This window comes from Phoca vitulina, unplaced genomic scaffold (assembly GCF_004348235.1).
Source record: "Phoca vitulina isolate PV1807 unplaced genomic scaffold, GSC_HSeal_1.0 scaffold56, whole genome shotgun sequence".
Lineage (NCBI taxonomy): Eukaryota > Metazoa > Chordata > Mammalia > Carnivora > Phocidae > Phoca > Phoca vitulina.
Window position 1 is genome coordinate 394074 of NW_022589759.1, and position 68929 is coordinate 463002.

Here is a 68929-nt window from a genome sequence, read left to right on the forward strand (position 1 = left end):
CAAAGCCTAAATACTTACTAGCTGTTCCTTTAAGAAAATGTTTGCCAAGCCCTGGTCGGCCGCATCAGTGTGATGTCACCCCGCTCCCAATGCCTCACCCCTGCACCTGGCTAACCCAGCTCCCGCCAGTCCAGGTCACCGGAGGGACCAGCTGATCGAAACAACCATTCCTAATGTGTTTGACTCACTCCCATTTGGCTCTTTTGATGCTTCCAAATCGTGGATTTTTAGAGCAACAAGGAAGCATCCTCGCTTTGGACGACCAGCGTTTCAAGCCCCAGTGGTCTCCACCAGCCAATTCCACGTCCCTCCCTGGGCTCCCGGGCCCTCACCCCCACAGCACTGGCCTCGAGCACATTCCAGAACCACTCAGCACCTCTGTCTCCCAACCTGGAAAGTGGGGGCGAGAGCGGAGTCACCCCCCAGGCGGTGTGTGAGTGTGGGACTGAGAGGTGGGGAGAGGCGGCCTGCCACACCCCTCCACCCTGGTCCTGCTCCTCATGTGGCAAGCCAGGAGCTTGTTTGCGAAGGTGTGTGGACACTAGAAACTGTAGCAGCAGGGGTGCGGTGGGGGAACCAACAGGATTTTCAGAAAGGGAGCAAGGTTCGTGTCTGGCTGGGTGCTTCTTTTTATAAGCTGGTTGCAAACCTACCCTCTTCCTTTGTTTCTTTCCTCCCAAGAAATGCTATTTTATCTCAGAACATCTGAAACCTTCTCGATCGGATTGTTTTCCTACAGGATTTGGCATTGATCTTACTTTAGAAATCAGACCACCGCACCCAGAAGGGCCACCGTGGCTGGGACAACACAGGTCTGTGGTCCTGGCTGGGCCTCGGACCCGTGGCCACCTGTCATCACAGCGTCACAGAGCTGGGACTAAGGCGGGTCTCACCTCACCCCACAAACCTGCCTACACCACACACAGATCACACATGCACACACAGACACTAACATGACGTGGATGCACAGGCAGACATCCCTGAACACAAACACGGTCAGACAGGAGGAGCCCTGACAAGACTCCTCCAAGGGAGCTGTGTCCCTTATCTTGGTGCCTTCCCACATTCAGTCCCTGGTTGCCGTCCCCTCCTGCCCCGAGTCCCCGCCACGCAGGTGATGTCATCTGTGTTATCAACGACAAGACCATGGCTCAGAGAGGGTGATGCCTTGCCTGAGGTCACACAGCAGGGACAGAGCTAGGATTCTACTTGGACCCTGCGACTCCTCTCAGAACGCAGTGCTCAAGCCTTTCTTGGCCCATCCTGGCCCCCCAGTGTGTCTCAGGGGCTTTGCTGTTCCCCTACCCCTGAAAAGTCACAGCCAACCGTGAGGGCACAGAGCACTTGGCCAGCTGAGCCCCTTTGCCATCAGCTGAGTCCTCAGAGCCCCAGTGAGTCAGACGAAGTGGCCAGGACCTCTGCCCAGGGCCACAGTCCAGATGCTGTCCACAACCAGCTGTCCCTCTCCTGAGTCAGGGAGAGGTGCTCGGGGCTGGGCCTGGGGACCCCAGAAGCCTGCTTCATCAGGGCAGGTGATCTGGGGGGTAGGGAGGAGGTTGGGAGAGAGAGAACCCACAAGGAGCCACGGCGACCTAATGTCTGTACCCTAACCTCGGCCTGATGCTCGCTTCTGCTCTCTTCAAGTAGAAGCCGCTGGGCCCAACGCACAGGCACGCGGGGGCATTGGACCAGGGCGTGGACGCCAGCTGGCGGGGCCCGCGGGGCCGGAGCAGGAGCAGGGCGACCATGAGGACATAGCTGTCTGCAGGGTCCCGGGGGGTGGCAGCGTGTGGGTCAGGGCGGCAGGCAGGAGCAGGGTCCACAGCGCTGGCGTCTCCAACGGATGGACGTCCTGCTTTTCTTCCCACCTGACTCATCCGGGGGCTTTTGATGATATTCTCGGTGCCAGCAGCCTGGATGGAGCTTTGACACCGCCGCCATATCCTGTCCCTTTCATCACTGACCCAGTTTTGCCTTGTGCTCCCCAGAAAGCATCCCCCTTCCCAGGCAGGAGCTAACCAGCTTCTATGCTGCATTCCATCTAGCCTCCAGCACTCTGGACCCGGGGGTCCACCTGCCACTGTGGAAACAGGTGGGAAAAGGAGGGCACCCGGCTAGGGCCCTGCAGCTGGGGCGGGGGAGCCAGGTCTAACACACCTCTTCGCCCTGCCCCACGCGGCCCCCCGGCAGCAACCCCCGGACCTCAGTGTTCTGGAGGCGCAGCCCTGAGAAGGTGGACGCAGAAGTGGGGGCCACACTCGGAGCCTTTCCTGGGGGGATGGGGCTGGAGAAGACTCTGGAAGGCCAGTCCTCTCTTCCTGTGCCGATGGCCCTTCTCCAGGCCCCAGGCCACCAGACAGTCCTCCTGTGGCCTGGCCACAGGTAGCTGGTCCTCGCGGGCAGCCCCGGGCCCTGCACGGCTGCCCCGGTCAGCCCTTCCCCATGCCCAGGCCTTCGAATCCGCTGTGTTCCAGTTCCAGGTCCCCGTTTACCTGTGAGGAGGGGTCATTCAGCTCCATCCTGAGGGCACCCCCAGGGCCTAGCATGCAGTAGGTGCTCAATGTGTATTCTGCACCCCCTGCTCTATCCCGTCCCAGGACCACATGGGGAGAAAGAGGAGCTGCCAGCCCCTGCTGGCAGGGGACTCTGAGCCTGCCCCTTCTTTTCGATTTTGAGAGAGAGCAGCGGCACGCCAATCAGGGAGCCCGATGTGGGACTCGATCCCAGGACCCCGGGATCATGACCTGAGCCGAAGGCAGATGCTTCACCGACTGGGTCACCCAGGCGCCCCCTTATTGTCATTATTGATGTCCCCTCCCGCAACCCGTGAGGCAGATATGTGCCCAGGACACTACAGTGAGGGGAGAGGGGGCCCGCTAGAGCCTGTGTCTGGAGACCCTTCAGAACGAAAACCCTGGGAGGGCAAGGATGGATATAGTTTGTTCTGCCGTTTCCTGCCTCCCCTGCAGCCTGGGGCCAGCCTGCACACAGTAGGTGCTGAATAAATACTTGAATGAATGTCTCTTCTCCCCTCACCCGTTGTCCTTACGGAACCCCTTCCACACCACTTTCTACTTTCCCAGGCCCGCCCGCCCATCTGTCTGCCCCATCATCGGGCTCTGCTTACTTTTTGGGGCCCAGTACCAGCCCCCTCCTGTGGTTCCTAGTGCTCGGTTGGCACTTGGTGCTTGTTGAAGGGGAGTCCCCCGGATGGTCAGTGCCCGGCCGGCCCAGAGCCAGACCTGGTTCAGCAAGCTTGGTACGTCTGGTCTTGTTCTAAGCAACAGAGCACCGATTCTGGCTGAGGGAGCCACAAAGGACCAAACACTGGGAAACCCCTCGAATTGGTGGGGGTGACGCCCAGGCCCATGGTAAGGATGTTGAGGCTGCATGCATCACCAGGGATGAGACCCAGCCTGGGACAGGGGACAGGGAGCTTGGTCACGTGGCCAGGGTGCTGCGAGGAGGTGGGGCAGGGAGTACAGTGCCTCCAGCTCCTACAAAAGAGGCGAGTTCTGCTTCTCACAAGACTCAGAAACAAACTCCCAACATGAATTCTGACGCCGAAGGAGCCAGAGAGAATAACCCACATCCACTACAGAGGTCGAGCTGTGGTCTTCCTACTACACCACACTGTCTCCTAAACGACAGCACCCCATCCCCTCTCCAGCCCAGACCCTCAGGGTACAAGCAAGACTCAGAGAGTCTCAGTTGGTAGAGCATCTGACTCTTGATCACAAGGTCATGAGTTCGAGCCCCATGCTGGGTCTAGAGATTACTTAAAAAAAAAAAAAAAAAGATACAAGCAAGCCTCAAAAGGAAAAGAATAAACCGGAAAAAAATCTGCCAACATATGACAGAAGGCAAATTTCCTTAATATGCAAAGAGCTTCTACAATTCAAGAAAATGACAGACATCATAATAGAAAAATGGACAAAGGATGTGACAGACAAACCACAAAAAAAGACAATTTGCCAGCAAATATGAGAAGAGAGGCTCAGCTTCACAAACAAATAAAAAATACAAGTTAAAACAGCAGCATTCCAGGGGCGCTGGGCGGCTCAGTCAGCTAAGCGTCTGCCTTCAGCTCGGGTCATGATCTCAGGACCCCAGGATGGAGCCCTGCTTCGGGCTCCCTGCTCGGCAGTGGGTCTGCTTCTCCCTCTGCCTCTGCTCCCCCCACCCCCTCCACCCCACTGCCCATGTCCTCTCTCAAATAAAATAAAAATCTTTTTTTTTTTTTTTTAGATTTTTTATTTATTTATTTGAGAGAGAGAGAATGAGAGACAGAGAGCATGAGAGGGAGGAGGGTCAGAGGGAGAAGCAGACTCCCTGCCGAGCACGGAGCCTGACGCGGACTCGATCCCGGGACTCCAGGATCATGACCTGAGCCAAAGGCAGTCACTTAACCAACTGAGCCACCCAGGCGCCCTAAAATAAAAATCTTAAAAACAGTGGCGTTCCAGTGTTCCCCACCCACAGAGGACTGTTTAAACCAAATGTCACCCATCCCTTCACAGGGTCCCTGTAGACATGGGAGAGAAGTGAGGGAGACCTGGGTGGGCAGGCACAATACGGTACAACACACAGTGGGATTCCGTGTGCTTTTGATTTATTATTTAGGTCATCTCTACACCCCACGTGGGGCTTGAACCCACGACCCCGATATCAAGAGTCACATACTCTTCTGACTGAACCATCCAGGTGCCCCCCCCATTTTTCATAAAAACAAAAGCCCCCCCAACAAAACAAAACCAAACCAAAAACTAAAGGCCCAGATGTTTTGTTTCTTCCTTAAAGATTTGTTTACTCATTTTAGAGAGCAAGAGCACAAGCGGGAGGGGCAGAAGGAGAGGGAGAGAATCCCAAGCCTGATGTGGGGCTCGGTCTCACAACCCTGAGATCATGACCTGAGCCAAAACGCGTCATCAACAGTCTCGCCCAGGGGCCCCAAGGCCCAGGTGTTTATACGAGAACATAACTTCACATAAACCACTATGGGCAGATGCACAAGTCGTATGCACAAGTCATTCTAAGGGCTTGGAGGGTGGAGGTAGAAAAGGGACACTTTTTATGCTTTTCTCTCTTCTGCACTTTTTTTTGTTTTTAACAAGAGCATACTTTTCTTCTATAACTTAAAAAAAAGAAAAAATAAATAAGTGAACACCCAGAAACCATAAAAGAAAACATGGGTACAACTACCTACAAATGAAAAAATGAACATGTGAGACAAGAGAAAAGAAGTAAAGAGCCCTTAGCCCTTTGCAGGCACCCGTACCCCCTTCTACTCTCTGGCTCAAATGGAGTTGAGTCAAGTGGGAAAAAGGCTAAGTAATCTAAAACAACTTAAGTTTTCCTCTAAATCACAACAGTTTCAAGCAAGTGGAAATTAGTGTTAAAAAAATTTTAATTCTTCCTTTTAAAAATACCACAATTGTAGATATTTTAACAAAGCAACTATAGGATACAGATTCAAAATGCAACTCGTCCTGAGAAGGTGGCACCCACCGTCTATCTTCTTTCCAGAATAAAAAATACCATACAGTAACTTTAAGATAATGAAAAAAGGAGAAAGACAGCTTGGGAAGATTACAGAAAAACCCTAATGTCACATTAGAAAGAAGAAAAAAAATTGAGAGAAAATATTTGCAACTCCTATCAGAGCAAGGCTGATCTGAAAATAGGCAAAGAGGTGAACGTGCCCCGTGGGCCATCTTGTGGGCAGCTCCAGCCTGCACACCCCTGCTGGCTGTCGTGGGCATTGCTAGCAACACCCCTGCACCCACTTTGGGAATCTGACCCCAAAATGCACCTGCAACCCACAGATGACCGTCCGGACCCCCACCCACTTCTCCGAGGGGCGATGGCCACATAAGGAGCCCACGCCTGCTGATGGATTTCCACCCAGGGTCAGAAAGGGTTAAAGGAAACAGTGCCTCCACTTGGGTTGGTTTTCGAGAATTAACCACATACACAGGTGAGGCCAACCACAGCTGGGTTCCCTGCTCAGGGGCATCTCAGGGGAGGCCTTGGTTGGTGGAATTCAGTTCCTCACCCAGAGAGGACAGAGGCCCTGTTTTCTCGTTGCTTTGTGGCTCCCCAGCGGCTGCTCCCTCAAGGCTGGCCCCGCCAGACACACGGTGGGGTGAGGAGCCCCCTCCCGGGCACAGTTCTGCCCACACTCAAGGGGAAATCCTCCAGGTAGCAGAATCCTGCTACCCCAGGGCCAGGGGATGGCCCGTGGACGAAGGACCCTCTCACCCTGGCGGTGGCGAGTGCTGCCTTGGAGCGGACAGACACAGAAGGAGCAGTCTTCCAGCCCCCGGTCAGCACCTGCATCCCTACCAAGTGTGAGTTCACGCTCAGTCTGTCTCCCCAGTTACAAGGTCTTGGTCACGACCCAAGGCTTCACCAGGGCACCAGCATAATTTGGGGTTTGGACGCTGGTCAGCAGCACCTCACAGGGAAACTTCCTCAGCCTCAGGACTGGCTGGGCTGGGGCTCGCTGCTTCCCTGACGGCGCCACAGCTCAGACCAGCTGAGCTCCGCACCCACAATCACAGCCCGTACCAGACTCCCATAAGGTCCCTGGGTCAGTCCCAGCTGACACAAACATCCACGAACCTGCCAAGAGCACTCTGGACTGTAGGCAGGTGTCATTCCTCACAGCCTGAGCTCAGGGAGTCCAGGGTGGGTCCAGCGGTCGGGCCCTGGCACCTTCCAAAGCCCCCTCGAACCTCCTGTCAGTTCTCGGGCCCCAGGTACACAGGATGAGGCTTCCTTCCTGCCCGGCTTCACCAGATGGCACACCTAACTTACCGAACACCCATGGCACTGAGCTGAGGGATGGAGCGGGACTCGGAGAAGCGGCCTAGTCAAGGTGACCCAGCAGAGCTGCCACCACCACTGGACAAGGTGAGAAGCGTTGACAGCCCAGTGGACAGGGTCCTACAGCCCGGGCCCCTCCCCAAGCCTTTCTCCAGCATACTCACCAGCAGGTGCCTGGCCTGTTCCAGGCGCTTCTTGCATCCGGGAAGGCCCTTCACTCTGGTGGCACAACGCCAGAAGGGGACGTGAATGTTTCTTCCCCTCACCCCCGAGGCTAGAGCACAGGGGCCCCTGCCCTGCGCTGACCTGGAGGCCTGGGCTCCCCAACCTGCGAAGACCACAGCCAGGGGTCTGGCACCAGGAAGAGCCACCCGCCACCGGGCCACCCAGAGGCAGCCCCACCTCATTCCCTCTGCCCGGGATTGTGAGGGACGCAGCTAGGGCTCCTGGTCCCTCCACAACTTCCAAATGCAGAAAAGGAGCACGGAAATCAGTACCCCATAAGCACCCCTTCAGATGTGAAAAAAGTAAATAACCTTCCAAATCATCTGTTTAGATGAAAACCTACTAGGGATTTCGTTCCCAAGAAGAACCGGCCAGTGCAGGACACCAGCGGCGCTGGGACATCCACACCTTACGGCCCCCAAAACGGATCCTCACAGCAGGCCCTGCCAGGGCCCCATCTCAGCATCTCACTTGCAGAAACCATGCAGTGGTTTCAAAGGAACGGGGGTGCCGCACTGCCACACGGGGTCCAGCCTCCAGCCTTCCTCTGGCGTGGGCACTTGGGCTGCCCCGGCCGTCTAGCTGCCACACAGGCACAGTAGCCTGAGAACAGGTTCTGGGCAGCCCCACCCCAGCCGTCCACACCCCAGCCTGCATGCACAGGTGCAGACAGGCCCAGGAGGATCTGGCCCCAAATCCCAAATGCTCAACTGCAAACTACCCTGGTAACAATTACTCTCTGCAACACCTCCACCAGAAAGGTACTCGAGTTATTCAATCAACAGTCCTAAAGCATAGACAGTAAAATGCTGCCCTGCAAATATGCCGTCCCTCCGGCCAGGTCGCAGGTCCCCAAGTTCTTGCCCCCAACCCGAGGAGACCAGGATCACATGCACACCACAGGTATCACGAGTTGTTAACTGCACTTTATTTTTTCTTTTCAACGTCCTGTTCTGCAGCTTCCTTGGCCCTTTTGGCCCTGATGCCAAACAGCCGGGCATTGGCACGGGCCATGCGAAGACTGGCGAAGGCCTTGAAGCTCTTCTCCTCCTCTGTGAGGACTCTGGCTTTCTCCTTCTTGTAGACCTGGACCGGGGCACAGGGGGCGTCAAACCCTTGCCTAGGACCTAATGTCAGCAGAAGCCTTGCAGGAGGAGAGAACAGGCTAGGTCTGCCTGCCCACTGCTGCAAGGCCACACTGAGGCCACTAAGGACAGACTAGAATGACATGACCTGGAACGTCACCCCAGACACACGGTAGAAGCAACCACCTCAGATGTGTGCAGTCCTGGGCCCACCTCTCCTGCCAGAGGACCCTCAAGGGCCCAGTCATTTGTGGGATCACCAACGTGTCCAGGGAGTGACCTGGCCTTTCCAAATAGTGAGAAGCGTGTGTCTGCGACAAGCGAGTCCCCAAAGATGAGGGCAAGGCCCTCCCTCAAGGAACCCATCTGTTAAGAATACAGGATAATGTTCCTGAGTTAAAGTGTTCTTTCCCACAAACCTATAAAACTTCAGAGACCCCGGCTGCCGCCCTTCAACGCAAGCCCCACCCCAACGCACTCACTGGTGGATCCTCCAGACACCCCCACTTACATTCCGTATGGGCATGACTGGTCCCGTCAGCTGGGTGGCCAACTTGAGTTCTTCCGCCTGTTTGAAGAAGGGAGTCACCCGGGCTCAGACCACGCCCAGGGGCCGCCAGCTTACAGCCCCCCTTCTTGCCGTCGCCCTGCCTACTGCTGCGCGGGAGGCGGGCCTGGGTCCCCGTCCCGTCGGCTGACCGCGGCAGCACAGGCAGACCCAGCACGTGTGAACCCCGATGCAGGCCGCCGGCGTGTGGCCGCAGCACGCCAACTCCCAGGGAGCCGGCGCGGCTGCATGTGAGGCGTTTTAGCAGACACGCACTTCCAGGTTAAAATCCAGAAACCCAGCTTGCAGCCGAACGGCCTGTCTGATGTTATAGGACACAGAACCGGAGCGTGCTTGCCGGCGTGGACTCGGGGGCCTCCTCCTCCTCCCCGCCCCGTGCGCCGTGTGTGGGGGGCAGGCCCCCAGGACCCGGGGGCACTCACAGAGCTGTCGCCCTTCTTGGGCGCCGACGGCTTCCTGGGGAAGAGGATGAGCTTGGAGCGGTACTCCTTCAGCCGCTGCACGTTGGCCTGCAGGGACTCCGTGGACTTGTTCCGCCGTCTCGGGTCCACCGAGATCCCGATGGTCCGGGCCACCTTCTTGTGGATGCCGGCCACCTGCCCCGACAGACACGGATGAAGCCTCCGGGGTCCCCGCGGCGCCGCGCGGCCGCCGGGCGCTCAGCCGTCAGATGGAAAAGGGTTCAGCGTACTTTCATCACGGAGTACAGCGATTCCGGAGACTGTCATCACGGACTGCGAGCCCCCCGAGCCCCCCGCGCGGCTGCGCCCTCACTCACCCGCAGCTCCTCCAGGCTGAAGCCCCTGCCGGCTCGCACTCTGGTGTGGTACCGCACCGTGGGGCAGCGCACGATGGGCCGGATGGGCCCGGACGCGGGGCGCGGGGCGATGCGGCGGGCCTTGGCCTGCCGGGCCTTGCGTCTGCGCACACAGAGCGGTCGGCTCGCTCAGCCCGCCCCGTCCACGCCGCCCCGCGGGCCCCCGCCGCGTACGCCCCGCACCGCGGCTCACCTGCGGATCTTCCGCGCCGGCTGGTTGAACCACGTGGCCACGCGCCGCTGCCAGTCCTTGTGGAAGTGGGGCTTCAGGATCATGCCATTGCGGCTGGGCGCCATGGCTGCCGCCTACGGGCCTGGGAGCGCGGGGAGCGAGTCAGGGCCCGGGCCACGGCCCTCTCCCGTCTGCGGCGCGGGCCCGGAGCCCCTCTGTGGCCGCGCCCGGAGCAGCCCTACGCCGATGGCAGCGGATGGCAGCGGATGCGGCCCGATGCTACCAATGGCGCCCGGATCCCGCACACTCACCTCCTCCGAAGGAGAACGGCGAGCGGAAAAGAACTGGCGCCGCAAAGCACCCTGGGATGGTACTGGGCTCAGCCAATCAAAAGCGCCGAAGCTCTCTGCCCAATCAGAGCCGGGGGTCGCGGAAGTGACGTGTACGCCCTCCCGGCCCTGGGTGAACACGGCGCCTCCCACCCGCCGCGCTCTGGAAGCGGAGCCGTACTGGGTCCAAGGCGGGCGGCTGAGGGACTCCGCGGCTCTGAAAGAGGAACGGCCAGGCCAGAGGAGAGCCCCGGCGCTTTAAGTGCCGTTTTTCCGGCGTCCGCGCGTCACGGGACTCGGTACGTGCCCCAACCCTAAAACGTCGCGTTCGCGTTCCGGTCTTTGTGCTTTCCATCTTTTCCGAACATTTGTACTTGTCTCTTTAAAAAAAATTTTTTATTTATTTATTTGAAGAGAGAGAGCGCGCGCGAGAGAGCACTAGCAGCAGAGGGAGAGGGAGAAGCAGACTCCCCGCTGAGCGGGGAGCCCGGACCGGGGCTCGATCCCAGGACCCTGAAATCAGGGCCTGAGGCGAAGGCAGACGCTTAACCGCCGGAACCACCCAGGCGCCCCTTGTGCTTCTTTCTTTACACAGAATTGACACTTGCTGAGCTTTTTCTCTCGGGGGCATAAGGACTTCCATGCGTTTTCACGCAGCACCGCACAACCGCCTCTGCTTGGCGGAGGGGTCAGCTACCTTCCCCGAGGTCGGGCGGCTGGGGCCAAGCGTGCGGGGTCGGCCGCAGACTGCCGCCTGCACGAGACGAGCGTCCTGAGAAGATGCCAAGTTGCCAGATAGACCTCCAGGACCTGCGCCCCGCGCGGCTCCTCGTCTCCAGGGCGAGTCTAGGAAACCGCCTTTCCATCCCAGGATCCCTGCTTTCCCACCCTCGCCCCAAGCACCAGGCTTCCAATAAAACTGAACATTCGAGGGCGCCTGGGTGGCTCAGTTGGTTAAGCGACTGCCTTCGGCTCAGGTCATGATCCTGGAGTCCCTGGATCGAGTCCCGCATCGGGCTCCCAGCTCAGCAGGGAGTCTGCTTCTCCCTCTGACCCTCCCCCCTCTCATGTCTCATTCTCTCTCTCAAATAAATAAAATAAAATCTTAAAAAAAAAAAAAACAACATTCGAAGAATTTCATGACACTAAATGAGACATTTGGAGGCTCGTGGGCTGCTGATCAAGAGTTTTTCCCTGTTGAGACGCCCTTGGGTGTTAGAAAGATCGGGTTGGGATGCACTGAGGGATTACAGGGTTCGGCCAGGGGCGCAGAGCGTGTGTCATCTATGGGGCCCTGCGGTCTGTTCACACGCACTGAGCCTGCATGCAGAGCTCCAGCCCTGGCCCTGCCTTTAATAAGTACCTGCTCAGCGAGGCAACAAGGACTAGACCAGGCCTGCTTTAGCGACAGTTGTCAGCAAATGCAAGGCTGCTAGCGAAAGCACCTCTCACAAGCTTGGAAGCGGTATGTATCTGTGAAGTGAAGGTGAAGTTTAAAATCGCTTTGGTCTCTGCCACTTTCATGAACGCAGATGGGCTGAACTGGAGGGTCAGTGACCAGTCGCTAAGAAGGTGGCTGTGCAGTTGGCTTGGGTTCTACGTTTGTACTAGTTTGGAGGCGTTGGGCCCGTTGTTTAACTTTTCCCTTCTGTGAAGTGGGACGACTGGCTGTGTTCAGGCCGCGGAACAGAGCACAGCGCCCAGCACGGGATGAGAACCGCACCCGGCTCTGCTTTGGTGCGATGTGCTCTTAGGGGCCGCTGTGGCCGAGGCGGTGCAGCAGAGGGGCGTGCAAGAGAGCGGGCGGTCCCTCGTTCAGGCCTCACAGAAACCTTGAGGCGGACTCTCCCCCATCTCATTTCACTTCTTTCGAGTGGCACTGGAGCTTGAACCCACACTCTGTTGTGGCAGCGTAACTGCGGCAGAGTGATGCTGGAGAAAACACTTGTTGGATAAACACTTGCCTTGGCCCATGCCGTATTTCTTTGAATACGATCTATCAAATGGTAGCCTGCACCTCCCATGTCTTTCTCAGACCCCTTTCAGTGGATCATTGCTCTTACTAATCTCAGACACATTCCTGTCCCTACCTGCAATTTCTCTTTCTGGACAGACTCCCAGACTCATGCAGTTCTATCTGCCCCGACCCACATCTCCACCTGCGCTCCAGCCGCTCATAGTTGAGATGTGGCCATGGGTCACTGGTTGGGGGACAGAGGTCTGAAAATAGAAACACTGCTCGGAAATCAAGTTAGTGGTAAGAAAGTGAAGTTGTAATTCAAAAATCTTGGTCTCCAGCACACACCATGCCAGATTGCAGATTCCAGTATCCCATGCTCGAATACTCCACACACTTACTTCCTTTGGAAAGTGTGCAGAATAGTGAGGTGAAACTGGTTCTGATGTGAAATCCTGCTGGGGACGGGCTCGGCTTTCTTGTTGGAAAAGAAGCGTGAACGTTGTCAACTATTAAGCAGGAGTCCTTCTGATACAAAGACTTGGCTGGCTCAAGCATTTTAGAAATCAGTAGCTATAGGGACAGGCCCTGTCCTGGGCACAGAATTCCACAGCCACGGCTCTGCTCCAGGCTTTTGTCCCCAACTTTGGCCTGCAAGGGCCACTGAAGGAGCTCGCTAATACCCCTGGGAACTGCACTCAAGGTGGCCAGCGATTCCTGGGTGGACACCCCTGAAGGTGTGGGAGGAGCTCAGGACAGCTTCCCAGAATTTCCTTGCAAGACTGAGCCTGTTCCTCACAGCAGAGCCTGCTCATTCAGTACCTGTACCTGACTGGTGTCCTCCCACCGATGCTGTGGGTGTTGGCTTCAAAGAAATCCCACTTAAACAGTCAGCAGTAGTGTGTGGAGCCCTCTCAGACATACACCTTGAGTTCTTAAATTAGTATCATAGCAGCAAAGTGATTTTATCGTGTTTTTTGGGGCTAAAAGATATATCCCAAAACACTATGCAAAAACTAGCATGCTATGTCATATTAATATGGCATATAAATATGTTGAGTTAGGAAAAGCAGTAGCCCAGTAACAGCCAGGACAGGATAATGTTTGCTGCTTAATCACAGAACCCCAACTCTCCAGCATCTCAGCTGTCCAGAATCGTGGCCTACACAAAGATTAGCTGTAGGCTAACTCAGAGAACCCTAACCTGAAGGAACGCTTGAGGTCAGTGAAAGGCGACAGGAAGAATATTAGAATTATAATCATAAATGTTTTATTTAAAAGTTGCTTAGGGGCGCCTGGGTGGCTCAGTCGTTAAGCGTCTGCCTTCGGCTCAGGTCATGATCCCAGTAGTCGTGGGATCGAGCCCCGCATCGGGCTCTCTGTTCAGCGGGGAGCCTGCTTCTCCCTCTCCCACTCTGCCTGCTTGTGTTCCCTCTCTCACTGTCTCTCTCTGTCAAATAAATAAATAAAATCTTAAAAATAAATAAATAAATAAAAGTTGCTTAGAGTACGATTTTAAAAGTTCTCACCGTAGAAAATACCTGCATGACACCAGATGTTAACTAGGCTTATTGTGATCATTCTGCAATATGCATGAACGTTGCATCGTTACATCATACACCTGAAACTAATATGATGTGTATCATTTATACCAAAACAAAAAATAAGCTTTGAATGAGCATAACAAAACCATCATAAGTGTTTGTTGATGAGTATACATTACAGTGGAGAACAGTTTGTATTATTTAAGGACACATGTTAATTTCTCTTAGTACTTTCCTGTCTTCTGAGGATGATTGCGTTAAATATACGTGTTTATTTAAAAAGCATTTGTCTTTCTCGGGGCGCCCGGCTGGCTCCGTCAGAAGAGCCTGTGACTTTTGATCTCCAGGTCGTGAGTTCGAGCCCCACGTTGGGGTGTAGAGATTACTAACAAACAAAAATGTGTCTTTCTCAGTGTGTTCCAGAAGCTCCAGTCAGGCCGTGTTACAGGGGCTGTGTGTGGGGGGGGCAGAGGGTCAGGGCTGCAGCTCCAGCGTTGAGCACACAGGCTGCCCAGTGTGCTCTGGCTGCTCAGGGACCCACGTGCAGTTGGAGAAGGCTCCTTACGGGAGGTGAGAGGCAGGCTCAGTCCATGAGGAGGTAGCGGGGGAGGTAGAACTTCTGGCACTCTTCTTGAGTACTAGATATCTGATGACATGGAGGTGACATCACTTAGGACCAGTTGGAGGACCAAAGTTTGCAAACACCTGGCTTCTACCGGTCAGCACAGAGAGATTCCCTCCCGGTGTGGCTGTGAGCCTGCTCACACCTGTGAGTGCTAGGGAGACAGGCTGCACTGGTCTCCACTAGGGTCAGGGGGCCACTTTCCATGCCATTTACATTCAATTCCTAAGTATCTTCTGGCACACAGCAAAGGCCACTTTAATGGTCAAGTACAGGGGGGGATGAGCTTGACCACATCCACTGTTAGGGTGCCGCCCTGGGCACAGAGACCAGAGCCCTCCTAACCACATGCCCATCTTTGGAAACGAATTTGGGGAACTGGGGTCAAAGCACGAGTGTGCTGTCAGAGCTGCCCTCCCTCAGGTGTGACCTGTACCTGCCCACATGCTGCCATTGCCTGTGGGACGGGCAGCAGAACACCCCATTCTGTCCGGAAGTGCCACTGCAGGGAAGGCAGAAGCAATGAGAGCAGCAGGTGCGAGCACCTGAGTGCGTGCTGCACACCCCTGGGGACAAGGAGCCGAGTGCACCCCACTTGCTGCAGTGAGGGGGTGTCCTACGGCCTTTACCCCAGATTCCTACAAAAGGGGCTCTTCAACCAGTTATCACGTGGCTGAAATTATAAACCGAAACACGTGACCCTTTGTTGGGTTACAGCTGGTCGTGTGGTGCAAAGACGGACTTCCCACCCACAGAATTGACTAGAAAGTACCGCAGCAGGTCTCAGGATGTCTGTCCCCTCCCCACCAGCACGCGGAGGCCAGACCCGCGAGGAGAGGCTGTCGTGCTCGCATCCATGCAGCGGTAGGTGGCAGTGTTTTCATGCTCTAGAGCCCACTGCTGTCCCCAGCGCTGACCCCGTGGGTGCGTGAGCACAGGGACAGGGCCCAGCGAGGGAGGATGGCAGCAGGCAGCTCAGGGGGGCCTTTCACCACAGATGCTGTCAAGCACTCCGACGAAGTCAGAGGAGCTGAAGACACAGCCCCTGCAGCACACGCCCCAGGCAGGAACAAGCTGCTTGGGGCCCGGATGCTGCGCTGCCCCTGGATCTCTCAGCACCCACAAAATGACAGTGTCACCAACCTGGGAGCTTGAGATCCACGTGCGCACCTGCACCCAGCACGGATGACCCTCCCCACAGGGAAAATGATCTACAAACCAGAGCTAAATCGTCTGCAGGGACGTTTACTACTCACAGGGAGGAAGTCAGTAAATAGATCTCAGAAGCCTTTCAGAGACCAGTGAGGGCTACGAGGAGGTACAGATCTCAGTGGGTCTGAGTAAGGTATTCCCCTCCTGCGTCCGGCAGGAACGCCACATCCCGAGGCACAATCAAGGAGGTCTAACTACTTGGGCCAAGACGGCTCCTCCCCTTGAAGTGGGGGCTGCTGAGGTGCCTCCTCCTCCCCCACGTCCTGCTTCTCCCTCTCTGCGTCACTCCACCTCTGAGGAGCGATCATCTTCTTGGGCCCGTGAGGTGGTGGACCGATGAGGGCCTCGATATCCTCGTAGTTTATCACTTCCTTCTCCAACAGGGCATTCGCCAGCTGAGGGAACAAACAGGGCAGTGTGTGAGCCCCAGACAAGGACACAGAAGGGCCTTTTGAGAGCGGAGCACCCAGGAGAGAGGGGGTGTCTGTGAGCAGGACGCCCCAGGCAGGCCACTTTCCCAGGGAAGCAGCGTAAGCAGGCAGCTCAAGTAAAGAATCCCTCCCTGTCTCGACCTTGGAGATGTTCTCCCAGCTGCCAGCCTCATTAATTTTTCTGCTTCCCTTCCAAGTCTGTTTTCTGGGGCAACTTCAACTTCCTTTACCAAACAAGGTGTGTGTGTCTGCACGTGGGGGAGCGAGGGGAGGCTGGACTGTGGGGACAGGGGAGCTGGTGTGGGAAGGGAGCCTCAGCCTCTCTAGATGTGGTCGTGGAGAACATGCTGAATGAACTGTGTGTGTGCGCTGCACCAGCAGCCCGTGCTGACGGCTCAGTCTCGGACACAAGGAACTAAGTCCCAAGTACCCTTGATGGGCGCGGCCGCTTTGTCCGCAGGCCAGGTCTGGTATGTTGCTCAGCCCTGTAACCCACCAACAGGGCAGAGGCGGGACGTCCTGGGCCCCTGCACAGGGAGCCTGAGTCCTGCACACGTGTGGCACTAGGGCCTTGTTAACAGCTGATTCTGGCTTAGTCCCTGCACTGCTCACACACGCCCTGGGGAGGCAGGTGCTGCTCGTCTGGGAGCAACCCTCTGAGGACACAGCATGCATGAGATCATGACCTGAGCCGAAATCAAGTCAGATGTGTAACCGACAGAGCCACCCAGGCGCCCCTGAACCTGCAAGTCTTGATGTCGGGGATGAGAGTTTGAGCCCCACGTTTGGCACAGAGATTACTTAAAAAATAAAAATTGTAGGAAAAACTTAAGAGCTGGGAAAGAGTAAGTGAGGCCGACCACACTTAGTACTACGTTCTTCTGCCTGCTTCAGGGGACTGGCTTGACGTGTTCACAGTAAGAAGCTGAGGACGAGGTACGAGAAATGGGAGCTTTCAGCTGAGCTGGGCGGAGCACACAGTGGACACGTTCTCTGCGGCTGTGTGTGCCGGGAGGCCTGCCGTGAGGAGCGTGCAGTGACGACTGTGCAGGGACAGGCCGGCGCCCAGACCCTCACCGCCTGCAGCTTGTCCAGGTTTTCCTGCAGCACCTTCTCCGTGTGCCTGTGGGCCTTTGCCACCAGCAGCTTCGCTTCCTGCCAACGAAGACAGCAGCTGGGTCACGCGCGGGGCAGGTGACCACACTCACCATGTCCTGTGTAGCCGGGTCCTGGTGCCAGAGCTCACAAAGGAGACGCAGGGACAGGAACGCAGCTTTTCTCTCATCGTGGCCAGGAGAGCTCGGCTGCCCCTACCCCGTGCCCTGGGAATGCCCCTCAGCTCTGTCCTCCGGGCCCGAGGCCCCCTCACACGTGCACCCGCCCTGGCCCCGTCTCCCGTGGAGCACGCAGCGTGTCCTGCAGGTGCAGCGACCATGGGGCACCGCGGTATCATTGGGGCATCTCTTCTATTTCCTTCCTAGTGTCACGTCACGGACAACTTCACCAGAAGCCACACAAGTCCTCACCCAAGAACAGACACTCGCTGAGTGTCAGGATTGGAACGCCTTTGATGAGGACCCCACAACAGCGCACTCCGCTCGGTGTGGCAGAGGGCACGGCGCCAGCAACCAAGAGAGACCCGTGCCCTAACCCCATCGCAGTATGGACGCAGCCCATGCCGAGCAAGCTGTGCAGACTCACGTGGTCCATCATCTGCTGCAGGGCCTGGCTGAAGGGGCGCCGTCCAATGCCCGTGAGGCCCTCCTGCGCCTCGGGAAAGGAGATGGGCCCGATGCTTGGCGCCATCCCAAACTGCTTCACCATGGAATAGGCAATGCGTGTGACCTTCCTCAGGTCGTCCTGAGCCCCTGGAGTGTGGGGGTCAAGAAAGAGGTTTCTTTCCTGGAAGGGCCAAGTCAGGGCACGCTCCCCCCCCCCCCCCCCCGGCACAGGCAAAGGACCCAGGAGACAAGTGTATCCTGTCTTACGACTCTGAGTTACTACCTGGGATGCACATGTGGGTTCGCTCCCCTGGCACTCTCCAGCCCATGTCCCGCTCTGCACCAGCAGAGCTGTCAACACTGAACCCCAGTGTCACTGGAAACAAGTGAGGAACATCTCGACTTCCTCTCTGGACATCCCAGTGAAGTAACAGCTTGAGAACGCTGACTGAAACTGTCCCACTATTCAGATTCCTCCCTCAGATTCGCCCTCCCACCCCCACGCAGGAGACAGTGGGTGTGAAAGCACTTTGAGAACTCCAGGACTCGCACGGGCTGGCTTCTCACCAGAAGTGACTTTGTTGAAGGAGATGTTCTCGGACACGCGGCCGCCCAAGGCCATGCACATGCGCTCAAACAGCTGCTCCTTGGTGAAGAGGTGCTGGTCTCTCGGAAGCATCTGAGCAAAGCCCAGCGCTGCATTTGTCCGTGGTGCAATGGAGACCTGCAGAGTGTCACGCGGCCCGAGTGAGCGGGCAGGATTCGCACTTTAAAGATGAAGGGGGGAGGGCGCCTGGGTTAGAGCAAATCTGTACTGGCCCCATTTTTATAGCAAAGGAGAACCCTGTCACTGAAGAAGGACAGCTCACACGTGGTTGGGCACCCCGATGGGTACATGAAGTAAAGCACAACGGCACAGACGGGCACCACACGAACCTGCGGAGACGCTGGCTTGGGGACACCAAGGACAGTGGAGACTATCCTTGCTGCTCTGCCCCCCCGGTAGCCCAACGGCAGGTGCACACACGGCGGGGGGGGGGGTGTGCAGCAGAGCAGGACCTGCCGCACGAGCAGCCAATGGGGCCCCGGGCAGCAGGATGACCAGCTCCTAGTGCCCGGAAAATTTGAAGAGGAAACTTAAATCCAACACTGAAGTAAATTACAATGTAAACGGCTGTAAAGAATGACCATATCTGTAGCTGGGACTTCACCACCTTCCCCTGAGTAGCCAGCCTCAGGGCCGGGGGGTGGGGGTCTCATTACGACAGATGTATCTTTTATTTTATTTTATTTTTAAATATTTTATTTATTTATTTGACAGAGAGAGAGAGAGCACAAGCAGGGCAAGTGGCAGGCAGCCCGATGCGGGGCTCGATCCCAGGACTCTGTGATCATGACCTGAGCCGAAGGCAGCAGCTTAACCGACTGAGCCACCCAGGCGCCCCCGACAGATGTATCTTTTAGACGTTACAGGCAGTGAAAATTCTAAGAACAGCAAGTTTTAAGTTACGATATTTACTTCATTCAGGATTTTTCTGCATTAATTTTTATTTTAGTTTTTGAGATACTGCATTAAAGTACCTACCTTGAACCCTGCCTTCCTCACCCTCGGCCTGACCCAGATCATCAGTGATGGCGGCATCCCCCCGTCTGTCACCAGACGCTGGACTCCCCGCCCGCCGCTGAGTGTAAGAGGAGCTGGCCTGATCAACAGGCATTGTCAGACGCCGGCAGACTGTCTACATGGCTGTGACGACCCTTCTGAAAAGAAGGGCGTAAACGCCAACGTGCCAGGCTGGTGACTGCCACGTCCCACTGCTGGTGTCAGGGACGAGCGGTGCTGCGGCCCCCTCCCCGCACCGTGGGACCAGAGCACCTGCGCGGCTCTCCTCCGGGCCGTGCGTCAGGTGTGTGTGGAAGGCACCGTAAAAGCTGCACCCACATTCTCGGGGAGTTGTTCTGATGTTAGCAGCGGATCCTAATAAATTTTCGTCAAGTCACAAATGCCTCCAAGAGTGGTATTTTTTTAATGTGAACCAAACTCACTTATTTTTAAGGTTAGGGGCCACCACATCAACACTTTTACTCACACTGCGCTTTCTCTTCAAGTAAAAACACACACGCTGCTTCCAAAGTCAGCTTTGTTCAAGGGTGAGTTGGGCTTACAGCCACCGAGACCCCAGACCCACCCGATGCGGACACCCTACCTTCATGACGGCCTCGGTATGCTCCAGCAACCAGCCGACCAGGGCATGGCCCGACTCATGAAATGCAACCACCTTCTGTTCTTCCTTTGACAGGATCTTGCTCTTTTTGGCAGTCCCTGAAAGGATGCACAAGGATTTGAGTTTGGGCACACAGGTGATCCTAGGTAAGCATGCCGGGCACTCCCTTGGCCTCACAGAGCTGCACCCCGTGCCATCAAAGCAGTATGGTGCCTGACATTCACCTCCTGTGCCTCCGCCCCAAGCCAGCACCCCGAACTGTTCCTCGTGAGGGGAGAGGTGCTGGACGGTCCCTGTTTGTTTCTACTTCTGTGAATGCCGGGGAGAGCAGACCAGCTCCTGCAGGCTTTACGAGTGCCCACCCTCAGGGGCCCACGGGGCACAGGGCCACTGTGATTAGATGGGGTCCCCACCCAGGTCTAGGCTTCGCAGAGGCTCTTCCCCCGGACTTGCTGGAAGCTGCAGGCCCTTGCTAGCTGACCGCTTCCCACCTTGAGATTCTAGTCCATCTACCTCGTCTGAGCTACTGGGGAGGCTTCTCTCCGCAGCCCAGGTTCCCCACGCCTTCCTGTGTTCCCATTTTATACAGCCTGGACCAGCTCTGGGTCTGGCTGTGTGCTTCGAGGGTCATCCACCTCCGTCTACTGCAACGCTGGTTCTGAGCATCTGGACCGGAGGCCACAGGCTGCGGGATGGGCTGTACGTGAACCCGAGTGCTCTAGCTCAGGTAGGCCGCGCCAGCGTGGGCAGCACTTCCGTCTTTCTCGCTTTGACACTATCAGTGTGAGTTTATCAACTTCCACGTAAACAGAGTGGCTTATATGAAGCCAAGTTTGTAGTATGAAACAGCCACTTTCGTTCCTTCTGTCCACACAGACTCCTAAGCTGCAGCCTGGACACCTGGTGGCATCTGTACCAGATTTTAGCTCAGCCGAGAGTGACAGGGATGAGCCCCTTGCAGACGCTCCCCACCCACATGCAAGGCCGGTGCTTCTCACACTTGCATGGGAACGAACAGTTTCCCTCTTTAAAAAACTCTCAGTGTCTTGGACTGAACACTGCTCAAGGACAAGACACGTGGGGCCGTGGAAACTTCTGGAGACTCTCAGTTTCAATCCCACTCTCCTGACAGAAAACCAGGGACCCCACTTTGAGTAGCCACCGTTGAGCTCTGCTGGAAGGCCCCCTTCCCTGCCCCGCTGCCAAGACCCCTCCTGTTGCTACCCAGAGCAGAGACGGGCCAGGCAGCAGAGCGTAGCTCTCAGGAGACCCTCTGTCCCCCGGCAGCGGCGGCCGTGACCCCACAACGTGGATGGTGCCCTGTGTGGTCTGCTCCGAGGCACCATCAACAGCTGAGGGGCTGAGCGCCACTCACACTTGGGTGTGCGAGATCCTTGTGTTTCTACCTGAAGAGTGTGTCTGCTCTTCAGCATATCCCTGGTATTTTAAACTAAGGAGAAGTCAGACACATTGGAACAACCCGACTTATAAAAAAGAAACACTTTCCTTATAGTTCTCTTGTCCGATAATTCTTCGCTGATCACTTCTGTCACGTGTCCGCCTGACCTGGCTCCCTCCACCCCCTCTTCTGTCTGGGTGCTTTCGGGGATCCAGCCCTGCTGAGAACATGCCCCTCGTACCAGCAATGACCCGTTCCACAGCGTACTCGAAGTTAAACGTGTGGACGGACGTGTGCCCTTCCCGTGCGGCGTGCAGCGCGGCCTCATTACAGATGTTGGCGATGTCAGCACCTGTCCGCACAGCAGGGGTGAGAGAGGAGGGCAGGGGAGGGGGGCGTGGGCAGGAGGCTGAGAGCACGCAGAAGGCGCTTCTGTCCTCTGCTGGAGCCACTCACACCACTAAGAGAGCCGGAGCACAGCCTGTGCGGTCCCACCTCCGGCCACCTCCAAGCTCCTTCCTGCTCAGGGCCCAGCGGCATGCTCAGCACCGCCTGCTGTCTCATTCTCCCTGGGAGTTCCCGCTCCAGGGCCCATGCAATTCTAGTCAGGGCATTAAAGAAAAATCCAAAGGGAAGAAATTCTAGTAAAAGGGATTTTGTTTATATTACCCTTTAAAATGAGAGCCACACAGAAAATATCTTGATTTGTGATCTGTCTCTGCTCAATGAGAACGAACCGTGAGGAGGGCCGTGCTGCGCTCGGACAGCCACGAGGCCTCGGACGGCACTGCCTTGCAGGGAGCAGGGGTACACAGCCCGAGCGTGGAGCGGCACTGAAGGGCCAGTGTGCAGAGTCCCGCGGGCAGAAGTGCCCGGAGCGCCCACGGGGGCACAGGCACAGTGCGCCCCGCATGCCGCAGCCGAACCAGTCGGGTCTGGCGCCACTCGCAGGAAAAGCAAAGTGTAGCGTGGCTCTTTTCTCCTCTACGGGCTCTCTGTGCACGACCTCACTCCCGCCCAGGCTGTGCTGACCGTGGGGCCCAGAGCAGGGGGTGTAGGGCACCGGGGGGTGGCCTGCACCCTCAGGACTAGCAGGAACCAGCTTCCATACCGCTGAACCCCGGCGTGAGCTCTGCCAGACGCTGTGAGTAAAAGCTGCTGGCCTGGGTCAGCTTCAGGCTCTTCAAGTGCTGCTCAAAAATCTCCCGCCTTTCCTGCAGAGAAAGGACCCAAGCGTGGGCTCACTCCTGCCCCGCAGACAGGAACCATGGGCTGTTAGATCCCTTTCTTTGTCTCCCGACCTACAGCAGCATTTCAAAAATGGAAGGTTGAAGAAGGAAACAATGAAGCGCATCATGCACATAAGGCTTATTTTGTAGAACATCTGGTTCATATACATTCTCAATTTCCTAGACCCCCAAGTCAGAACAATGGAAAGCTGCTCTGGAATGCAGCGTCAGAGGGGAGCCCCGCTCTGCTTCTGAGAGAGCAGTAATGGTCTGAGTGTCAGACCCAGGAGGACTGCTGGCTGGGGCACGGGAACAGGAACCATTACGCACATGCTCTGAGCCCTTTCCCCACCCATCACTGCTTGCTGGTTCCTGCTGCCTTGGGGCACCGAGGATGCTGGTGGGGCTCAGTGACCTACAGACTCGAGGGGGTCAGGACGAGAATTCTGAGGCTCTCCCAAGATTCTTATAAAATTCAGCCCCAATGTTTACGGATAAAGAGAAAAACTATGGGTGAATGAAACAAGCTGCAAAGCCACAGGCAGAGCCATAAGCCAAAGACAAGTCAGACAGACGACAGCCAGCCCCCGGCCGCACTGACCTGCAGCGTGGGAAGGTCAATGAAGACGTGTCGATCCAGTCGGCCAGGCCTCAGCAGAGCGTTGTCCAAGATGTCAGCTCGGTTGGTAGATGCCAGGACAATGACATGGTCAGTGGTGCCCATTCCTGGAGGGGAAGACAGCTGTTCAGGTAGAGCTCGCCTCTCAGGACACAGGGTGGGACTGATTTCCCACTGGGGTCCATGAGACAGGAACACACACGGCGCTCTGAATGAGGAGATGTGGACTGACCCAGGATCAAGCTCCCCATGAGAGCAAGGATTCGCCTGTCTTCCCGAGGCTGCCAGCCCAGATGCAGAACCACAGATGGTTCTGGGGGGGGCCTGCACGGCCATCCAGACAGCATCCTGGGGGGATCACATTTCTCCTCAGTAACTGCCCAGCAGAGCCGGGGAGTGAGGGGCACCGAGTCCACGCTCCTTTGGTGCAAAGCCGTAGGCCAAAGCGGAAGTTTCTGAACACTGGTCTGTGGCCTGGGTTTGGAGGCTCCAGGTTTCTCACAGGAATTTAAAAGTGCAAAAAGTACCACTGGTGGCCCAGATCTTCATGAGAACTTAGACTGGACCCTAATCTGGATAAAGCAACACCTGCAGAAATGCATCCAAGAAGCAACTGGGTGATCTGGGCCTGACTGGGCATCAGAGGGTCATACATGTATTTTCAGAGTACGTGTTACAGTGAGATGGTGGTGTTTCTCTGAACGTAAACAAATACGTCCAAAGCACGTAAGATTCAGAACTTTAGGCTGGCTTTAAAATCACCCACCCGGGAAGAGGATGGGAGGAGGTGTGGATGGAACGGGGCTGGCCTGCAACGTGGAGGGTTACTGCACATCTCTCTCTGCACTTACGTATGTGTGATAAGGTCCAGACACAAAGTTTAAAAATTAAAGATTTCAGGGGCACCTGGCTGGCTGGGTCGATGGAGCGTGCAACTCTTGATCTCAGGGTCTTGAGTTCAAAGCCCCACGTTGGGCGTGGAGCCCACTTAATTAAACAAACAAAAATGCCATGATCTATCTTTTGCTAATGAAAAAAATCCCTAATAAGCTGACATTGACAAGTACAACTTAAAACTACCTGTGAAGTGTTAAGTGATATTTAAAAGAAGTGTTCGAGAATTAGGCCCTGAGAGTGTGTGGGGCACCTCCCGGCAGACTGTCAGTAACCCCACCCCAGGACCCCGTGACGGCAGTGAGGGGCCTGGCTGAGCGCACGGGCCAGGGGTGGGGGGGCACTTCCTCACCAAGGACCTGACACCCGAGTCACCGAGCAGCAGCCACCAGGACACCCAAACCACACCCCACTCCCAAGAAGTCCTTGGAACACTCCTGTGCGTGTGTGTTCTTGCTGGAATGCGATAAGCCAGGACACCGTGATGGGTCCGGTCCCATTCCTGTGTCGAGCGGAGACTATGGCTCGTGATAACCGTGACTTCTGAAGTAACCCGGAAGCAAAAGCAGGCCCCACCCAGCAGGGGCAACACTTCTGACCCTGTGCTGCATTTGCCTGCACCGTGGTTTTAGGAGACGTCACTCTGACACAGGAGGGCTGACTGGAGAGAGGGCCCTGGGACAGACGCAGCTCCACTCCTCGGACAAGGTGGGGAGCCAGAGCCCTGGTCGGGGGACCTGCTGGGACTCCCTGCTCAGACTTCCGAAATGACCTCCTTCCCAGGCCAAGGCTGAGTCACCGACGCCGAAAACGACTATGGGAGAACAGCGGTCCACTCTCCGTCTCTGATGATCTCATGTGAATGGCACTGTACGACATGGAGCCACGATCCCGAGACCCATCCAGACAGTTCAGTGTGAGAAGTTCGTTTCTTTCCCGGACAAGGAAACACCGAGTTTAGAAGCTGCATGCGCTGGTGGACATGCGGGCTGCTTCCAGTCTTCAGCTCCCACAGGTAAGGGAAGGTCTTGGGTAAACTTTTCTCTAGGATAAGCACGCAGGAGTGCTAGAGCTGGGTCAGACAGGAGGTGTGTGTGTGTGGTTTTGTCTCCCAGAGAGGCTGCCCCACTGGACACTCCCACCAGCAGCGTGTCTGCTCACGCCTCCCTGGCTGCTTTATTGAAATTAGGCTCATCGAGGTTCACACGGGGACCTGGGTCCGACCTCTCTGAGCACTCACCAGCATCTGGCGCTGCCACCATGCTTCCTCCTGGCTCTCCTGTGATGTGTGTGTTCCTTTCAAAAACTCAGCAATATCTTTTGGGAAATGTGGACAAGCTTGTTCTAAAATTATAGGAGAAAGCAAAGCACAACCACCGCAAGAGTTTCAGCTGAGGGAACCAAGCGCAAGGAGCCAGCCCACCTTCCTCCAAGACTGCTGCCTGAGGAGGGCTGAGTGCTGTGGCGGAGGGGCAGACTCGTCGGCCAGCGCGGCACACTGGGGGCCCAGAGACTCTCAGACACGCCCAGCCAAGCGCTGGCAGAGGCCCAAAAGCCATTCAGTGGAGGAAGCAACAGCCTTTTCAACAAACGGAGCTGGAGACCTGGACATCCACAGGCATAAAAAGGAGCCATGATCAAACCCTCCCGTCTTTACAAAAGTAACTTAAAACAGATCACAGATTAAAATGGAAAAGGCCACGTGGACGGGAGCTAGGACTTTCTAATGACTCCGTGTGAGGCCGGAGCTCATGACCCCACAGGCTCTTGCTAACACAGAGGCTCAGGTGAAGGCATCCACCGCAAGGGGCACTTGGTGCTATGAAAGATGTAGAAAGGTGACTGTCCACCGGTAAGTGGCCTGGCGGGACCCCAGCGCTCTGCACAGGTGCCCATCCCATGTGGCCTGGCCGTCTTGTAGTGCAGCCTCGTCCTGACCCGCAAGCGGGGGTTTCTCTTTCCAGTGAGCTTTTCCCACGACTGGCACAGCGTCTGCTCCGTGCCCCGCACTTCAATGAAGCGGCACTGCCCTTCCCCAAGGACTAACAGAGACTCCTCAGATGCATCTGAAGGGCTGAGAATGCCCGGCTGTGTCCGCACACAAAGGACCTGTTCTCTGCAGGCCCAGCCCAACAAGGGCCTTCAGTCTGGGGGCCTGGGGGTCAGGGGCAGAAGCAAGTGCTGGGGCGGAAGCACCCCATTCATGGCAGCACAGAGTGCTTTGGCTCAGAGGAAGATACCATTTAGTAAATGCTTCCTGGTGGGCTCAGTCTTCAAGTGCAAACAACCAACATAAGCAGGAGAGACGCTACTTCCCATGGCCTCCGCGTTCAGAGAGGGAGTCGTGTGGGGTCTCCTCGAGTGCCTTCACATCACCTGGAGTGACACATGGTCGCACAGAGAAGGCCACAGAGTTGCAGGTGAGGTCACACACAGACGGCGTCAAAAACCCAGAGCTCGGATGAACGAACGGGGCCATCGTGAACCCCACGGCATCCCTCCGGTCCAGGAGCCTGAAAGCTCGCGCACAAACTGCCGTCTGCAGGAGCCGAAGGACAGACATGAACTTGAGGACGCTTGAAGCCTGGACAGCCAGTGAGTCATCTGAGGACTTCTGATAGCCTGCTCTCCCTTCTCCCCTCCATAGCGCAGAGGCTGGCCATCCTTTTAAAGAGACAACCAGACGCCATCATTAAAATCTGGTACTTCTGATAGCAGAGGCTCATCAAACACATGGTCCCGGGTCTCAGCGGGCGGACGGACCTCAGGCTCAGGCACCCACAGGCCCAGCCGCGAGACCTCGTGACCAGAACCCGAGGGGATCTTCCGGATCTCTGCAGGACCCCAAGATCACTAGAGCCACACTGAGCAAAGGTGGCACAGCATTAAGGGGTCGTGGAAGGCCGTTCAAAGAAGGAGCACTGAGTGTGGTTTCTTGGACGTCGGAGACTCCCGAGGGTAACGGCAAAACCATGCAACAACGGCACACCGCCTGCCCTCAGGAGCGGCGTGAGGGGCTGGGGGCTCCCTGCCGTCTGGCCTGGAAGGCCCTCCTGGAGGCCCCTCTGTGACGGTTTCTCGACAGCTGCGTTCAGAACCGGGGCCTCACTCTACTCACGTTTCTAAGGACATGGAGTCCGTGGAAGCTTCCTTCCCTGGAAACGTGCTCTTGAGAACAGTCCTGGAGCAAATGGTGCCAGGCAGCAGGGTCAGAGATGGGACGCAAGGGTCTGCGGGGCAGCTGCCGACGCTCGCTGTTCTCCTCACGGCCTAACAGCACAGCCTTTACCGCAGACTGGTTAGACAGGACGCTTTGGGTTTTCATCTGTGGAGCTTGCAGGGCTCACAGAATCCATCAGTGCATCTGACTGCACACCAGCGTCTGAGGAAAGGCCTCGCCTGGCCGCCCACAGCCACGCCAATGCAAACCCCAGCACCAGGGCTGAGGGGCGCCCACGCTGTTCGCCATGACAGGCCCGTGGAGACAGCAGGGCTGCCAGGGGCCGGGGAGTCAGTGTTTAAAGGGGACAGAGTTCCAGTCATGGAAGAGAAGGTTCTAGAGACGGACAGTGGTGGTGGATGCACAATGAGAACGTACTTAACATCACAGAAGTGGACACTTGTAAGTGGTTAAAATGGTAAATGTGACGTATGTTAACGGGCACCTGGCTGGCTCAGTCGGTTGAGCGTCCGACTCTTGGTTTCAGCTCAGGTCGTGATCTCAGGGTCGTGAGATCAAGCCCCACATCGGGCTCCGCCCCCAGCTTGGAGTCTGCTGGAGATTCTCTCTCACTCCCCCCCACCCCCATTCATGCTCTCTAGCTCTCTAAAATAAATAAAATCTTAAAAAAAGAAAAAAACCATTCCATGTCACTCACAACCCTGAGATCACGAGCCGCATGCTCCCCCGACGGAGGCAGCCAGGCGCCCCGAGTCCCTTTACTGCACTGGGCGGCAGAGACAGCACAATCCCCTGGGTTTACCCAAGACTGGGAACAGTGTCATGACCTGCCCTGCCCTTTGTGCTCCCAGGTTTTTTTCCATCTTTTCTACTATTACCTTGACTCTTTACAATTAAAACCTGTGTTTCTTGAGTGGCTCAAGGTGACAAGTACCTCTGCAACTGGCTTTGTCTCGTTGCTACCTGCTGGGGAGTCTGGGCACACTCACACCTGTGGCAGGTGCTATGGTGCAGAAACGCAGACCAGTCACTGCAGGAAAATGAAATGCCAGCGAGCATCAGGGCAAGGTTCCGGAACAACACACATCAGCCACACGGTCTATCCAGAAAGTGGATCTCAAGAAGAAACCCTTCCCCGCCCAGGAGCAGACTGGGGGTGTGGGGCACCCACCGTCCATTTCCACCAGAAGCTGGTTGAGCGTCTGCTCTTCCTCCGTGTTGGAGAAGCCAGACATGGTGGTGGAGCGCTTCTTGCCCACAGCGTCGATCTCGTCAATGTAGACGATGCAGGGAGCCCGGGCCCGGGCTTCCTTGAAGAGGCTCCGCACGCGGGCAGCGCCAAGGCCTGAGGTGACACAGAGGACTAGGAGTTGGACAGATAATGGGAGATGAGCCCAACTCTTGTGCCGGGGACCAGAGCTGCCCACTGAGGATGCCGAGGTCTCACAGAGTCACCCTGGTGGACGCTCACCCTCCTGGACTCCCCAGGCCACACATGGAAGCAGCTTCAAAAGAACATCACTACCCAGTTCCCTCCATAAACATGGCCAGTAACACGGTTTCACGTGTCCTTCCCTGTCCCCCCAGGTCCCCGTCTATCCGGCCACCTGAGGAAGGGCCCTGCACAGATGGTTGGGCAAACTTGTCCACAGCCCCCCAGGAAATACCAACCTCCAATGACCTCCACGAACTCCGGACCGGCCATCGCCAAGAATGGCACCTGGGCCTCTGTTGCCACCGCCTTGGCCAAAAGTGTCTTCCCACAGCCGGGGGGCCCGAGCAATAGTGCACCTTTTGGGACTTTGGCGCCAAGCTGAAGGAAGCGCTCAGGGCTCTGGAAAAGCAACAGATCATAGCACACTAGTCACAGGTGTTTGACAGAGAATTTCCAAAAGAGGACTCACGTGGAGATCAGCTCCTGCACTGTCACGAATCAGCTGTGGTTCATGTGGTTTGGGAAAAGCAGAGAGCTCCGGCAGTGACCAGGTGTCCCAGATGGCCCGGGGTACGGTCAGCAGCGGGCTTTCGGCCCCACCACTGGCTCAGGGCTGTGCACTCAGCCTGCCCTGCTGGTTTAGCGGGTACGGCACTTGCCTGACTGGGGCAGTCCCTCCCTCAAGGAGGGCGCTCGTGTCCTGCCTCCTGCTCGGCTCGCACACCCACCTTCAGATAATCCACAAACTCTTTGACTTCCAGTTTGGCTTCGTGCATTCCTGCTACGTCTTTGAAGCTGACTCCTTTCCCCATCTTGCCATCCACAATTGTGAAACGGGCCATTTTAAGCTGATTCTGGGCAGAAAAAACAAAGGGCACGGTGCTGTGACTCCTAGCACAACAGGGAAGATTAGCACCTGCAGGCTGGGTCTGCAAGCGCAAGGGGGCTTCGTGTCCCAGGGGCCCCAGGTCCCCTCGGCCCAGCTCTCATCTCCCACACCCTCTCCACATGTTCAAACAGATGGGACCCAAAGTCACCTTCCAGGCAGCCAAGGGGAAATGTTTATTGTGCATCGCTAACAGTAAGAAATTCATCTAGCGTCTAGCAATTTGCCTTTAAAAAAAACCAACATAAACCACCCCCCACCCAAACGAGGTAATTTAATATCTATTGCACATAAACTATATTTTTCCGTATGATTTTTCCTACTAGTGTGGAACTCTCTGATTATAAAGGTAATGTAGTAACACTCAGCTCTAGGAAGGTTTGGTAGAAATGTTAGCTGGTAAATTTCTGGAGAGCAACCAGGCAAGATAAAGCTCTCGGTGAGGGGTGTAAACTTGAGCTAAAGTCGGCCTCAGGAGGCACACCAGGCAGACTCCAAAGACACACATGCATTAGGGTTGTCACAGTACTATCTAAACACCGCAGGGAAAATAAACAGCCCCTGAGACGCCAGGGTGGCTCAGCTGGTTAAGCGTCTGCCTTCGGCTGAGGTCGTGATCTCAGGGAGGGTCCCAGGATCAAGTCCCACATCAGGCTCCCCGTTCAGCGGGGAGTCTGCTTCTGCCTCTCCCTCAGCTCATGCTCTGTGTCTCTCTCAAAATAAAATCTTAAAAAAAAAAAGTGACTATAGGGGCTCCTGGTGGTTCAGTCGGTGAAGCGTCTGCCTTCGGCTCAGGTCATAACCTCAGAGTCCTGGGATCAAGCCCCGAATAGGGCTCCCTGCTCAGTGGGGAGCCTACAGCTCCCCCTCCTTGTGCTCACTCTCTGTCAAATAATTAAATAAAATTTTTAAAAACATTTTTTTTAAATAAATAAATAAACGGCCCCAAATATGCAAGACTGGTGAAACTGGCTGAGTAAAACAACATAGCCCCATAATGAGACACCATTAAAAGGGTGTGAATCTTTAGCTACAGACAGGAACACGTTCCTGGTCTCAGTGGAAATCTGTCTTGGTTCCCAGGGAGGTGACCAGAAGGTACCCTCTGCAGACCTGCTCCAAGCAGGCCCTGGGCCCCTCCCCAGCTCCTCTGCTGATGGGCTAACTGGCCATATGCAACCTGCCAGGGAGGGAAAGTTCATGTTACAATGAAGGTCACCACAACAGGAGAATTTTTTTTTTTTTTTAAGTAATCTTTACATCCAACTCGGGGCCCAAACTCAAGACCCTGAAATCAAGCACTGTGTGTTCCTTTGACTGAGGCAGCCAGGCGCCCCAGGAGAATGCTTTTAAAGTGTATTAAGGTTTGGGGCACCTGGCTGCCTCAGTCGGCAAAGCATGTGACGCTTGATCTTGGGGTCTTGAGTTCAAGCCCTCCATTGCGTGCAGAAATTACTTAAAAAAAATAAAATCTTTAAAAAAAATAAAAATAAAATAAAAACATAAAGACAACCTTTAAAAATTTCTCAGTGTCTTAGCTAGTAGGAGAAACAAAAAAATAAGTCATGCCCAGCTCCTGAAAACTGCAGAATAAATTGGCCTACACACCTGCTTGGCTCAGCTGCCCCACGAGTCAGGGAGAGAGTTGGGGGATAGGGGCCAAGCAGAAAGAAAGAGGAGCCGCCTGGGCCACGACTCCAGGCTGGCCTCTGTGACAGGTGAACGTTCACTGTGATTTACGTGAAGCGTGTTCCACGAGCACGAGCACAAACCCTAGACCACGGGTTCAATGAGATGGGATGTTCATAACTTACAAAAGCACTGAGTCCTCCTTCCCTTCCCGTCATTCCAGCCAGACGGAACACGTACCACAGGATGGCCAGGCCCACTGCGGTCATCCCCAAGGCGTAGAGGGCACTAGCAGGAGAGAGGGGCAGTTACGGGCAGGCAGCGCGCACACGCCTCACGTCAGGGGCCACGGACCCTTCATAGATGACAAGAGCAACCCCCACTCTGAGCCCAGTGTGCAGAGCGGATGGTTGTGGAAATGGGTTTCCTCGTCCACCTCTTGTCCTGTGACCTTCCCCAGGCTGTCCCACGGAGCGTGTAAAGGCCCAATACAGCAGCTCACCACAGGGCGAAGCCAGAACGCGGACACCGCGCACTGACCGGGTCATCGAGAGCCTCTTGATAATGCCCGAAAGAACAGATTTTCATGTGTGATAGATTTTGTTTTCAAAAGTAGGCCATCAGGGGCACCTGGGTGGCTCAGTCGTTAGGCATCTGCCTTCGGCTCAGGTCATGATCCCAGGGCCCTGGGATGGAGCCCCGCGTCGGGCTCCCCGCTCAGCAAGGGAGCAGAGCGGTACAGAGTAAACCCCAGGGCTCCAGCCATACCTCCCGCCATTGCCGACGGCCCCTCGGCCTTGCAGGCCCTGCACCCTCAAGAGAGAACGGCCACCTCTCAGGAGTGCCTGCCGTCACTGGCATCCTGCGTCTTCTCAGTGTGGGCATGTGTCCATGAGTGAACCTCTCCGCACACGTGCATGCCATGAAGCCCCCCAGGACTCTGCGAGTTAATGTGCTCCCGCTAAGGAGATGCAGGTCCCACAGGGGCCCCATTTCCACCTGCCACAAGGAAGCAAGAACTTCTACTGGACGTCCCTGCTTCTGCCCTTTCTGTTCCATTTTCCCATTTGTACAAGACGGCAGCCCCACAATGTACTGAACCAACAACTAAGGAAAGTGAAAGATGCTCCAACAGGCCCACGATGCCCGTCCCCACGCGTGGTCACCAGCTCACACTCCTACTTACCCTCCCACACGGGGGCAGCTTTACTGGAGGCAAGGCCAATGTGAGATGTTGGTGGTTTGTTATCACATTACAAAGCCAAGCCTGGTTTAGTTCAGGAGCCAAAAAATGACCAACATACTTTCCAAAGAATCCTGTCCGCTTATAGGAAACCGGGATCCTGTCCTTGCCTTCAATATTCAGGGCGTCTTCAGCAGCTCGGAGCTTCTCCTCAAACCTGTCGATGTTTGCCACCTGCATCCGGTACATCAAGGCCAGCCGCTGGGGGCAGAGAGCAGACGCGGTGCAGGTGACACGCGGGCTGAGGACAGCCGCGGACACAGCACCCACACCCCGCAGTGCTCCAGAAGCTGAACTTCCACCTGCCATTCAGAGACCACGTCCAGATCCCGACTACCAACAAACTTTCCGTACGTGTGCTTGCTCTGTTTTCACTAACAGGAACATTTAAGAAAACAGGGTGTGCTTTAGGCTTCAAACTCACCACCCAGCCTCAGCTGTGCGTGCAGAGCACAGAGACGACAGACACGAGCTATTTGCCAGGATGCAGGCAACTCACTAAGGCAAGAACACAGGTCTGGTGCTTCACCACTGGCTGAATGTGAAACTCAGCTAAGTGGATTTCTCTCTTCTCAGTAAACCCCTCCCGGGTAGAGAAGAGGCCTAGGGATTGTGCGCAGGTGGAATGTTCTCCAGGGGTACAGGCTTCCCTGAGAGGAGGCTCCAGAGCAAGCCAGAAGTCCACGCTGGGCCCCCAAATCCCTGCTCTGTGAGCTGACCTGAGCCACCCACCAAGGGGCCATCCTGATCTCCACGGGCCTGGACGGCATCCTGCCAGTCCCATATCATTCTCCTAAGGGCCTGGTCCAAATGCTTTCTAGAATGAAGCTGTTCAAAGCACAGCTTCTAAGCGCACTGTGGAATCTACATGGAGCAACCAGACTCTCCCCTGGCGCTGAGAGGCTCAGAAGATTCTGTGTGGAATGAGCGGCTGGCCAGACTGCATGTCACGGGGTCACAGGGCCAGATGGGAGAGGCAGCTGGGGGCACCCACCAGCCATGACACACTGATTGTCATCTGCGTTGGAATGCCCAGGGGCCTCAGTTGCTGGATTAACCTAACAGACCCTGGATGTCTGATCTGGACTTCATGCACGCCTCTGTCACTCAAACACCTGCCCAGCCAGGTGAACAGACTGGAAACACGTGGCAATGACCTTCTTTCTCTGCCGGAAGCCAAAAGCAAAATGCGATTCCAGACGCCAATTCAACTCCCACGTCTCTGACCGCCTGGGCTTCTGCAAGGTCACCCAGCTCACACGGTACGCAGGACCAAGAGGAACCTGTCACCCCAACTAAATTACAAGCTCTTGTAAACCAACAACCAGCTGTAAACACAGTGCTTGGCACTCAGCCCAATCCAGAACCCAGGCAGGGGCTGGGGTGCACCCCTGATGTTATCGTGAGGGGCCCAGTGCTATGCCCAGGAGTCCACCTGTGCTCCCCATGAGCAGAGTGTGTCCACACTGGACACCTGTCTCCCAGCATTTTACCTGGCCCAGTGTCTCCACCACCCAAACCTCTAACAAAAAATGGAAAGGAGACTAAAGAAACATGACAACTAAATATAATTCCTGGTCCTTGATGGGACCCTGGATTAAAAGTACTAATAAGGGGCGCCTCGGTGGCTCAGTGGGTTAAGCGTCCGATTCTTGATCTCAGCTCAGGTCTTGAACTCAGGGTCGTGAGTTCAAGCCCTGCATTGGACTCCATGCTGGTGGAGCCTACTTAAAAAAATAATAATAAAATAAAATAAAATACTAATAAAACAGCTCTTAACGTCAGTCTAGAGATGACCAGGGAACAGGATCAGGGGAAGTGCTTTGGAAAATATTCTCGCGTCACTACCTCTCCTGGGCCTGCCGCTGCTGTGGTTACGGGGTGGGGAGGATGGTGATTCCTTCCACAGCAGGTATTCAGAGTCAGCTTCTGGGACCCCCCCCATCCTCCCACCCCCAATGCCCAGCCCTCTCCCTGGGACCAAATCCCACCCTCCGGACCCCTCCTCTGGTGAGCGCGCTGGGCTCCCTCCTGGGGGCACCTGAGGTGGGGAGGTGAGCAGGCCCTTGCCCGACCCCAACTCTCAGCCACCCTCACAGAGCACACAGTTTCCTGCCCTGGGGCCCCCAGGAATTCCCTCGACTCACCAGCAGCTGCCCAAGCGGCCCTGGGTGCTAACTTGCAGCCAGGACCAGACCCACAGGGCGGGACCTCAGGGCTGCCGCCGCAGGCCCCCCAGCCCCTGTCCCTGATTCAAGCACATTAAGCTGGGCTCAGGGCAGTGGGGACGAAGGGAAAGGGGCCCCGCCCTCACTCACAGGCCGCCCGAACACCACAGCCCCGGGGTGCAGGTAGACCTCCACCACGTCGCTCTCAGGCACCACTTGGACGCGCTGCACCTCGCCCTTGGCCAGCATCTCGTGCACAAAGTCGCTCCAGGAAATGCTGCCCCCACTGGTGCTGAGCGCGTTCAGCAGGCTCATGATCACGGCGATGACAAACAAGGTGCGCAGCCGCTCGCGGTACATCTGGTCCTCTCTCTCCTTGCGTCTCCTCTCCTCTGCAAGCAGGGTGACCGGGGGAGCGACAGACACGGGAGAGATACTCATCACACGCCGGTCAAGGCCGCCAACACTGCACTCACCGAGGTCGCGTCTACTCAGGGCACAAAGCCAGTTTTACGGTCAGAAGCTTCCCGGCACCTGCCTGTGCTGCATCTCCGCAGTAAGCCCTCCCCCGGAGGCACATTTGACCCCTGACCTCGTACGGTCACCCATGATGCGTGTGGCACACGTGCAACTCACTGATAACAAAGAGACACCTTTTACCACCATCTGCCCTCCCCTCCCCAACAGCCGCCTATCCTGGACATATTGGGGGGGGGACCACTTAATTCAAGAATGTTCCCAGCAACCAACTCTTTATCCAAACCATCAGATAAATAATCACATTATTAGAATACAGACTGCATCGTGCCCAGTTCTTGGGGGACGAAAAGACACAAGACTCAGCCCCTGACCTTGGGGCGCATGAACACCTGGGAGGTGACACAGGAGGCCATTAGCACACAGCATAAGGAACTGCAAGAAGCAGCTCCCAGCACGGCCACCACGGGGAGGCTCCGGGCGGGAAGGAAGAGTAAGCACACCGGGAGGACCGGGAGGACAGCAGGAGTCGCCTCCCTCAGGCCCACAGCACAGACGGGAGAGAGTCCTGCTTACAGCCACCCAAGGCCAGGCCACAGTCTTCCTCCCAAACCAGCCGGTCAGATAAGCCCCTCCCCTGCTGGGGACGAAGGGCAGTCTCCACACCGCATTTCCATGATGCTGTGTCTCCTCGCTGGCCCACCCGCCAGTCCTTAGAAGCATCTGGCACCTCCATTTCCACACCAGAAGGCCTGGACTATGATGCGGCCCTCACCTGTGCGGTACGGCTCATCCTCCCGACACTCCATCCAGACTTTACCGGGCCCGTCATTAATGATGCCTTTTGAGAAGTGCATGTACCGTCCTTCTCCAGTCCTGCCCAAGATGGCCCCGACCGATCTGAGCAACCAAAGCTTCCACCATTTACTTCTCCTGCACAGACACAGCATCCACTCGGGGGGAGAGCAGGGAGGGCCCCGCACAGGCACGGGGCTCAGCCCAAGCTGCACGTGCACGTGTGGTCCTTTCTGCAGGGACAAGAGCGCAGCTGGACCTCCATGTCCACCCACTTCCCTCTGCTCTGCTTGGACCATCCACAGACACACAACCCTCCTCTCTGGCCATCCGTTTAGAGGAACTGAAAGGCATTTTTTTTTTTTAAGACTTTTAATTTATTTATTTGACAGAGAGAGGGAGAGTGAGCGAGCACACAAGCAGGGGGAGTGGGAGGCGCCCCTGAAAGGCATCTTAAATCAGCTTAAAAACACAAAATGAGGGTGCCTGGGTGGCTCAGTCATTGAGCGTCTGCCTTCGGCTCAGGTTCTGATCCCGGGGTCCTGGGATCGAGCCCCGCATCGGGCTCCCCACTCAGCGGGGAGTCTGCTTCTCTCTCTGCCTGCCCCTCCCCTCTCACGCTCTCTCTCTCTAATAAATAAAATCTTAAAAAAAAAAACGCAAAATGAATCTTACAGAGAAGGCTGTGTCAGCAATCATTCTGAAAACATGAAAGCACATTTCAGATGTCACCTTATCTGAGAATAGACAGTAATAACAAATTTAATATTTAAAGCTTATAGTCACAAGTGGCAACAAAATAAAGGTACCCTTGTCTTGGAAAGCAAATTTTTTTTTTTTTTGAAGATTTTATTTCTTTATTTGACAGAGAGAGAGAGAGAGAGAGCAAGAGCAGGAACACAAGCAGGGGGAGTGGGAGAGGGAGAAGCAGGCTTCCCGCCGAGCAGGGAGCCCAATGCGGGGCTCGATCCCAGGACCCTGGGATCATGACCTGAGCCGAAGGCAGACGCTTAACGACTGACCCACCCAGGTGAGAACACCTTATGTTCTCAGGTGAGTAGGTAATTATTTAGAAACCATGTATTTCATTTAATTTTCTATTTAGCCCCCAGTCTTGTGTTCTCATTAACAATGGTGGCAGTCATCACACTTGGCAAATCGGACGCTCCACCAGCAGAAGCTCGTGTGACCGACTGGAGACCCTCAAATGGCGCATGCACCCCCACGCTCTTGGCCAGCGGCTGCGGCACACAAGCCACTGGGAGGATGTACAAATTTGGGCCCAGGCCGCGTGGCGACATGGCCTTTCCTCACTGCTCTGACCGCCACACAGCACACCTCTCCTGGAGAAGGGCTCGCAGCAACTCTGTAACTCATGCGTGTCTGCTTGCGGAATGCGAAGCAGGTCTACGATTTTTAAAAGATACAGCTTGGTTTCATTTATTTATTTATTTATTTTAAAAAAGATTTCATTTCTTGGGCGCCTGGGTGGCTCAGTTGGTTAAGCCACTGCCTTCGGCTCAGGTCATGATCCTGGAGTCCCGGGATCGAGTCCCGCATCGGGCTCCCTGCTCGGCAGGGAGTCTGCTTCGTCCTCTGACCCTATCCCCTCTCATGTGTTCTCTCTCTCTCAAATAAATAAATAAAATCTTTAAAAAAAAAAAAAATAAAAATAAAAAAAAAAAAAATAAAATAAAAAAGATTTCATTTCTTTAAGTCAGCTCTATACCCAACGTGGGGCTCGAACCCACAACCCTGAGATCAAGAGTCACGTATTCCAGCGACGGAGTCAGCTGGGTGCCCCAGATATGGCTTGGTTTTAAGTAACAAATAGCTTTACACATTTTTGTAAGAATTTCTGAACAATAAAAAGACAGCTTTAATTTGGGCTCCAATAAACACCTCTTCTTTCTTCACAAATCCAACGCTTTTCAAGTAAAAACCAGCCAGGTGTCCTGTCACACGTGGAACTGCCCCCGTCGGCCTATTTCAGGGAGAAGGATCTGCCTGGCCAGGCCTGGAGGCCGCAGACCCCACTATGAGAGGATCTCCTGGTGCAGGAACAGGGAGGCCCCAACCCAGAGCGGTTATCGCTCTGAAGCTCCAGGATGTATCACGGAGGTCAGGCGAAAATTGTTTGCACGTCTCAACAGATCTCCTACTCTGCTTCTGAGCCACAATCACCCTGAGTCCTCCTCCCTCCCCGGGCACTAAGGAGACAGATACAGCACGTCCCACCGGGCAGGACCCATCCAGCAAGGAGGGTGTGCGAACACGCCCTTCGTCCATTCGCACTAGCCCAGGCCCACGAGGTGCGGTGAGCTGGTGCCGCACACGCTGTCCAGGGGTACACAGGAGGAAGCCCTCCTGAAAGCAACCTGGCTGGGTGTCCCAAGAGCCACAGAAAACACTGTGTTTCCTTAACTCGCTAACTGTACTTCTGAAACTTAACCCAAGGACATCAAATGTAAAACACACATTTCTGGGGGCGCCTGGTTGGCTCAGTCAGCGGAGTGTGCAACTCTTGATCCCAGGCTTGCAGCAGTTACTAAAAATAAAATCTTTTATTTTTTTATTTTTATTTTTTAAGGATTTTATTTATTTGACAGAGAGAGACACAGCGAAAGAGGGAACTCAAACAGGGGGAGTGGGAGAGGGAGAAGCAGGCTTCCCGCTGAGCAGGGAGCCCGATGCGGGGGCTCGATCCCAGGACCCTGGGACCATGACCTGAGCTGAAGGCAGACGCTTAACACCCAGGTGCCCCAAAAATAAAATCTTTTGAAAACAAAGGAAAACCCCACATATCTGTAGCGTTGGTCAGGTATGAAATTACGAGGGCCGGTCTGAGAAAGACAAAAGGGGAAGGTGTGGGTGTGAGACAGAGGACTGGCTCCATGAAAGTAAGATGTGTGAGGTCTGAGACATGAAATAAAATCTGACCCTGAGAGTCTAACTGGAAAATGGCCTTTCATCAGTCTGTTCCTCAAGGACCCCTTCCTCCGCCACCCCTCCCTGCGGCTGCATCCCACCGCATCTGTGAAGGCTGCCCTCGGGCGCAGTGCTCCCCGCAGCTCCCGCATCTACTTTGGCTCCTGACGCTAACGACAGGCTCACAGAGAGCCGAGGGCTAAGCCCGGGTAACACTGCTGCCTCCTGGCCACCTGACTGTCCACCACTGGACAGACCCCCCCCAGAAACTCTGGTGCCAAAATCCCTGTTCAGAGGGGTGGCTACCTACACACGGGTCAGTGACCAACACGGCAGAGTTTCAGGGAGACAGCTTCCAGAGCTGCCCCAGGTTTTCTGTCCGGAAGTCCTTCTGGAAGAACTTATTCCCACTAACCCTGAACGCGGGCACTGTGGCGAGAAGCTTATGAGGTTTGCAGTGACAGTCCGGTTCTTTCCAACCGTCAGCTGGCGCTGGGCCCGCCCCAGATGGAGACAGCAACTCCAGAGAACACTCATGGTGCATCCTCAACCTCAGGGACAAGAAGCACTAGCACCAAAGTGGTCTGGAGACTCCAGCAACTGCTTTTTTAGCTACACTTTTATTATGTGATACTGTAGATTCACGTGTAATCCTAGGTAGTAACACAAAACTATTCTCTGGCCAGTTGCTTCCAACAGTAACTTTTTACAAAACCGGACAGCAACGCAGCCCCCCGGCCTTATTCAGACCGCCCCCGCTGACACGTGCTCTTGTGTCTTAGTTTCGTGCACTTTTCCGCTGGTGAAGACACACAGGACTTCGTCCCCGCGGGGGCTGCCCGGCTCCTAGGCCCTGCCAACACTGTTCGCCACCCCTATGCCCGTGTCTGTGGAGAATGGGCTCTAAATGGGAACCACGTGGCACGCAAGCTTCCGGGACTGGCTCTTCATTCAAGACTGCTGCCAGCCCTGCGGGCGAGACCCTGCGGGTGAGACCCTGCGGGCGAGACCCGGGCTGTGCCCGCTGCATGCAGTCAGGGCGTGGGCGCTCCCGGCGAGCCAGACCCTCACCAGCGCGCAGCAGAACCAGGGAGAGCCACGGCAGGTTCTCACAGAGAGGAAAACCCTCTGGTCAAGCAAGTCGTTACCCTCTCATGAAAATTCAGCAGACACGAGCTTCGTCCCATCTTCTCAAGTAACTCAGACTACCAACTACAAAGCAATCGCACGAAGAGGGCGGAGGCTGCAGACACCCTGGACGCACGCGGCTGCTGGACAGAGCACAGGACAGAAGTGGGGAGACTCCTACTTCTGCCTCTGCTGTCCCTTGCGCCACACTGGCTGTGACCCGGCGCGCAAGGCAGGCCACCAGCGCGCCGCCCACCACCTCTCCCTTCACCGGAAACCCTTCTTTATCGTTACCACTGTCTTCAGTTACAATTTTGAGATAGGAAATTTTCCCCCGAGGTTCTTCCTGATTCTTTCATACTTGGCTTTTTAGATTTAATGACTTCATCCATGCAGGATTTATTTTGGAACACATGAAACAGTCTCTCTCCAAGTAATAGCAACTCTTCCACACCGTTTCGTACACAAGCCTCCCTTCTGCTACTGCGTGAAATGCCACCGCAGCTCCGTATGAATTCTGAGATAAACCAGACTCTGCCTCTGGGTGTCCTGTTCAGTTCCATTACGCTTCCTACCTATTACTGGACCAACCCGTTAATTTTTGGGGAGAAAAACATCTTAGTATCTGCCACTATCAGCCTCACTGATATTTTTCAAAATCCTGTAGATTTTCTGATGAACCAAATCCTCATCCTCCACCCCTGAAAACCTTTTAACTCAGAAGCCTTCTGAGGAAGAGCCAAGTTCCCCAGGAGCTCTGTCAGCAAAAGAAATGACTGCCCGAAGGGATGCCCCATGAAGCCTGAAACCAGGAATAACTAAACCGAACCCAAGCAATGGCTACTGGTTTCCAGTTAAGACCTATTCCAAAAGAGCCTGAAGCTGGGGGCACCTGGCTGGATCAGTCGGTGCAGTGTGCGACTCTCGGGGTTGTGAGTTCGAGCCCCACGTTGGGCAGAGAAATTACTTTAAAAATAATAATAAAAAATAGGGGTGCCTCGGTGGCTCAGTTGGTTAAGTGTCTGCCTTTGGCTCAGGGTCATGATCCTGGGGTCCTGGGATCGAGTCCCACGTTGTCAGGCTCCCTGCTCAGCATGGAGTCTGCTTTTCCCTCTCCCCCTGCCCCTCCTCCCCCAGCCCCGCCCCCATGGTCGTGCTCTCTCTCAAATAAATAATAAATAAATAAAAATAAAATAAAATAAGTAAAGGACAACAAAATCAGCACCTAAGTTCGAGGCAGTTCCTTGACAAGACAACCATTTCTCTACCTGTGTGCCCTTCCGGAGAATCCTCACAAGACAGGGGACCGTAATGGTAATTATGAGGACAGAATTAACGGAGAAGACATATGAATCACTTAGTACAGTGCTGAGCACACTCCAGCTGTTGCAGTGGGTTAGCAATTTCCATTGTCATTAGCTCCAAGCAGCCAGCTTTTACCTTAGAGTCAATTCAGTTTAAACTAACCTTTTTATTGCCCTCACCCTCTGCTTGATCAGAGTCCTAATTCTACAGATGAGACTCAAGATTTGCAAGTGAGGTTGTTGTGAACTGGGGTACACAGTGGTCAATCACACAGGACAGCGATGTGTCCCACTCCTTCCTCGAGGCCACGCACCGTACCAACCTCTCCTCTGGGGGCTGCTTCTCAAGTCTACACATCATCAGGAGCCTGTGTGGGGTGGGTCTGACCAAGTGCCTTCCTCCCCACCCCAGAATACTTGAGTTCAAGGCAGATCAGAGGTTCACCCTTTGCACGCAGAGGACTATAATTCTGACTACCTTCAGATGTCTGGACAGGACAAGGGACCTATGTGCTGATGGAAGCACCTCTAAAGGACAGGCAAGGAAAAGATCCAGTAATCACATTAAAGACTGGGGGTAGGTGTGCTCACAGTAAAGGAGACACAGGGGCCTAGGTGCACCCTACATTTGTTTTTAACTTTTCTTTCTTTTTTTTTTTTAAAGACTTATTTATTTTATTTGAGAGAGTGGGGGCACAGAGGGAGAGAGAATCTCAAGTAGACTCCCTGCTGAGTGTGGAGCCCGATGCGGGGCTCGATTTCATGACCTGAGCCGAAACCAAGAGCTGGACACTTAACCAACTGAGCTGCGCGGGCTCATGCTACTTTTAAGATAGGTTTCCTGTTGCTGAGACCAGAACACACATGTGCAGACAACCAAAGTAGCCATTATTTAAGAAAGTCAAATAGATATACCTTCATCATCTTCAGGGGTCCTCCCCTTAGATTTATCATTGTCCTTAGTCTTCTGCTTCATCCTGGAGGTGTTAAAATAGTAACTGCCACCTGCAAGGAATAGGGAACGTGTTTAACAAGATTTGCCCCTACAGAGAAGCGCTCAGAAGAGTATGTTCTTCAGTAACCAAACCAAAACAGAAGCCATCTGAAACCTACATTTGTAAGATTTAGAAGTTTGGGATGATTGTTCTTAGTATAGTAGCTGCTAATTATAGAATAATAAACTATTTCAACTTATGGAGTATCTTTGTAATTCAAATCAGCAATGCAAGGGAGTAAAACTTCCTTATGCGTGTGTCCTGAGAAAGTCTCCTGAGCCTGTTGGAGACCAACCCCTTCCATAACCACAGTCGCTCTCAGCTAATTTAAACTAACGAGCAACACGGTGGCTCTGACACGTGCGTCCACGGCAAGCCAGTGGCCACCACCACCAAGACACAACACTCCTCCCACCAAGGCACGGGTCTCGTCCACTGTCTAACTGAACTAAGTTTAAAAGGAGAGGAAAGAGAGTCTCACCATCCATGACAGCTATACCTCTCTTCACAAGGTTAACAGAACCACCAGTGAGACTACACTGATGGCTCCTGCACAGGGGATCAGGCTGTCTGGAGAGTGAGGCATGTGCCACCGGGCGCGTGCGTACACTTAGGTGGGGAAACACACACAGGAGGTGAGCGCGCGGCTGACCACATGTGGGCACCAAGCCACGCAATGTCCTTTAGGAGTTGGGAGATTCCACTTTTCCCAGTTCCAACTGGATAGAGGGGGGACGTAAGATCACATTGTCAATCCTGGAGGTCCTAAGTCCTTTGACCTAAGATCCCTCTTGAGGATGTCACGGTGTCTCACCGAATGATAAAACCATTGTTAAACATAAATTACTTGTAGGCTGTTTGTAGTTACCTTCTGGATATAAAACATACAGAGCCACTCTGAAGATCCTTACTAGATGTTCTTGCAGCTGGCGGGAGAATATGGAAAACCTTGTAAGCAGCCCAATTACTGCCATACGTCAGATTTTTTTAAAAAGGGGAGGGGGACGACTCAGGTAAGCACACGCGGCCTGTTCAGACCTTATTCAGTCTATCTGTCCATAAACTGCACTTGAGAGCATCTAAGGGCTCACAATAAACAGAAGCCAAAGTCCTCTGAGTGATTTCCTTTCACTGTCAGTGTCAAACCAGCAGCTTTATCCTGATTTATTTACAAATGTCACAGGATGTGCCTACTACCTGTGTTTCACAAGATACACACCTAAGAGTTTCCAGAGTCTGACTGGATTCTGGACTAGATGCTGTTTCCACAACAATCCACTGAACACTTCAGCGGTTGGGGTCGGCAGGCACAGCTGCAAACTCTGAAAAGAAACAAAAAATACAGAGGACGGCCAGGATTATAATTCAGACCGGTCCTCAAGTTATGGTGAAATAGAACAACAATAACAAATTATGACCTAAAATGTGCGTGTTGAGCCCCAGCCAAAACGGCAGCAGGATTTGGGGTCTTTGTCTTCTGGATAGTTAACCTGAGCTAGAGCCCGGAGCGCACCCTCACTGGACAGTGCTCAGTCAATTCAGGTCCGTAACGCGTGAAGCTACGGGACACAGGTAGGATACAGCTATATGATAGCTCACACAAAACCGTCACCCCCCTTGGAGCAACGGCCAAGGACCATGGGGACTCATCTTCATGAGGTCTGATCCACGTGAGCCAATTGTGAAACAGTTCTCCATGAAACTCTTAGTGGGTTCAATTTTTAAAACTGTTTTGCGGGGAGCACCTGGGTGGCTCAGTCGGTGAAGCGTCTGCCTTCGGATCAGGTCATGATCCCGGGCTCCTGGGATCAGTCCCGCATCCGGCTCCCTGCTCAGCTGCAGGTCAGCTTCTCTCTCTGCCTCTGTGATATCTCGCTCTTTCTCAAATAAATAAAAAAAATAATAAAATCTTCTAAAAATATAAAACTTTTTTTAAAGATTTTTATTTAGTTATTTGAGAGAGAGAGAGAGCACAAGCAGGGGGAGAGGGAGAGAGAGAAGCAGACTCCCCACTGAGCAGGGAGCCCGACTCGGGGCTCGATTCCAGGACCCCGGGATCACGACCTGAGCCGAAGACAGACGCTTCACCGACCGAGAGCCACCCGGGAGAAGCAGAGGGAGAAGCAGGCTCCCCACTGAGCAGGGAGCCCGACTCGGGGCTCGATCCCAGGACCCCGGGATAAGACCCACCCAGGCGGCCCTTAAAATGTTTTTTTAAAGATTTTATTTTTAAGTAAGCGCTACAGCCCACATGGGTGGGGCTCGAACTCACAACCCAGGATCCCGTCGCATGCTCCACCGACTGGGTCAGGCACCCAAGACGCCAGGAAGGAAACCACAAGGCAGAAAATATCAATACACCAAAAAAGGGCTGGAAAAATGCAGGCTGGGACCTATGAGGAGTCTCCTCCGGGGCTGCCCGGGCGGCTCTCCGCACGACCGGGGGTCCCCGCACCCGACCGCGCCTCTCTCGCTCAGGGTCTGCCGGGGTTAGGGGCCCGGGGATGGGGCGGGGTCGGGGAGAAATGGGCGGGGCCCGCCAGGGGATGGGCGGGGCCGGCCGAGGGGTGGGGAGGTGGAAGCGGGGGCGGCAGCGGGTCAGGGGCTGGAATGGGCGGGGCCCGGCGCGGGGTCGGCGGGTACCTGCTTGGCGTGGGCTCCGGCCCCCAGGAGCCGGATCGCAGGCCTGTGGACGAAGTGCCGGCACCTCCTTCCGGCCCCGAAGGAGAGGCCTAGGCTCCAGCCCGAGCAGGGGCTCTGCAGTGGCCCAGACCCCGCGGCCGGGCCCGGGCGGAGGGCGCGCAGCAGCAGCAGTGCGGCCGCCATGTTGGCCCGGAAGCGGCGCCTGCGCGGTCGGACGGCCCGGGGGGCGCCTGCGCGGTCGAGGCTGGCCGAGCTGGTTCCCCGCGCCCGCTGCACCCCGACCGTCCCGGCGTTCCCTAGCGGTTGATTACGTGCCACCCGGGGCGCAGCGCCGCGAGTGGAGCCCGGGAGGGAGGGAACCGGGACTCCGCGCCGGACTGCGTGCTGCGGCCGCGCCGTTCGGGGGCGTCGCTGCTGGCGAGGGCCGCCCGGTCGCGGGGTTGCGGGGCGGAGCGCGAGAGCCCGAGGGAGCCGTGCCGGGAGAGCGGGGACCCGGACCCCCACCCCCAGCCCCGCCGGGGCCCTGGCCGCAGGGTCTTGCCCTTGGTTCATGCTTCCGAGGAGCGAGGGTGGCCGGGCGCCGTGGCGCAGGCCGAAGCCTCATCGTGCGGGTGTTTCGTTTCGGAGAGTTGAACATCTCGCCTGGTTATTTTCTGTGGGCCCGACGGTGTCAGAAGTCGTCCCCAGCGCCGCTCATCGGGGTCGTGGCGGGAGACAGTCCCTGCGCCCCGGGCCGCCTCCATCCGAGCGCTTGAGCGCTCAGCTCTGACACTGCTGACCGCGGCAGCTTTCGGCTCGTTCAGTAGAAAAATCAGGCTAGGTGGATCCAGGTGGGAACGTGTCCTCTCCGTCGTCCGCCAGCCCCTGCAAGCGGTCCTGTGCTAACTGGGGCCTGGTCCGTATCGGTCACTCTCTCTCTTTTCAAGATTTTATTTATTTGAGAGAGAGCATGAGCAGGGGGGTGGTGGGGAGAGAGGGAGAAGCTGACTCCCCCAGGCTCGATCCCAGGACCCTGAGATCAGGACGGAACCGAAGGCAGGCCATTAGCAGACTGAGCCACCCGCGTGCCCCCATATCAGATACCCTATATTCACAAATCTGAAGTACCTTCATGTCTATCTTACGGATGAGGAAACAGACTCAAAAATTAAGAGCAGCCCGGCTGAGAAGTGATGGCACCGTCTCAGAGCTGGTCTGACTGGTTTCTGGGCCTGCACTCTCCACCATTATTCCTTAGGTATTATAAGAGTAACTCCATGTGTGAACCCTTCCCCTGCCTCAGTGCTGAAACTAGGAGAGTGTGGGGACAGTTTTTAAGCTCAGTGTCCTGATGACGGGTGCTCAGCCCTCCAGCAGCTGGTACTTCTGCAGAGGTTCTTTCTTGTTTGTGGTTGGTTTGTGGAGAGAGCAGCCCCTAGGCCCGGGGCTGCCCGTGGTTCACACAACTGAGCTCACTTCCTTTGCTTCTCCTGTCCTCCTACCACCTTCCTTCACCATCAGTCCTTCCTCCCCAGCCCCCCCCACTGTTCCTTCTTTCGCTGGTTAAATTGCCCCACCCACTTACTGCCTTCCCTCCTCCAGCTCGCTCTACCCTGCCCTCACTCTGCCCAGACCAGTCCTGTGACAGTGACTTCCGAGAGAGTGGTTTCTCGCACCTTATCGACGCTTGTGCAGTGTGCCCTGATGGGAAGTGACCAAGCCCTCCACCCTCATCCCTGTTCCCTCATCATCCACTCCAGAGGATTCGTGACTCAAAGCCTCTAAGAAATGTGAACGTGTTTGGGAAGAGTGTAAGATATGCTCCTACTAATACTGCTTGAACTAAAATTGTTACTGTGGTCTGACTGGCGCTTCAGTGGGAAGCAGTGCAGGGTGATGGCAAAGGGCCCACCTCTGGCAGAAGAACACTGGCTTCTGTCCTCAGCCTATGACCTTGAGCAAGTTGCTGCCTTCTCCAAGCCTCAATTTTCTCATCATTAAAATGGGGATAATAATTATCTGCAAAGTGAGGCTAATAGCAGCCCTGGGTTTCCCACGGGGTTGTCGTAACGATAAAATACAATAAAAGTACGTGAGAACAGCCCATGAAGCTGGCAGTCACTTATATGTAGGAGTTTATTCCTGGGATGTCAAGGCAAATGAGATTGTGGGAGAACACATTATCAATGCATTTATTCAAATGTATTTTTTTTTTGAAGATTTTATTTCTTTATTTGACAGAGAGAGAGAGCACAAGTGGGCAGAGCGGCAGACAGAGGGAGAGGGAGAAGCAGGCTTCCCGCTGAGCAGGGAGCCTGATGCCGGGCTCGATCCCAGGACCTTGGGACCAGGACCTGAGCTGAAGGCAGGCGCCGACTGAACTACCCAGGTGCCCCTATTCAAATGCATTTAACAGCTGCTCTGGAGGTTGGCTGTGTCCAGGGCCTCAGGTGACTCAACCCCGCCCAGCTTCAGTGCCCCCTGGACACCAGGGCTCTGGTTTAAGCATTCAGGTGCCCATGACCTGGACCCTAGAAAGATGAGGCCTAGGAGAGCTGGCTCACTGGGCCTTCCTCGGCCCTCAGGCCTTCCATCACCGGGTAGCTTTATTCTTTCTGTACTTCTCAACTTCTGCTTATTCATTTGTTCTTCCTCGGCTCTCTGAACTCTGTGTACATCAGGACAGTTTGCCGTGGCTTCCCATAACCATCTGAGGCGATCTCCGGGTGAACTCTGGGTGTGAGTCAGGGCATGTCTTAGGTCTCTCTGCATTCACACCCTGATAGCGGGTGTGTGTGTGAGCTAAGCGCTCCTCAGGAGCCCACGCTGTGGGAAGGAGGGGGAGAAGAAGAGACATCTGCCCACTCCCGCCCTGGGGCTCCTCCCTTGTTCCTTGGGTGGTGGGGGTCCTGGGCTCTCAAGTTCCTGCTGCAGGCCCGCTGCTCCCGATAAGTCCTCCTTGTCTAGTAAATAGGAATGACATGTTAGCAGCTGAGACAGGACTTGATCTCTGGGGCCATTTTTGGTTTTCATATTTAGGTTTCCTTATTCATATCAGAGCAAGTAATTATTTGCTTCTTCCCAAGTTGGGCAGGTTGGCAGCAACTAAACTTTTATTTATTTATTTTTTTAAAGATTTTATTTATTTGACAGAGAGAGACACAGTGAGAGAGGGAACACAAGCAGGGGGAGTGGGGGAGGGAGCCCGACATGGGGCTCCTGCGGTCCTGGGACCATGACCCGAGCCCAAGGCAGACGCTTTAAGAACTGAGCCACCCAGGTGCCCCTCAACTAAACTTTTAAACTTTTTTTCTTTTTTTAAGCACGGTTGCTTCTACACTTAACCCTGGCCTTTGAAGCCCTTGGGCTGTTGATCACTGTGATTGCTGCTCCCATAATGGTATCGGTGAGCTCCTCCTCGGAGGCTAAGTCTCACAGCTTGGAATGGCCTGCTCCACAATGACGTATTTGGCTAATCTTAGGATGTCTTCTATAAGATACACTCCTTTGTAGAACGTCAGAATAAACTCATTCATTTCTTTGAGTTTTGGTAAATTTTGTTTCTGAACTAGAGATCTTTTTTAAGAAATTATTACTTCTTTGGGCTGCTGGGTGGTTCAGTCGTTAAGCGTCTGCCTTCGGCTCAGGTCATGATCCCAGGGTCCTGGGATCGAGCCCCGCATCGGGCTCCCTGCTCAGTGGGGAGTCTGCTTCTCCCTCTCCCACTCCCCCTGCTTGTGTTCCCTCTCTCGCTGTCTCCCTGTCAAATAAAATCTTCAAAAAAAAAAAAAAGGGAATCATTTCTTCTCATATTGCTTGTTAGCTGGGTTTTAGTCATCATATGTATGGGATTTTAAAATCACTGATTTTGTTCTTGAAAGGATAAAAAGTCATTTCTACTAGCAAAAAACCTGTACAGAAATGTGTGTGTGACTGTGTGTAACCTCTGTGTTTCTCAAGATGCTGGGTGTGAGATTTTGGACCGATGTCCAGGGGGCACCCCGAAGTGCAGGGGCTGCTTCCTCTCCAAATTCCATTACCTCCCAGAGCTCTGGAGAGCACACGCCAAGTTCATTCATCTAATCTGTTCTGTTGATCGTATCTGCTACCCACTGATATGGAACAAATGACCCCAACACTTGACAAGGTAAACCAATGTTCATTGTGTCACACAGTTTTCTGAGGATCGGGAAGCTGGGTGTGGTTGACCAGGTGGCTCAGGCTCAGTCTTCCACAAGGGTGCGGTCCGGTCGTTGGCCAGGGCCGCGGTCATTTGAAGCCTTCCTAGTGCTGGAGGCTGGGTTTCCAAGGTGATGCCTTTGCCCGGCTGTTGGCAGGAGCTCAGCTCCTCGCCACGTGGCGTCTCCGTGGGGCTGCTCACATGACATGGTCCCATTTGGCAGGGACGGCCCAAGAGTGTGAATACCATGGGGCAGGGGTCATCGAGGGTCTCCTTGGAGGCTGCTGACCACAGTGATGATTACAGAAGATGTCTGTTGTTCACCTCTGCTCAGCAAAACCCAACCCTTGGATCCTGACTTCCCCTGGTCACATGACCCCAGGCCTTCCTAGTGCTGCATTCATCCCTACAATGATTGGTCCAGGAACAGAAAGTCAGCCTATGAGGTCCTTCCTCAGAGCTTCTGTTTGAAGGTGAAGAAGACACTTTGCCTTTGGGGTCATAGAGTAGAAGAATGGATTGTCTATGCTGTTAGCCCCTTTCCCACCATGTGGAGAGAGCCAACCACCGCTGCAGAGAAGTTGGCCCACAGATAGAGAAGAAAAAGCTGCAGGTGAGGCTTGGGACAACCTGGTTTGCGTCCTTGGATCCGGTCATGGCAGGTGGAAACCCCCACTTCATTCCTTATCATGAGCCAACCCCTTTCTTTAGATGCAAGTTTACGTTGGGTTTTTGGGTTTTTGTTGGTCCAAGCTAGGGCTTGCCTATCTAGGTTCGGTAGCTACGGGGGAGTCGTCACTGGCCAGAGCACTGGGGTCCCTCCTTAACCCCTCAATGTGAGCTCAGAAGCCTTGTCTGGGATCAGCTACCAGAAAAGAGGGACCATGTTTGGATGTCCAGTTTACAGCCTATTCCTGGAAGTTACTGGCTTGCTATCTTCCTGGCCCCAGGGGTTACTTGTTAGGTGAACGATAAGATATTCGAAGGAAGAAGGCGTTCACTTTTTGTATATGGTCCCCCAGACAACTTTCAGTTGAATGTGCCGTGTAGCCAACAGGATCCTCTGCTTGCTCGTTTCTGGGGTGTAGACAGGGATCAGATCAGCTGTATCTCCACTCAGTGATCCACAGCCAGCAATCATCAGCAGAGCGTCCCCATTTCTCGGGGTTGGACAGGACGCACTGTCCCCCGAAGGTCTCTGTGTCCTTCAATGAAGGCGTAGAGTATTCACCAGCTGGCTGGTCCTAGATCCTAGAGGTCTATGGCTATTATGGCTTGTCAGCAAATCAGTGATGGACGTACTTCTGTAGAAATTCCATGAACCACATTGAATTTGGACAGCCACAGCGTAATAGGAACAAGACGCAGGGACAAGCAAGTGTTCCCAGACATCCCTGCCTTTTCTACCAGCTGCTGAAGAAAACCTTGCTTTTGTTCACTCCGAACTTCCAACTCCCTGTTCTCAGAGATTGCTAGCTCACTCCCGGATGTTCTGCAATGCAGAACAAAAAGAGAAAGGACAAAAAGAGGTCAAAAGAAGGGAGGACAGATCCAGAAGGGTGGGGAAAGACCCCCAGAGCTGTTACTGGTCCCAGAGTAAAGATGATGGAAAGAGGGGAGGAGGGGTGAGAGGGGCAGGTGGGGATAGTTTCTGAGGGTGAGTTTTTGGGGGGATTGGTGAGAGGCCCTCCAACAGTTGCAGAAAATGAAAGAACTGGAGAAAAAAGTCTATTGTTATGGGATAAAGTGGCATTTCCCTTCACAGACACTCTGTGGCCGTGTCCTAGGTGCTGGGGACACAGCAGTGAACAAACGCTTGTCCTCGATGAGCTTCCATTCCCACGAGAAACGAGTCAACCAGAGCAGCAAAGCACACGGTACGGAGGGCAAGTAAAGCGTGAGCGGGGTGGAGGAAAGCGAGTGTGCGGGCTGGCTCCACCACCATGGTGAGGACCCTGCCTTTGTGCTCTCGGTGGAGGAGCCTGTGGAGGGTTTTGAGCTACAGACGGATTCGTCTGTGTTACAGCATCCTTTTGGCCAGACTGGGGCGGGGCAGGGCAGGGCTTGCAACAGCCCGAGCAGGAAGGGCGCTTGGACGTGTGGGACAGGCTGAGGCTTCCCAGAGGCACAGGGCAGCCGGCGGTGGCTTCATGTTGATCTTGGGGGCCGGCTGATCACGGGGTCAGCACACGACTGCCCTCACCCCGATGAGGGCTGAGCACCCCACCAGGCCCCGCCAGGTGCAGGTGCGAGAGGACCAGTTTCAGGCGCTGGTCCTTTTCACCATAATTTACAGGTTGATTTGACAGGGGACAAGGTGGCTGCCTCTACAAAGAATTTGAGCCAGGGCTCACTTAAGCCCCCTCCCCCCACAGATCATTGGCTACGCAGATACACACCAGCAGATCGAGGCGCCAGGACCTCCCTGTGGTCCACTTAGCCGTTTTCCCCATGGGATCCGTGTTTCTGGAATTCAGGGCCAGCCCTGGTGGGAGGAGGCGTCAGAGCTGATCAGGTTAAGTCGGAGATTATCTGGAGAGGGGAGGGTACTTTGGCTTTATACTGGCCTCAAATCGGAGCATGCGATATGGGTTTGGCCACATCTCTGTCCCTGCTGTTTTATGTTTATTTTGTTTGACAGTTTATTTGTGACTTGGGCCCTAGGCAATCCTACAGGCGGTTACAGTTTCATAAACAGAATAAACAAAATGAAACAGAGCCCATAGAATATGTTTACAATCCTCCTCTGGGCAGAAGGGAGGGACTGAAGCACTTGTCTGGGAGGTCTGGGGTATGCAGGCACGAGAAGCCGGCCTCGCTGGGTGCTGTGGGTGCTGTGCGCAGGGTCACTGGAAGGTGATTCGCAATATTCAACGCTGGAACCCGGGAGCAGCCGGGTAGCGTTCCTTTATTTCTCTCAGATGACATCTATCCTTTTATCTTCTGAATACTTTTTAAAGTTGCAAAGCTGAGTTTCAGTGACACAGTTTACTAATTCCTATAATCCCGAGCATCACTGCTGTCCCCAGTACTATGCATTGTGTTTTGAAAGGTATGTGTGCCCATAAAGCACGGTCTCTGCCCAGAGGTGGTGAAGCAGGGAGCATGAGCTCCAAGAAGGAGCTGAGGGACTGACATCCGGGTTCCTGTGGCCCGGGCCAGGCTATCCCCCACAGCAAACCCATCTCCAAAGGTCTCTGCTTCTCCCCACCAGGTGGATGCGTAAATGGCACGCAGGACAGCTCCAGGGGCCGTCCGTGAGCTCCCAGGCTGCTCAGGCCGGCTTCCTCTGTGTCTGGGCCCACTGCTTTCCACCATTTCCCCACACTCTGCGCACTCCTACTGAACGGGACCACTTCTCTCTCCCTTGTTAAGTTGTACACCTTCCAACAGTCTAGGGACATCTAACTCAATCTTCCAGACCCCAGGGCCCTGTATCACCTTCTTCAGAACAGTTACCTTCTCAGTAGCCTGCGGCCATGCCATTTCTCCAAACTGCCGGACCTTTGCTGACCCCCACAAAGGGTTTTGGGGGGCCCCCAGGGTTCCTGGACCACACGTGGTGAAACTATGGTCTCAATCATGGCAATTCTAATGTCATTAGAATGATTTTTATCAAAGATATGTGAGTTTGGGGCACCTGGGTGGCTCAGTCAGTTAAGTGTCTAACTCTTTTTTTTTTTTTTTTAAAGATTTTATTTATTTGACAGAACGCAAGCAGAGGGAGAGAGAGGGAGAAGCAGGCTCCCCGCAGAGCAAGGAGCCCGATGTGGGACTCGATCCCAGGACCCTGGGATCATGACCCGGGCTGAAGGCAGCCGCTTAACCAACTGAGCCACCCAGGTGTCCCTAAGTGTCCGACTCTTGATATTGGCTCAAGTCATGATCCTGGGTTGGGGATCGAGCCCCCGGGGCGGGTAGGGCTCCCAGCTCAGCGGGGAGTCTGCTTCAGGATTCTCTTTCCCTCTGTCCCTCCCCTTGCTGGTGCACTCTCTCTCTCTGAAATAAATAAATAAATCTTAAAAAAAAAAAGCTATGTGAGTTTTATTAATTTAAAAAGGGAACATAGGGGCACCTGGCTGGCTCAGTTGGAAGAGCATGTGACTCTTGATATCGGGGTTGTAAGTTCGAGCCCCATCTTGGGTGTAGAAATTACTAAAGAAAAAAAAAAAAAAAAGGGAATTCAGATTAGATTCAAGATTATCCTTTGTGAGCCTCTCTTGGCTAAAGACATCTTGCAGTCTCTGGGGACGGTTTGGAGAATTTGTTATTAAATCTTCACTGGATTCAGCATTCGTGAAAGGTACTGAATCAACCGTCCTGGGTAGTAAGCGCTGGGGTTGCTCCCAGGGCTGGCACGGGTCACAGGCCTGCTGTCCCAGGAGAGCTCAGCTGTATTCCCAGGGGCTCCTTTCCAGGGACTGCAAAGAGCAAAGCCTCTGTGGCGGTAAGTCCGTGACTCCTTCCCCAACCCAGGAGAGGGGCTGCAGATGGGCGTCTGCCATTGAGGGGCCATGGCTGCCCACCAAAGCTTCTGGAATGTCGGGTGCCAGCTGCAGAACCCCGGGACGGCCTTTTCAGCCCCATCTGGGCCATGAAAGTGTGTGAGAGAGCTGTGTTGTGCCCCGCTGTGACGCTGTCCTGCGCACGGCAGGCGCTCCGGCATCTGTTGAACGAGAACACGATCCATCTCCCAGCTGAGTAAGCGCCTTGCTTTCCGCAAGCTGACATTCATTACATAAAACACATTATGCAATATTATGACACCCTCACTAGCAAAAAAGTCTTAGGAAGACTTATTTTTTTACTCTCAACCTTTCTAGTTGGATTTGTGAGAAATTGATTGAAGAAAAGAATAGTTCGTATATTTAGATTTTAAAATTACATAAAAACTGATAGGCTAGGGGCGCCTGGGGGCTCAGTTGGTTGAATGAGGGACTCTTGGTTTCTGCTCAGGTTGTGACCTCATGGGTGGTGGGATCAGTCCAGGTGGGGTCTGCGCTCAGTGGAAAGTCAGCCTAGGGATTCTCTCCCTCTGCCCCTCCCCCCACTCCCATGAATGTGTACATGCTTTATTAAAGAAAATACATAAAATCTTTACGAAACAAAACGAAACAACCTGGTAGGCTACAGAAAAAGTACTGGGTGGGGGCGCCTGGGTGGCTCAGTCGTTAAGCGTCTGCCTTCGGCTCAGGTCATGATCCCAGGGTCCTGGGATCGAGTCCCACATCGGGCTCCCTGCTCGGCAGGAAGCCTGCTTCTCCCTCTCCCACCCCCCCTGCTTGTGTTCCTGCTCTCACTATCTCTCTGTCAAATAAATAAATAAAATCTTTAAAAAAAAAAAAAGAAAAGAAAAAGTACTGGGTGAAGAGTGTTAAAAATTATGGGGTGGTTTTGGTGGTTTTGGGTGAGGGGTCCCAGGAACATCTGAATCTTGCTTTACACCACAGTTCCTCCTTCCCTTGAGATTTCAGAGGGCAATGCATCACAAAGCTATGGTAACTGGACAGCAAAGCATGCAATAATTTATTGTGAAGCCAGCTTGTATTCCAAATTCTAAGGCTAAGAATGCTGGTGAGCTGAGGTTGACCAAAGGGCTGAGGGTGGGCTGGCTTGGCCCAAACCCAGATGACAGTCCTTACCCCATGGTCATGAGGTAAGAGACAGGAAGGTGTCAGAATGTGGGCCTGCTCTGGCCACTTCTGCCACTTGTATAGAAAAGGAAGTAGAGGGGCGCCTGGGTGGCTCAGTCGTTAAGCATCTGCTCTTGGCTCAGGTCATGGTCCCAGGGTCCTGGGATCGAGCCCCGCATCGGGCTCCCTGCTCGGTGGGAAGCCTGCTTCTCCCTCTCCCACTCCCCCTGCTTGTGTTCCCTCTCTCGCTGTCTCTCTCTCTGTCAAATAAATAAATAAAATCTTAAAAAAAAAAAAAAAGGAAAGGAAGTAGAAAGTAGAAAGAAAGCAAGGTGGCTGGGCCGCCTCCCTTTCAGCAGTAACCTCTGGAATTCTGCAAGGGAGAGAAGAGCCCCACCGGTGCCCCATCACTCTCCCAGGCCACAGCAGAGGGGTGGTGTCCAGGGGAGTATGGAGAGTCCCTTCGAGGACCTTGGCTCAGGAGCAAAACAAAGTAGGACACATTGATTCTCCGGGAGGGCATTCAGCATCACCTGGGCACTAGAGTTTTCTGGAGCCACGTACGGCTTATGTTTAATCAACAATTAGCTTCTTTTGGTTCTAGGGGAACACAGACATACTGCAACGTAACTGCTTTTGGCAGGAACTTGGTTTCCTGAATCAGAATCGCCCGGTGGGTCCAGGTAACTGCATTAAAGAAAACAGGCTTCCCTGGAAAGCACTGGAGAACTACCCTGTGGGGATCGAGATAAGGAATTGATAGACCTGATGTGTGTTCTTTGGCCACACGTTTGACAAATCGTTTTTATTGAAACTTGCCATGAAAATTTAATTTCCAGTTTCCATGGGAACACGGGAAGGTGTGGCACGGCTGGCTGTTTGGCAGCCTCCTTCAGGCCCCCCAGGCTCGTGGATGCTGTTTGTCACCTGCCCCTGCTCTCCTACTCTGCCATCTCTTCACCACCCCCCCAGCCCCTTTCCTGTTTCTCTTTCCTCTGCAGCTATTGCAACCACTTCCCACCTGGCCTCTCATCTCAGGCTCACCCTCACGCTGTTTTAAACAGGACTCTGGGGGCGCCTGGGGGGCTCCGTCAGTGAAGCGTCTGCCTTCCGCTCGGGTCATGGTCCCAGGGTCCTGGGATCGAGCCCCGAGTCTGGCTCCCTGCTCGGCAGGAAGCCTGCTTCTCCCTCTGCACCTGCTCCTGTGCTCTCTCTTACTCACTCGGTCTCTCAAATAAATACATAAAATCTTTTTTTTAAAGATTTTATTTACTTGACAGAGACAGCGAGAGCAGGAACACAAGCAGGGGGAGTGGGAGAGAGAGAAGCAGGCTTCCTGGCAAGCAGGGAGCCTGATGCGGGGCTCGATCCCAGGACCCTGGGATCATGACCTGAGCCGAAAGCAGACACTTAACGACTGAGCCACCCAGGCACCCCTACATAAAATCTTTTTTTAATGTATTTATTTGTGTGAGAGAGAGCACAAGCAGGGGGAGTGGCAGGCAGAGGGAGAAGCAGGCTCCCTGCTGGGCAAGGAGCCCCATACGGGGCTCAATCCCAGGACCCCAGGATCATGCCCTGAGCCAAAGGCAGATGCTTCACCGACTGAGCCCCGCCCCCCCCAGGCATCCCAAATACATAAAATCTTAAAAAACAAAAACAAAAACAAAACTGGACTCTGCTCCCTTGCCTCCTGATTAAAGCCCTTCACTGGCAGATGCCACTCGCAGGTGAAAGGTGATTTATCGGATGCCTGCGAGGCCTCACCTGCCCCTGGCTACCTCTCTGCTCTCTGTTGTTGCCCCCCCTCACCCCCATCCACCTGTCATCCACATGGAGGCCCAAGTATCTTGGACTTAACTGTACAAAACTAAACTCCCAGTTTTTCAGCCCAAAGCTCTACCTCTCCTGGAGTCCTTCCAGCCAGTGTTGACTTCATCCTGGAACTTTCTCTTTCTTACAGCCCACAAAATCTTGCCAATTCTATCTTCAAAACACATCCCAGATCCAACTGCCTAACGAGTCCGGATGGCATTGCTACCCCACACCACCTTCTCTGTGCTCTGGCCATCTCCAGAGTGATCCGTGAACGGTAGGTCAGGTCATGCATGGTTCATCTCCCTGCAACCGTGCAGTGGCTGACCTTTGCACTCAGGGTGAAATCCCAACTCCAAGTCAGGACCCTTGCCCCGCCACCTCCTTCATCTTGTTTGCTTGGACTTTGCTCTCTGCTTGTGGGGCTCCTTCCCACCCCATCTGGGGTGCTCTTCCCCAAATCGTGCCTTGCTTCTCTACTCTGTGGTTCTCCTCAAAGGTCATCATATCTGAGTTCTTCACCAATTAACTTATATAAAAGCACCACTCCTCTGCCCCCATCACCCCGTATTTAATACAGGACAGCGCTGAAAACACAGTGGGCACTTAAAAAGCCTTAAATATGTGTTGAATGCTGCTCTTTGAGCCACCATACCTCCCTCTGCCTTAAGGACACCAGTTAGGTTGCCCCTTTGCCCAGGGCTGTCGAACAGAAACTGCAAGCAGCCAGGGTGTCCTTTAAAATTTCCTAGTAGTGGGGCGCCTGGGTGGCTCTGTCGGTTAAGGGTCTGCCTTCAGCTCGGGTCCTGATCTCAGCGTCCTGGGATGGAGTCCTGCGCGGGCTTCCTGCTTCCTGCTCAGCGGGGAGCCTGCTTCTCCCTCTCCCACTGCCCTCCCCACTCGTGCTCTCTCCCTCTCAAGTAAGTAAATAAAATCTGAAAAAAAATTTCCTACTAGCAATAATCAGAAAATGAGATAAAATTAGTTCCCACGGTATATTTTATTTAATGCCATTAAACCAAAATATGATCCATGTGTAATAAATACAAAAAAATGTACTTATGAGATATTTTACATTTTCTTCTTCATGCTAAGTCTTTGAAATCTGGTATTTTATATTCACAACACATATCATTTTGGACTCGCCACATTCCAGTGCTTACCAGTCGTATGTGGCTAGAAGCTATCTTATTGGAGAGCAAACCTAGAATATTCTCCCCACATCTTATTCACCTGTTCCTTAACCTTCTGACAGCAGCTCAAGTGTAATACCTTATGGAAATCTTTTGCAAGCCGCTCTCCAGACTAGACCTGGTTTTTACTCAATATTCTTTCCTAACTCCTTACTCATCTCTTTCAAAGTGCTTATCAACAGCTTGTAATCAGGGCCTTGTGCGGCTGTTTGATAAACATTGCGTGTTCCCATGTTGGCAGAGCAGACCTGCTCGCTTCCCACCGAATTCCCGGCGCTTGACCCTAGGGTTTGGCTCATAGCAATGAACATTTCTTAATGGATGCGTCAAATGGCTTAATTCTTCCCTCTACTCTGCATTTCTTTTCTCTACCGTAGTTTTTACTTACAGGTTCTGTTTTTGTTAAACATCTTTGCTTTTACCTCGTCAGACTGTTTCCAAGGCAAATTCCCTGCCAGGACTATTGGATTGGCTAAGGTCAGTGTTTTTCAAATTTTCCCGAGGAGGAGTACTGTCAGGGACCCAAACAGGAAATGCTGATGCCTCATTCCCTGCCATGTAGATTGACGCCGGTGAGTGTGGGGTCTGGAGCCTGCATTTTATCCATTTCACAGGCAGCCCCGTAAGGTGGATCCGGGGGCCCTCGGGTCATCACTCCACGGGCTGGCTGCACCATCCGGTGCCCCGCTCACCCAGGGAGGTGACTGGCAAGTCTGGCTGCCCGGGCGAGGCCGGAAGGCTGCCTGCTCCGGTGCGGGCCCCGCTGACACGGGCTGCGCACGCTGCCCGCGCTCCCCGCAACGAACGGAGGGTGCGCGAGCGCGAAGACGCTCCGCCCGCGGCGCCCCGGCGGAATCACAGCGCCGGTGGGCCCCGGCCGCGGTCCGCCCGCACGAGGGCGCGCCGCCGGTCCTCCTCAGGCCGGCTCTAGGCGGGCGCGGGCGGCGGGCGGCGGCCTAGCTCTGGGGACCGGGCTCCGGGACCCCGGCGTGGGCGATGCGGCCATACGGCCGACACCTCGCCTTCCAGCTCAGGGGACGCCAGACCCTGGCTTTCGATCGCCTCCCTCGTCGCTTCCGGCATTTGGAAAGACCAATCGTCACGTCCGAGAGCAAAAGACCCGCCCCCCCGCGACGCAAGCAGCCAATCCAGCTGCTCGTTACCCTAGCGTGCCGTGCGCCCGGACGCACGACCTAGGCCAATCCGTTCCGGGACGTCCTTCTAGTCCCGCCCCAGGCCTGTCACCGCAGCTGTCCCTCTCGCCACCGCCCCTTCACCCCCGCCGGCGCACTTCCTCCCCGACGCCGTGACGTGCGCAGCCCTGTGCCCGGCCGCAGCGGGCCAATGGCGGAGGCGGATACGGCGGGCCAATGGGCGGCGGCGTCTCATGCGGCCGGCGCCCGCCGCAGCCGCCGCCGGGTCCCGGAGCCAGAGGCCGCCGAGCCGGAGCGCGATGGAGCGAGGGCCCCAGGCGGGGAGGCGCCGCCGCCGAGCGCGCGGCCCGACGTCCCCTCAGTGAGCGCCCGCGCCGCCGCGGCGCCGCCCGAGCCTGGCCGCGCCCGAGGGGCGGGCTCGCCTCCCGCCGGCCTCGCCGCTTCGCCGGCGCTCGGAGCCCGCCTCCGCCGCCGCCACCGCCGCCTTCCCGCTCGGGCCGGGAGACGGGCCGGGGCTGCATGGCCTCGCCCGCGCGCCGCCGCTGAGCCCGCGGAGCCGTGCAGCCGGGAGCCGGTGAGAGCCGTCGCGGGCCGGGGCGGGGGGCCGGGGCGGGCTCCGGGGCGTGGGGGCCGCCTTGCGGCCTGCAGGCCTCCCCTCCGGGCGGAGCAGCACGACGGGCGCCGGTGGGCCCAGGGGCCTGAGGGGCCGACATGGGGCTCCGGGGGGCCCGGGCAGCCGTGCGAGGCTGACGCGGGCTCCTGGGGGGCCCAGGGCAGCCGTGAGGGCCCGACGGGGGGCTCCGGGTCGGCCTGGAAGGCCCGGGCAGCCTTGAGGGGGCTACGGGGGCTCCTGGGGGGTCTGGGGGGCCCGGGGCCGCCGTGAAGTGCTCCGGGTGGGCCTGGGGGGTCAGGGGCAGCCGCGAGGGGCTTCGGGTGGGGCTCTGGGTGGGCCTGCGGGGCCAGGGGCAGCCGCGAAGGGACTGACTGGGGGCTCCGGTGGGCCTGGGGGCCCAGACAGCCGTGAGGGGCTCCGGGGGCTCTGGGTGGGCCTGCGTGGCCTCAGGGCAGCCGTGAGGGGCCGACAGGGGCTCCAGGTGGGCCCGGGGGGCCCGGGGCAGCCGTGAGGGGTTGAGGGTGGGCTTGGAGTTGGGGGCTCCGGGCAGCCGTGAGAGCGCGGCGGGGGCCCCGGGCACCTGGGGAGCGGGTGCGCCGACCTCTGACCCGAGGGAGGGGTGCCTTCGCGGTGTCGGTTGTAGTTGTTATTCCCAGCGTCCCTATTATTATCACTGTTTTGAAATGGGAGCAGGCGGCTCTCGGGCTCCGAGCCGGAGGGGGCGGGCGAACCGGAGTCGTGAAGGGAGAGTGGGGGCGCCGGGGGTGCAGGCGGCGCGCGTAGGCCCGCGGAGGGGCAGGAATGCGGGGCAGCGGCGCGGGGGTGTCGTCTCGGGGGGAGGGTAGGCGGGCCTGGGGGGCGGGTGGGAGGGAAGCGGTGGTGGCGGCGGCTGCAACAGCAGTCCTTGGCCTCAAGGAACAATGTGAGACGTTGCCTGAAATGTTAATTTCCGTTCCTCATTTCATCATCCCCTGGCAGGGCGGTAGCTGCGAGTGTGAGAGAGTGAGTGTGTGTGTGTGTGTGTGTGTGTGTAGGGTTGGCCTTGCCACATGGATTCAGTACCCTCTCAAAGAGGGATTGTGCTGTGAAATCTTGTGTCTTTGCTGTTTGGGGGGTGGAGAAGTCTTAGTTTTTCTTGAGGTCTGCTCGTTTGCTGGTGCCCCATCAAGGTTTTCTGCTTCTCTCATTCTTTTGGAAAGCCAGTCTTGTATCTCAGCTTCCAAGGTTTTTGGAAGAGGCTTTGGGAGATGAAGCCGGCCTAAGAGGGCCCTGTGCTTTGAAAACCATTTTCTCTCCAGCAGTTAAGATGCATCATGCCTAGGTTTCGTGATTCCTACAGGTTATAGAAAGTTTTATATTCCTTTGCAAGAATAGGATGGTTTTGCACATTTCCCGGTAGTAAATTAAGTTTCAGGCTTTCTTGTAAGGTGAGAGTTTTTAAAGAGATCTAAGCAGTATCCTTAACATCCCATTTCAACTGAGGAGTGAAAGTGTGCACAGTTGTTGAATTGCAAAACTTAGAATATTTCGGTATGTATGGGGGATTGATGAGAGGCATTCAGCAAAAACGATGTAACATGATATTGCTGGTGGAAAAAGTGCCATTGACACAGTTGCTATTTTTGGTTTGTGCAAACCCAGTCAATGGCATAACTTGAATAGTTCTAAATCAGAGACCCTGAGACTGTTTATTTGATGCCTTTGGGACCTTGATTTCTCTAACTAAATGTTGCTGTCCTGGAAGACTTGTTCTGTTTTGTGTCTTTTGGGACTGATTGCACAAGTACTGTGATATTACTTTGAAACTGTAGTTAAAAAAAGAAAAAGGAAAAACATCTTGCTCAACTTTGATTGTGACCCTTGAATTGGATCCCTATCTTGGTGTTTCCTCCCCCACCCTCCATTCAGCTGTTGTTCTCTCTTTCTGTAGTTTTGTGCTGAGGAGCAGGATCTCATTTGATAGGCTGGCCCTCCTGAATGGGATGGGAGGAAACAAAGACCAAGTAACTATGACATTTTTCTGTGTTCTTTGTGCATGCCTCTTGAGTTAGTTAAAAAGCTGCCCCAAAATATTGCTAAATTTGATCCAAATTTGAAACTTTCAGAGGTTTTTAAATTCTGAATATTTTTAATTGTGGCAAAATATAGATAAAATTTACCAGAAGTTTGTGTTTAAAGGTGTCCCATAGTCTTGAGTTCCTCATTTTCAGTTCTGACTTTGTGTCCGCTTCCTTACTTGCATCGCCCTGTGGGATGTTCTTCTCTAGACCCGCTGTGGACCAGCCATGCTAATCACATCGCACTGGCAGCGCCTTTCATTTCTCGAAACCAGATGGGCTGCTTATGACTAGTGGCTGTCATGTTAGCTGTAATTACAGTGTTGGTACAGTGACAGAACTTTCAACAGAGAGTTAAAGAAACCATGCTATTGTGTTTGAGAATATTTTTCAAGAAGCTTTGTGTGCCTTGGGTTTTTAAGTATATTTAACATAGTAGGGTTATGTTTTATCCAATATGTGGCTATTTTGCATATGGGCAATGAGCCCATTATCAATTAAATAACATAATTAGATAGTGTCAGTAAATGCTGGTTCAGAGCATAATCTGCATTTGTTGCCAAAATAAGTGTTTTGATCTGTCCATTACCCTGTGTAAGTCCCTTCATCCCTCACGTGGTAAGTGTAATGGATGAACTTTCTTTAATAGCAAGATATTTGCTAGTTAATAGGTGAAAATGAGGATGCATTGCTTGTCTGACTGCAAGCTGTGTCAGTTTATGACTGCTCTTTAGTCACTGCCTTGAGGGGGTTGAGCTTGGCCTGTTGCATAAACTTCCTAAAAAAATTGGATGAATTCAGATAACTAAAAGTTATTGTCTTGAAATTTTTCAGTATGTGTTCTCTTAATTGTATTTCAGATAAAACTTTTGTGCAAGTCAACTTTTCTAGTTTTACCTTAAAGCTATATGAAAGAGGGTGTCAATCCTCAGCTCCTGGAACTCAGGCAGTTAGAGCTAATCAGCATAGAAAGCCTAAAAGGCTTAGGAGATGATCCACGTTAACGACTACTTTGTTAATTCTGATGAAGACATTTCTATTAAGAAGTGACTCTTTTTCTGTTTGATGGATCTTATTCATGGTATCTTTTAAGCTGAGTCAGACTGATTTATGTGTTTCTGTGTCTTTTTTTGTTATTCTTCTGTGCTTAATTCTGCTCCTCCTTCCCATTTAATACTCTCTTTAAATAGTGTTTTATATATATAGTAGAGCTGCAGATGTTCTTTATATGGTAAGGTCTCAAGTGATTATTAACAACCTAACCCTGATCTGATTGTATGATATCCCCCCCGCCCCCCAAGCCCGCTCTGTGATCCCCTGTCACTCTTGCCTTAACTCCTGATGCTCTGGCTACCTTGGCCTTCCATTTCCTAGATTGGGACATGTGCTTTATTCTCTCATGGCCTCGACACATGCTGATACTCTGGGCCAGGGTCCTGCTGCATGTCCATCACTGCCTCCCGTGCAAATCCTCCCCCCTCCACATCTACAAGGTAACTCCCACTCAGCCTTTGTGTCTTAGTTAAATAATGCTTCCTCTTAGCCTTCTTAATCATCATTCCCAAGGAATATATGCCACCCCACCTTGTTAGGGCCACCGGAACTTAACACATCTGATCAAGTGTCTAACAGATGGTTTTGGTCTGTCCTTGTGAAAGAAGGGCTGGATGCTTAATGACAATAAGGATGGTCTCCGATCACTCAGGGCCCAGTCTAGGGTATGACATTAGTCATGGAATTGGCTCAATAAATAGTTGTTGAATTGTTTAAAGACTGTATACAGAAGTATTTGAATAATTTTGTTAGGAGAAACTTGGGATCATGAACTTTGATTTATTTGATTGACTAGGAATAATGCTATGTGATTTCAGCCACTTTCCCATTTGTTCTCATTATAAGTTTTCCTTTACAATTGAGGTAAAGTTGTGGGACATGGCTTTTACAATTGGCACAGGACAACAGATAAAGGAAAATAATTAACGGGAAAGTTGTCTTTGTGGGAAGGAAAAAGAGAGCCTTCTGGAAGCAATTTTGGTAGGGCCGCTGCTTTTGGGGGCCAGGATGAAGGCTTACTGAGTGTAGTTTGCTGCTGCGGTATTTCGTTTAGAACTTTGAGCACCTTCTGGCCCCTTGTAACATAAGCAGTGGTTTAGTGTGATAGTGGTGTATTTGGAAAGTTTGAGCATTTTATCTTACCTTTTTTTTTTTTTAAACCTCCCAAGCTATTGTAATAAGAAAGTACCGGAGCTTTGAGACCATAGCTTCTGTTAAAATATAAATTCTCCATAATGGAGGTGGCCCCTTAATATCCCTCTGACCTCAGTTTTAAAGCATTTTTTAAAAAAGATTTTATTTTGAGAGAGAGAGAGAGAGACCGACCGCAAGTGCGAGGAGGGGGCAGAGGGAGAGGGAAAGAATCTCAAGCAGACTCCCTGCTGAACACGGAGCTCGAAGAGGGGCTGGATCTCATCACCCTGAGATCACGACCTGAGCTGAAATCAAGAGTCAGCTGCTTAACCGACTGAGCCACCCAGGTGCCCCCAGTTTTAGCATTTTAATGAAGAAAAAAGTGATCTCTCTGGAGGGAAATACACCAAAATGGAGTTGTGTGTTATTTCCCCCCCCTTATGTTTTGTAATGTTATGTAATTGGCAAAAAGGTTGCTTTTGAAAAGACTATGGGTATAATTTGGGTGATAGAGACTTGAGTTTTTGGTTTGGATAACAGGGTTGAATTTGTGGTTTTAATGTTTTAGGTAGTAAGGGCTGGGTGAGGGGAATTGGTTGTGGTTGAAAATATTTAGAGGCACCATTCTAAAACTTAAGAAATCCCACAGTTTTGAAGCTGGTTCAGTGACTGAAGAGTTAAGTGGGTTTTCAGTGTGAAAATAAAATAAGTCTTTCCCATTAATACAGCTGAAGTTTTCAGGGGCTGAAAGGACTGGAAATTCTGTCGCTGGGCCGAGGCTCATTGAGCACTCCCACCCCCAGCCTAGGTTGAGGTGGTTGTGGGAGTTACAGTGTCCTTACCGGCTGGCTGAGGGCAAGACCCAGGTTGCCCGCTCTGCCCTTGGCATCTGTGCAGTGAATTATTTATTATCCTGAAAATCTGTAGGTTCTCTTTTTTCCACTTGTAGAGACCAGCGTGCATCGGTTCACTATATAAAAATGTTGGCCTTTTCTCAACATAAAACATTTTTTGATCACTTAGATCAGAATTTTTTGTCAAATTTAAATAAAATTCATGAAAACCCTCTGTCTTCCAGTTACTTGTTTAACTCTGTAAAATGGGACCTTTTATTTTTTATTTTTTTAAAGACTTTATTTATTTGACAGAGAGACAGTGAGAAAGGGAACACAAGCAGGGGGAGTGGTAGAGGGGGAAGCAGGCTTCCTGCTGAGCAGGGAGCCTGATGGGGGACTCGATCCCAGGAACTTGGGATCATGACCTGAGCCGAAGGCAGACGCTCAACGACTGAGCCACCCAGGCGCCCTAAAATGGGACCTTTTAGAATGGCTGGAATTGAAATTTAACTTGTAAATGCTTAATAACTTTGTGATATCGGAAGTTAGTTTTCGTCTAAGATGTAGCCACTAGAGTTCTTTTCTCAGGGCGTTAATAGAAAGTGCCCCTCCCTCCCCTTCTCCTGATGGCAGGCGCCAGAGCCAGAGTGCAAATGTCCTGGAATAGTGAACATTTCTGAGTTCTGAGAGGTTGCATAGGGTGCTTGGTTCTTAAGGTTTTGGCCAGAGTTGTGATTGTTTTATTTTCCACTGCATTCATACCTAGCAAAGTAAGAAGACTTTCACTTAATTCTGGGTGATGATGTCAGCTTGAAATCATTATGGCTATACTGTGTAAACTTATCCAAAATAGAGAAGGTGAGAGAAGCAGTGAAGAACCTTAATTCGAGCGGTGAGCCTTGCTGGCATGTACCACGTTTCTAAATGTGGTTTTACATCCTGTAAAACAGGAAGTAAAAATAAAAAACAACAAAAAAACAAAAACCCAAAGCAACACTCTTGAACGAATTTTTTTTTTTAAGACTTTATTTATTTATTTGACAGAGGGAGACACAGCGAGAGAGGGAACACAAGCAGGGGGAGTGGGAGAGGGAGAAGCGGGCTTCCCGCCGAGCAGGGAGCCCGATGCGGGACTCGATCCCAGGACCCTGGGATCACGACCTGAGCCGAAGGCAGACGCTTAACGACTGAGTCACCCAGGCGCCCGAAGGAATTTTTTTTTTTAATTACAAAAACGCCTGGCTAGTTAAAGATTGTGCAGAACACTTAAAAACAAACAAACAGACTCATCTTTTGGATTATAAAAAAGCAAGCCCAGCCTTATGGGGTCTGGAACTGCCAAGAACCTGCAGTGTCCTAAGTGCTCCCCAGCCCCTCAGGTGGTTCGGATTTCAAGGACTGTTTAGAGCTTGTGAATTCTTTGCTAGAGGTAGAGGATTTGGATTACCTTCATAGGTATTTCCATTACTTTGAGAGTAATTCATCGGAGATTTGAAGTTTTTTAGTTTAGAGATTAGTATATTAAATATGCTAACACTCAAAACTTTTTCTTGTAGGAACATTTTTCTCCAACACTTGAGAAAGGTAATCTTTGAATTGTGTCCTTTGTCTTTTAATATGAAGCTTAGAAAAGTGATCCGTGCTTTTACTCAGTTTGATTTTCGGCAGATGCAACCTTAATGGGATTTATGTGGGAACTTTGTTTCTCCTCAGTGAAGTGGTTAGATCGGATTCTGCTAAACTTGGCTTCTCATCGGATGACTGACGTGTCGAAGATGACTGTGGTGGAGCAATTTTAATGTTTTGAAAAAGGACCTTGAAGTAAAGACTAATGGTACAGTGAAGTGTTAGGAGGTTGGGGAGAACATCTTTGTTCTAGAATTTAACCCGTAGCATCCCCTTTTCCTTTCCTTGATAGTTTTCTCTGAAGCCCCCAAGTGTGTTGGCTCAAGGGGGCTGGGGGGCAGAAGGCGATAGAGGGTGTGCTGTGTTGGAGAGGTGACCCAGGAGGCTGTGAGGGCCGAAGGAAGACGCGTGCACTCAGAATTTGGAGACACGCTCGTGTGTGTGTATTTCACTGGTGCCACTGCTCACTTTCTATAGCTGTTGTAACAAATGACCACAGACTTAGTGGTTTCAAACAATACACCCTGATTATCTTAACAGTTCTGTTGATTAGAAGCCTGACGTGAATCTCCCTGGGCTAAAATCAGGGTGTTGGCAGGGCTGGTTCCTCCTCCGGGCTCCAGGGGGGAGACTCTTTCCTTGCCTCTTTCATCTTTTAGGGGCTGTTCACATTCTTGGGCCTATGACCCCTTTCTCTATCCTTAAAGCCAGCAGTGTTGCCTCTCTCTGACCTTCCAATGTGACCTCTCCATTCTACTCTCTCTTCTGCCTCCCTCTTCCACTTTTGAGGACCCTTGTGATTACATTGGGCCCACCTGGATAATCCAGGCTGTGCTCCCTGTCTGCTGATTAGACCTTAATTCCATCTGCAACCTTAATTCCCCTTTGCCGTGTGACCTAAAATACCCACAAGTTCCAGGGATTAGAATAGGGACACTTTGGGAGCAGTGTTCGGCGGCCACACTAGGTTCCCCATGGATGCGGTCATAACAGATGAGCCTGGATCCGGCTCTGGTGCTTTGTTCGGCTCGCCAGGACCGTGCTGGCTTTAGAGACACTCTGCCGTCAGCCCCAGCCAGTGTAGTCTGGCATCGGTGGGGATTTAGTGAGTGAGGTGGGAATACCTGTTCTGCACGAGGTTTTGCCTTTTTTTTTTTAATTTTTATTTTGGAATAATTTTACATATACAGAAGTAGTGCACACAGTAGTAGAATTGGGAGTGGGAGGAGTTCCATTCTACCCTTTATCCAGGCTCTTGAATGGTGACATCTCACATAACACTGCTGAGGTTGTCAAAGCCAAGAAATCAACATTGGTACATTACTATTTTTGTTTTGAAGATTTTATTTATTTATTAGAGAGAGAGTGAGCGAGCACGAGTGGGGCCGCAGAGGGAAAGGGAGATGCAGACTCCCCACTGAGCATGGAGCTCGAAGACTCAAGGCTCCATCCCAGGATCCTGAGACCATGACTTGAGCTGAAGGCAGATGCCCAACCGACTCAGCCATCCAAATGCCCCTGTACATTACTATTAATTAAACCCCAGACTTGGGGCACCTGGGTGGCTCAGTCGTTAAGCATCTGCCTTCAGCTCAGGTCATCATCCCCGGGGTCCTGGGATCGAGCCCCGCATCGGGCTCCCTGCTCTACGGGAAGCCTGCTTCTCCCTCTCCCACTCCCCCTGCTTCTGTTCCCTCTCTCGTTGAGTCTCTGTCAAATAAATAAAATCTTTAAAACAAACAAACCAACCAACCCCAGACTTCATTTGGGTTTCACCCATTCTTCCTCTGAGGTCCAGGATCCCACATTACATTTAGTTATGTCTCTTTAGTCTCTTCCTGTCTGTAATAGTTTCTCAGGTCTTTCCTTGTTTTCCATGACCTTAGCAGTTTTGAAAAGTACAGTCTTTGTTTTTATGTCTTTGTAACCATTCACCCATTTGGCACAGTTACAAAGCGCGCCCTACAGCTGACTTCTGGTCTCTTAGACTACTTTTCCAAATGCGGACTGCTGTATAGTAGGGGAACAGTCTTGTATCTTTTTTGCAACTGGAGTGAATTACCCGGTTTATGGAGGGGACTCCCAAGACTGGATGAACCTAGCCTTTCCCACGTTACGCTCATTTAGTTGCTGTTATTCATTGCTGCCAGGCTGTGTGGTGCGATGTGCAAGGAGGACTGAGACATGGCCCTGCCCGAGGTTGGGGAGGAAGAGAGGCACTGGGTGGGGGGGCTGTGACACGAGGTAGGAGTACAGGGGAGAGAAAGCATGTCTGGCTCTGAAGTCTGGGAGATGTCATGAAGGAAGTGTTATTTAAGAATCGGTGAGATACCAGTGTGCAGGAAGCAGGGTGAGGCCGTCAGAGACTGTGGGAATCACTGGGAGATGGGCTGTAATGTGGGAATGTCAGTAGACCTGTTTGAACATGTAACCCTTGAAAAAAATAGTAGCAGATAAAGCTGGGAAAACGGACTGGACTCCAGTTGTGTAAGACTGGGCCTGCTGAGGAGGAGGCGTTCCATGACCTGTGGCAGGAGGTGGTGTGTCTGAGTTTGAAGGTGGTGGACCAGCCTGATGGAGGTCAGAGTGGCTCTGGGAGAGGGCTTTGCCGTGCTCTTTCTGTGTTGGGAAGTCACGACACAAGGAAGGATGGTGTCTAGGAGTGGGCTGCCGCTCTTGGAGGCAGGTGAATGCCAGGTCACCCTTGTGTCTTGTTTGCCCTTCACCCCACTGCCCTCCACTTCAGGTTTAAAAGAATTCTCACCACAGACACTATTGTAGAAAGTAGGAACACCATTTTCCAGGGAAGAATGTAAAACAGCTAGTTAGAAATGGATGATGGGGTTTAAAATTTGTTGTAGTAATAAAACTTGAATTCAAATAAGTAGCAGAAATGCCCGTCTCAGAAAAGTCACAGGGGAGTGAAGTGCAGGGAACAGAGGCTGGGGGAAGGCCTGTCGGTGCAGG

At 53.7% G+C, this 68929-nt stretch overlaps 4 protein-coding genes and 1 non-coding gene across 12 annotated transcripts in view; 1 reads left to right on the forward strand and 4 right to left on the reverse strand.

Annotated features, from left to right (window-relative positions):
* Nucleotides 1-7957: 7957 nt before the first annotated feature.
* Nucleotides 7958-10078, reverse strand: RPL13 (ribosomal protein L13). The gene is made up of 6 exons (XM_032389947.1): nucleotides 10007-10078; nucleotides 9717-9837; nucleotides 9485-9626; nucleotides 9129-9302; nucleotides 8650-8706; nucleotides 7958-8139 (listed from the first exon to the last, which is right to left on the reverse strand). The coding sequence occupies exons 2-6, from the start codon at nucleotides 9818-9820 to the stop codon at nucleotides 7981-7983; spliced, it is 636 nt and encodes a 211-aa protein (XP_032245838.1). The 5' UTR covers nucleotides 9821-9837; nucleotides 10007-10078; the 3' UTR covers nucleotides 7958-7980.
* On the reverse strand, nucleotides 9357-9436 carry LOC116623085. Its single transcript, XR_004297673.1, has one exon. It is a non-coding gene; the product is annotated as a small nucleolar RNA MBII-202 (small nucleolar RNA).
* A 3408-nt stretch (nucleotides 10079-13486) lies between the features above and the next one.
* On the reverse strand, nucleotides 13487-44890 carry SPG7 (SPG7 matrix AAA peptidase subunit, paraplegin). Its single transcript, XM_032389832.1, has 17 exons — nucleotides 44690-44890; nucleotides 43266-43368; nucleotides 41967-42056; nucleotides 34570-34811; nucleotides 32313-32452; nucleotides 31194-31296; nucleotides 29222-29347; nucleotides 28730-28892; nucleotides 28230-28403; nucleotides 22966-23090; nucleotides 22247-22349; nucleotides 21377-21487; nucleotides 19719-19834; nucleotides 18079-18235; nucleotides 17492-17658; nucleotides 16868-16945; nucleotides 13487-15754 (listed from the first exon to the last, which is right to left on the reverse strand). Exons 1-17 carry the CDS (start codon nucleotides 44870-44872, stop codon nucleotides 15554-15556), a joined length of 2382 nt encoding a protein of 793 aa, XP_032245723.1. The 5' UTR covers nucleotides 44873-44890; the 3' UTR covers nucleotides 13487-15553.
* A 13872-nt stretch (nucleotides 44891-58762) lies between these two features.
* On the reverse strand, nucleotides 58763-61498 carry LOC116622973 (basic proline-rich protein-like). Its single transcript, XM_032389792.1, has 3 exons — nucleotides 61493-61498; nucleotides 59988-60107; nucleotides 58763-59836 (listed from the first exon to the last, which is right to left on the reverse strand). The coding sequence occupies exons 1-3, from the start codon at nucleotides 61496-61498 to the stop codon at nucleotides 58763-58765; spliced, it is 1200 nt and encodes a 399-aa protein (XP_032245683.1).
* ANKRD11 (ankyrin repeat domain 11) overlaps nucleotides 59123-68929 on the forward strand; it is a 188624-nt gene continuing 178817 nt past the window's right edge. For all 8 annotated transcript variants that reach the window (XM_032389919.1, XM_032389917.1, XM_032389923.1 and 5 more), the window contains exon 1: nucleotides 59123-59217. The gene's annotated coding sequence lies outside the window, so the exon portion shown is untranslated. The remainder of the gene's footprint in view (nucleotides 59218-68929) is intronic.

Coding starts and splice junctions, on each gene's coding strand:
- RPL13 (XM_032389947.1), bottom strand. CDS start 9,820: ATGGCGCCCAGCCGCAATGGCATGATCCTGAAGCCCCACTTCCACAAG. Junction 9,627..9,716: donor CCGGCGCGGAAGATCCGCAG/GTGAGCCGCGGT, acceptor CTGTGTGCGCAG/ACGCAAGGCCCGGCAGGCCA. Junction 8,707..9,128: donor CCAAGAAGGGCGACAGCTCT/GTGAGTGCCCCC, acceptor TTCTTCAAACAG/GCGGAAGAACTCAAGTTGGC.
- SPG7 (XM_032389832.1), bottom strand. CDS start 44,872: ATGGCGGCCGCACTGCTGCTGCTGCGCGCCCTCCGCCCGGGCCCGGCC. Junction 43,369..44,689: donor CCGGAGCCCACGCCAAGCAG/GTACCCGCCGAC, acceptor GTTTCTTTTCAG/AGTTTGCAGCTGTGCCTGCC. Junction 31,297..32,312: donor CGGACAGGATTCTTTGGAAA/GTATGTTGGTCA, acceptor CTCTCCTGCTAG/TGCCCTCTACGCCTTGGGGA.
- LOC116622973 (XM_032389792.1), bottom strand. Junction 59,837..59,987: donor ACTCTCCCTTCACGACTCCG/GTTCGCCCGCCC, acceptor CCCGCTCCCCAG/GTGCCCGGGGCCCCCGCCGC.